This window comes from Taudactylus pleione, unplaced genomic scaffold, assembly GCF_031769625.1.
Source record: "Taudactylus pleione unplaced genomic scaffold, aTauple2 ptg001299l, whole genome shotgun sequence".
NCBI lineage: Eukaryota > Metazoa > Chordata > Amphibia > Anura > Myobatrachidae > Taudactylus > Taudactylus pleione.
Window position 1 is genome coordinate 252,381 of NW_028285699.1, and position 72,089 is coordinate 324,469.

Below are 72,089 nucleotides of genomic sequence, written 5' to 3' on the forward strand. Positions count from 1 at the left end.
ACGTCAGGACTGACTGTCCATGCTGTTCATCCAGATGTGCAGCCACAGCTGCATGAAGAAAAAGCTTCAGGGGCTCTTCTAGCCCCCACTCCAACAGGTGCACCCGACTCCGGCCGGGCACCAAACTAAACTGAGGTGCCTTGGCCCGGGGGCGGGGTATAGGAGGGGGACCTAGTGCATCCTGGGAGGCTGAAAGCTTAACTCTTTGGTGCCCTGCGACTGACGTCACACCTATACCCCAAGGTATCCTGTGGATACCCTATGGACCCTGAAGTAGAAATAGTGAATATATTATACATATCCCATTACACCCCTGTACCCATTTCAGAGAGCAGGATCATCACCATCAGATCTATGGAACAAATCCCCACAGATTACACCTGTCCCACTGCTGCTCCGTTCCCAATGTACGGTATCGGTCATGTATAACGTGCGCTGGACATTTGTGATCAAAATGTAAACAAATGTCTATAGGAACCTGCAAAGCTAAAAGATGATTCCGTCACTAGGATCAAATTAAAATAGGAGATGAATATTCTCTCCTCAGGAACCGCTGCTTTGTGCGCATGTCAGAGTTAGGAAAGTGCCGGGGGGGGGGGGGAGAGAGTACACGATCCATTTTCCCCCTATAGACCCTACAGCAATATTCACTCTCCATTGTATAAGACACCATTGTCAGGTGCTGCTGGCCCTTTAAGGGACCTGTGATAGACAAGGCCTGCAGCCAATAGGAGATGTCGTCAGAGTAGAAAGAAAAAAATAGGGCGGCGACATGAGGAAGACTGGCAGCAGCCCACACTGCCAGAGACTGTGTTACCCAATCACAGGCGACGTCAGCGGCAGGGCGACCAATCAGCGCCCACATAAAAATTAGAACGCTCGCCGATTGGTCGCACCGTGGTCAGTTACGTGCTGCGGAGGGGGAAAGCCTCCAAACGACCAGGCAGCCAATCACTGTGCGGCACCGGGCTGATCTCCGCGCTGATCGGCCGCTCGGGCTCGGGGCCGGCCAATGAGAGCGAGGACCGGAGCCGGGCAGGACGTCAAGAGGGGACCGGGCAGTAGCCGGTCACCGGCCTCCGCCACAAGGGGTCCTCTCCCCCCCTCTCCCCGACTCACCCTTGGCCTTCCGCCGACTCTCCTTGTCCCCGACTACGGGCGGCCGCTCCATGGAGCTGAGGATAGAACCGAGCAGATCCGCCATCTTGGATCAGTGTGAGCGGGGACGCGCCCGGCCCTCAGCGTGCGCGCTCTCTTAAAGCGGCAACAGCCGCTTCTGCGTGTCCCGCCGGCTTTTCAGAGAATTAAAGCGGCAATCACCATGAGTAGTAAGGAGTAGCAGATGCAGGGAGGTTGCAGAGAGCATTCCAACATGTCAGGCCCCCCCCCCTACTGGCAGGGGGCTGTAACTACTGGTTGGCCAGGCTGGCACTCACCAGGGGCATAGGTCAAGGCGGGCGGTGGTCTGGAGGCACGTCTAGTTTAAAGCTAAAAATTAATGGACTCAGATGCATGCGCAGATAGACGATAATCGCTCAACAGCGGCATAGCATACTTTTCAGATTCGGGCCCAATAAGTACTAAGGGGTCCCATCCATGGCCTCTCCGTCCCTTGTTATATTGGTAATCGAATACAGTCAGTAGAATATATATATATATATATATATATATATATATACACACACACACACACACACACACACACACGAGGGTGAATCAATAATAATCCGCTCCCTGGGACGCAGTCAGATTCCCGATGTTTGGGAAACTGCGCAGGCCCCATTCTGCCGGTGTGCTAACTCGCTGGCAGTGATTGACAGTCTGCTGCCGTTTGTGGGCAGGGAGAGGGTGGCGGCGATTCCCTCCGTTTCCCGAAACGGAGGCGTGTCACTGCTGTTGCAGGGGAGGGAAAAAAGCCAGGATCTCCGTTGGGTGACGGAGATTTCCTGGCCTCTTACTGTAAACTGCGGCGTCCGGCTGCGGGTACCCATGGGTAAAACAGAAGTTTTAATATAACGAGTGCAGATAATTTTTGACTCACCCTCGTGTATATATCTATCTATCTATCTATCTATATATAAACAGTAGCCCGGCACTCACATAAATCCACAGTCCAAATAGTGCTCAGGTGCCTCCAAGTGAAAACAAATTTGCTGCGAAAAGAAGTGGCACTCTGAGACTTAAAAACAGATAAATAGTGTTTATTCCATGAGCTGGAAAAGCGACCGACGTTTCGGGCCCACACCGCCCCTTTGTCAAAGTGAGTAAAAAGAAATGACTTAAAAGCATACCTTATATATCCAAGAAAACCCGCTAGGAGATGGAGCAAACCAGGAAGTTGTGCAGGTGCGCGGCTACCGTGTCTCGGAGAGATGACATCATCCCGTTGATGACGCCCGGTAACCCGGGTAACCAAAGACGCGGACCAGAATGAATAGTAAACAAACCAAAAGGAGTGATCAGTGGCGGCTGTGGGGTCTTGTGTAAGCCCCGCACCACAGTGAAATTAAAACAGAACTGGCACCAAGGATTAAAAGTACATGTACCCAAAAGGAAAATAAATGAAAGGATAATAAACAATAAACTAGAACCAATAGATAAATACTTCATAGAAAACCAACATAGGCTGGAAGGGCTAAATCTACATGAGTGTATATGCTGTAAATACAGCCTTAACGGGGACATAATTGACATTAATACAAATACCTTAATGAGGGATATACCTACTAGAAGCTGTAAAACCACAGATATGGCAATGTATAACAAATTAGTTGGAACCGTTAGCCATAGACTAATAAAGATAAGGGGGGAGCCTATGAGTAAAGCAAATGGACCAATACAACTGATGGTCCAATATTCAAGGTCCAGGCAATCAGAACACACTCCACGTGATCCTTTCGTTCAACCCGTAAGGCCTGATGGTATTCAAATTGTACATCCATTTGGCTTCCATTTGAAGAAGCTGGTTGGCCCGGTCGCCACCTCTCAGAGACGGTGGCACATGATCAATTATCATATGTCTAAGATGAAGCAGATCATGCTTGTTCTCCGCAAAGTGGCGGGCTACGGGCTGATCTATGCTTTTTCCGCTCAAAACCGCTTTGATGGCCGAGCGGTGCAGTGCCATCCTCTCACGAAGGGATCTAATCGTCTTCCCTACATAATACTGCCCACAGGGACAAATAATAATGTATACGATATACGAAGAAGTGCAGGTTAACACATGCTTGATGGTGAACTGTTGATCAGTATGCGGATGCTTAAAAGTAGAGCCAGTGACCATGCTGCGACATGTGGTACACCGTAGGCACTTGTAGCAACCAGGCTCCTTAGAGAGGAAATTAAGGGAACCCGGGACCTTTGTAAAATTAGTGATGTCCGTATGGACAATCATGTCCTTGATGTTCCTTCCGCGGGTAAAGCATGCCATAGGTCGTTTATCCTTGAAGCATTTTAAATCACTGTCTGTAAAGACTATAGGCCACAAAGCCCTGGTTGCCCTTGGTAAGACAGGACTAGAGGTGTTGTGTTTGCTGACCCACGGAATAATTTCCTCTTTGGACCTCACTTGGGGTAGTAACAGTTGGGATCTGGGCATTGCCATAACTGCTTCCTTTTGTTCAAGGAGGATGTTTAATTTATAGCCCCTGGACAAGAATTTGTTGATCACAATATCTAATTAGTTTCCAAGGGACTCATGATCGCTTGTAATACGTGCCACATGGATCATTTGTGACTTAGGAAGTCCTTTTATTAAAGCGCGTGGATGGTGACTATCGGCCCTCAGAAGTGTATTACTTGTCAGTCGCTTTGGTGAACACTTTGGTGCCAATGGAGCCGTTGTTAATGCTCACTTGAACGTCAAGGTAGTTGATACTAAACTCGTCCATTTGGTAAGTGAGTCTGATGGGGGAATCCCTATGGTTGATATGTTCCATTACATCAATGAAACGATCCCTGCCTCCAGTCCACAGCATAAAAAGATCGTCAATGTAGCGGGCGAAAGTAAGTATAAATTTCCCCCCTTATCTTCATTAGTCTATGGCTAACGGTTCCAACTAATTTGTTATACATTGCCATATCTGTGGTTTTACAGCTTCTAGTAGGTATATCCCTCATTAAGGTATTTGTATTAATGTCAATTATGTCCCCGTTAAGGCTGTATTTACAGCATATACACTCATGTAGATTTAGCCCTTCCAGCCTATGTTGGTTTTCTATGAAGTATTTATCTATTGGTTCTAGTTTATTGTTTATTATCCTTTCATTTATTTTCCTTTTGGGTACATGCACTTTTAATCCTTGGTGCCAGTTCTGTTTTAATTTCACTGTGGTGCGGGGCTTACAGTAGACCCCGCAGCCGCCACTGATCACTCCTTTTGGTTTGTTTACTATTCAGGCTGGTCCGCGTCTTTGGTTACCCGGGTTACCGGGCGTCATCAGCGGGATGACGTCATCTCTCCGAGACACGGCAGCCGCGCACCTGCACAACTTCCTGGTTTGCTCCATCTCCTAGCGGGTTTTCTTGGATATATAAGGTATGCTTTTAAGTCATTTCTTTTTACTCACTTTGACAAAGGGGCGGTGTGGGCCCGAAACGTCGGTCGCTTTTCCAGCTCATGGAATAAACACTATTTATCTGTTTTTAAGTCTCAGAGTGCCACTTCCTTTCGCAGCATATATATATATATATACAATAAGAGCGTCACGTTCCAAATTAGCACAAAGACTACTTAACCGATTCTTATGAAAATTGCATCATGTTGTAGTGGAAACCTCTAGAAATAAGCTGCACTTTGTTTCAACTCGATTCATCAAGTTAAAACAGCAATAACAGAAACAAAATTTATTGACATCATCAATGCAAGAGGATACTGTAGGTGTGACACCATGTGTGCGGCCGGTAAGGGGTGGGGGGAGAGGTGCTTTGTGCCTGCGGTCACATGAATAGGATGGGCTATATAGCAGTCTGTGCACAGGGCACACCCAGTGACGTTGGTGTGAGTGGTGGGTGAAGGTGCTGCTGCCACAAGTCTGTATAGCGCTGCTGGTCGTGGGTCACTTCTGCGACAGGGCCCCTACGCAAAGCAATACACCTAGAACACCGCAAATACAAAATAATGTTGGCAGAAGTAATTTAATCATGTACGAGAGTTGTGGGCAACATATATATATATATATATATGTGTAATATACAGGGTAAGTATAGCTGGGTGGGGGCGGACCTGCACTGGCATACAAAACTACTAGTAATATTATATTAGTATAATTGGCCCCCAGTAGGCGACATAAGGTGTTAAAACCATTGTGGAATATATAATTTAATGGGGCACGGACAGGCGATGGGCTCAGCACTGCATAAGATATAAAGATTCCCCCAACAAATAATGTACAAAAAATACATAAACAGCAGAATAAAAAGGGTAAAAAAATCTGCGTGTCCTGGGCCCCCACAAGCCTTAATCCGGCCCCGAGCCAGACAATGAGGCCCCACAGTGGGCCTTGCTTAGAGAGGGATGTAAACGCTATGTACGGCTCTTTTGTCCGCAATATGCATTTGATAAGTGCACATGCGCCAATGTTCACAATCCGCATCTTTTCTTTCCTATATATAGTATAGGCACACAATACAGCTTGTCGTCAACCTTTTTGTCCATTTCAAGGAAAACAAAGGCAGCTCGGACACCTGCAACGAGGACCCAGGGATGCAGCGCCTCACTTTTCCTGCAGGTGGCAGAATAAGGAAAGTTTGCAGACATACTACTTGGCTAAGGCTGGGTACACACGTAAAGATTTTCTGTCCAACCATCCAACTAGCTGATTGGTTGGAATGAAAATCTGGTAAAGGTGCCCACACATATAGCGACATTTTACACGATCTGGCCGATTCCGACGAATCGTGACGACAGATCGTGTAAAATATGGCCAAATCGTGAGGAAATCGTGAGTCCCCACTCACGATCACGATGCGATGCGGGACCCGCTGGTCACACATCGCATCTTCAGATCTGCCATGCAGTAGGGCAGATCTGACAATCTAGGACACAATGCACTGTGAAAAGTCTGACTGCAGGAGAGATCGTTTGAAGATTGGACACCAAATCGTGTGCATATCGTGTGGAGATCGTGTGTAGAGCTGCCGGGGAGAGTTTCAAGGGAAATTGTACACAAATCGTACACATCGGCTGATCGTGAGCACATCGGTATATGTGTGGGCACCTTAAGGGATGAAAGCAAATGACAATCAGCAATTTGCTCCCAAACGCTGGAAAATGGACAAAAACTGTTGTTTGAACAAATTGTTTAGATCAAATATTTAACAAACTTGTCTGACGCCATTTTCATCTGGTTTCTGGCGTTTAGGAGCAAATTGCTGATCATCAGTTACTCCCATACGTTACCAGATTCTCATTCCAACCAATCAGCTAGTTGGATGGCTGGACAGAAAATCTTTACATGTGTACCCAGCTTAAATCTGTGACCCAACTAACAACTATAAAAAACAGTTACAAGATGTATTACATAGGGCTACCTCTGAAGGGCTCATTACATCAGAACTCAGGACAGCATTGATCCCTGCATACCCCAATCCTATACACTACTCCAAATGTGCACAAAACACTGAATAAATCTCCTGGACGCCCTATAATTGTAGCCACAAAATCATTGCATCAACCTTTGGCAGTATACCTTGATACATTATGTCCACCATGCATACAGCAGCATAAATATTATCTACCTGACACGTTAGCTCTACTTAAACAGCTACAAGAACTTCCGAGGTACACAGAAGACATCTTATTATGCAGCGTAGATGTCACAAGCCTATACACTGTCATACCACATGGACAAGGCTTGTTAGCAATGAGACGCTTATTAACGGATCATCCTAGTTATAAAGGACTGAAAATTGACCTCATCATTGATCTTTTCTCACTGGTTTTGAAGAATAATTTTTTCATCTTTGACGGTAGATTCTACCTACAATGTATTGGCTGTGCGATGGGGTCCAGTGTGTCCCCATCGTACGCCAATACATATAGTACCAGTCTAAAGTTTGGACACACCTTCTCATTCAATGGTTTTTGTTTATTTTAATTATTTTCAACATAGTAGATTAATTCTGAAGACATAAACACATATAACACTTTTTTGTTTACAACATAATTCCATATCAAAATATGTTTTATATTTTAGATTCCTCAGAGTAGCCCCCTTTTGCTTGGATGACACCTTTGCACACTCTTGGCATTCTCTCAATCAGCTCTATGAGGTGTCTCCTGGAATGGTTTTCCAACAGTCTTGAAGGAGTTCCCAGAGGTGCTGAGCACTTGTTGGCTGCTTTTCCTTCACTCTGCGTCCAACTCATCCCAAACCAGCTCAATCGGGTTTAGGTCGGGTGATTGTGGAGGCCAGGTCATCTGGAGCAGCACTCCATCACTTTCCTTCTTGGTCAAGTAGCCCTTACATAGCTTGGAGGTGTGTTTGGGGTCATTGTCTTGTTGAAAAACAAATGATGGTCCCAGTAAGCGCAAACCAGACGGGATGGCATGGCGTTGCAGAATGCTGTGGTAGCCATGCTGGTTAAGTGTGCCTTGAATTTTGAATAAATCACCAACAGTGTCACCAGCAAAGCACCCCCACACCATTACACCTCCTCCTCCATGCTTCACAGTGGGAACCACACATGCAGAAACCATCCACTCACCTTCTCTGCGTCTCACAAAGACACGGTGGTTGGAACCAAAAATCTCAAAATTTGGACTCATCAGACCAAAGTACAGATTTCCACTGGTCTATTGTCCATTCCTTGTGTTTCTTGGCCCGAACAATTCTCTTCTTGTTGTTCATCCTCAGTAGTGGCTTCTTTACAGCAATACGGCCATGAAGGCCTGAATCACGCAGTCTCCTCTGAACAGTTGATGTTGAGATTTGTCTGCTACTTGAACTCTGTGAAGACTTTATGTGGTCTCTAATCTGAGGTGCTGTTAAGTAGCGGTTTCTGAGGCTGGTAACTCTAATGAACTTATCCTCTGCAGCAGAGGTAACTCTTGGTCTTCCCTTCCTGGGGCAGTCCTCATGAGAGCCAGTTTCATCATAGCGTTTGATGGTTTTTGCAACTGCACTTGAGGATACATTCAAAGTTCTTGAAATTTTCCGTATCGACTGACCTCCATGTCTTAAAGTAATGGTGGACTGTTGTTTCTCTTTACTGAGTTGAGTGGCTGCTGCCATAATATGGATTACAACAGTAGTCAAATAGTGGTGTCCACTGTGTACTAATCCTACCTCTGCACAACACAACTGATGGTCTCAAACACATTAAGAAGGCAAGTAATTCCACAGATTGACTCTGGACAATGCACACCTGTTACTTCAAAACCATTCCAGGAGACACCTCATGAAGCTGATTGAGAGAATGCCAAGAGTGTGCAAAGCGGTCATCAAAGCAAAAGGGGGCTACTTTGAGGAATCTAAAATATAAAACATATTTTGATTTGTTTAACACTTTTTTGTTTACAACATAATTCCATATGTGCTCTTTCATACTTTTGATGTCTTCAGTATTAATCTACTATGTTGAAAATAATTTAAATAAACAAAAACCATTGAAGGAGAAGGTGTGTCCAAACTTTTGACTGGTACTGTATATGTTTGAGGTCGACAAAGATGTATCTTTTTCTGATAAAGCCATTAGTGATATTTTGTATATTACAGACGATACATAGATGACTTGCTCATCTTTTGGCGTGGAACAGAGATAGCCTTTAAACAGCTTATCGATAAACACAATGATACTGAACATCCCGTCAAATTCACTTATAATCTCAGTGCTACCACGAATAATTTCCTGGATGTTCAAATTACATTGAACAATGGCAGTATAGTCACTTCAATGTATACCAAACCCACCGACCGTAACAATTTGTTGCACATGAAAAGTTTTCATCCATACTCCCATAACATCAGATCCCATTCTAGCAGAGACACAGATGGAGTCTATGATACATAGATTCCTCCAGAGAGGTTATGATCAAAAACTCTATGAGGGAAAGTCCAAAGCACTGGATAGAGCCAACGTTAATTAAACAAGATGAACCCTATCAAGCAAAGTCCCAGCCATGGGTATCACATTTCAGTACAGCCAGTTCTCATATTAGCCACACATCGAAATAGTTATGGCCAATGATCCAATCGGATACGGAGTTAAAATTGACCGATACTAAATGAATGGCTAGTTACAAAAGAGGACATAATTTAAGAGATTATTTGGTGAAACCTAACATTTGTAGACCGAAGTTCTCTAATAGTAGTAATTTTTTAAGTGGTAAGAAAGGATGCATTAAGTGTACATGTACTACATGCGGTTATATAATTCCTGGGGATATAGGGCCTCATTCAGAGCCGGACGCTCTGAATCAGGGCGTTTTTTTTTTTTTGGGTGCGGCCTCCGGGCCGCTTGCATAGCTGTGGGTGACCACCCACAGCTATTGCGAGCGGTCAGGTGATGGTCAAGATGGTCTCGACCATCGGGGCTTGCGACGAGACCCTTGCGGTAGGGTCTCGTTCCCGCAAGCCCCAGTGAGCTTCTGGCTCTTAATAGAGCCGGAAGCTCACCACTGACATCACTCGTGATGTCAGTGGGGCCGCCCCCAAACGGCAGGGAACGCCTCCGTTTGGCCAGCCACCCCCCCTGCCCGCCTCCAAAACGGTGCGAGCTGTCGATCAAAATCGACAGCCGCCCCCTTTTGGTGCGAGACCCGGAGCGACGGAGCGACCGTCGCTAGCCGGGTCTCGCGCATGCGCACGTCGGAGCCGGCTCCTGCGTGCGCATTTGCAGTGGCCAAACATCGACCGCTCGCGAGCGGGTCTGAATCAGGCCCTCATTCCCTCACCCACATTTAGGCAGGAAATATACCATCAATTTAAAACTTACCTGTAACACCAAGTACACTGTCTATCAAATGATATGCCTATGTGGCCTTTCTTATATTGGCGAAACGGAACGTTCCTTTAAGGAACGTATAGCCGCACATAGGTCTGCCATTCGGGCAGCATTGCTTAGCGGTAATAGTGAAGAACCGCCACTTCTGCCAAGCCCCACACCTCTTAACAACTTTGCAGTATCGCATGATAGACCATGTCCCCTAGTCTACTAGGGGGGGCGATCGTGGAATTAAATTGCTCCAATTAGAGAGCCGTTGGATTTTCAGGTTAGGGACCCTTGCACCCAAGGGGCTTAACGAACACCTTGGTTTACAAAACTTTTTGTGAAATAATCATGTTTGGTGATAGCCATATGTTGCCTGTGTTGCTGTTTTACCTGGGTATGCAGTTTACATTTGGGTATGGTTTAATTAATTTATTTTTTTAGTTTGGTGCTTTTTTATTTTTTTATTTCTGTATACAAGTTTGTTTATTTTTCTTCTTTTTTTTGTTCTTAAATTTTGTCAGTAGGTTTCATTTGCTGGTATATATGCTTTTTACATTATCTTTACAGTATTACATTTATGGATGCTTATGTATAGTTATTAATGGTCCGTTAGTCTATGGTGCACTGTATATTTTTTATATAGTTCTATATGATTAGCGCAAGCAAATATGTATCTGAGCCGCCATCTTTTAGTATGGTTGTTACATTGTCACCTAGGTGATGGGCACAGAATTGTTCGAATGATGATGTCACTCATTATGCGCCGCCGGTCCTGGCTACTGTGTCTGCATCAGCGCATCTTCATGGGTTCGTTGGAGGCTGTTTCTCAGTCTCTGTCTGCCTTAGATGTGACCCTGCTCAGTCCCTGACTCTCTCCCCTCTCTAGGCAACTGCTAAGCAACAGGGCACATTGCTAGCTCTGACTGGCTCTACCTGCATCAGAGGGGATGTAGGTATTTTACCACCACACGGGTTGCCGGTGGTTGAAATTCCAGCACCAGAATCTTGACCTGCGGCCAGAACACTGGATCCGGAATCCCGACATCAGTTGAGATCCCGACATCAGTTGAGATGCCAATGCCGGAATCCCGACAGCCGGCATCCCGAATGTAAGTTTTGCGGGCCGGGTTAGCTTGTAGCTGCGGGTGGGGAGGGTTTGGTTTAGGAACCATGGGGGAGTTAGGGTTAGGCTGCAAGAAGGGGGAGATTAGGGTTTGGCTGCAGGCAGGTGGGGTTAGGTTTAGGCACCCCTTAAGGGATAGGAACTAAGGGGGGAGGGTTAGGTTAAGGCATTGACCAATGCTGTATAGCATTCTGAAAACCCCATCAAAATCTGTCCAGATTAGAGAGATTAACAAGAATAAACAACCAGACCCCTAAACCAGGGACTTTGGGCCTGATTCAGCAAGGATCTTAATTTCAAAGCTGCAAGCAGGTATCTTTGCAATTCCATCCTTGCTATTATGCAAATGCAGCAGGAGGTGTACGACACCCACTGCTGCATTTGCAATCCCAGCACTGCGAAGGAGGTCGCAGGCCGGGATCACCATCCCGACCATCGGTGGTCGGTGGTCACGATGGTGGATGTCACCGAGCCTCCGGCCAGCTGAGTTAGCCTCAGTATTCTCAGACTGGCCGGCTTGTGAGCCCAGGACACTGCGTTGATCAACACAGATCCTGGGCTGGCCACACCCACATTTCAGGGAACGGCGGCCAGCCACACCCCCGCACATTGAATGCCTCTGCCTGTCAATCAGGCAGATGCATTATACTCTGCCTGATTGACACACTGGCAGAACGGTTCCTGCGCCAGCGCAGATTCCGGATAATCGAACACGGTGCAATCCCTCCTATTGTAATTGCAGAATTCCTACAGACGGCATGTCATAGCATTGTTTTTTGTATGCTTCAGTCACTTCAACTGTATCGCCGGCTGATGTGTTTTCTACTATGTTGTTTCTTCTGTTGTCATGGTGATGGGACACTGGAGGTAAGCCACGCTCCCTGCAGGCTGGTGGGACGCCAGAGGGTGGCTGCTAGTGATGACGTCACTGGCACCGAACGGGGTTCGCGTGGATGGGTTATGCACAGCGGTGAGTAGCTATTAATATGTGTTTGTTTGATATGTAATTTTGATGATGTCTTGATAAAAGAGGGCAAACCTCTGATACATTGACGTTGTGTGGTCTACATTATTTATTTATTATTTCCGGAGTGCCATCCACTGTCTATGTTTATATAGGCATAGACAGTGGATGGCACTTCGGAAATTATGTCTATATATATATATATATATATATATATATATATATATATACATACATATATATATATATATATACACATATATATATATATATATATACATACATATACATACATACATATATATATATATATATATATATATATATATTTTTTTTTTATATATATATGAAAAAATAAATTGGTACTGCGCCAGTACACAAAATATTAAATAACCAGTAGTGTTTATAGATGATTATAACATAGCAAAAGAAGAAAACCTGCTCTATGTCAAATTGTGAAAAAAGGGGAATAGACTTCAGAGCGACTCTTTTGCTAAGTAAGTGCTAGTGCTCAAAAGTGCTTATACTATATTGACCTACAGTATATTGGTCTCACTGATGAATATAAAAAAAAAAATTATATACAACAATACAAATAGTGATACGTGGAAAACATTTAGCCAGTGTCCACCTCTCCGGTGATGAAACAAAAGTGCCAGTGCAAATAAATATATAAAGAATAAACGATTTATTCTAAAAATGATAAAACCAAGTGCAAGTAAATATGTAAAAAAGAATACAATTTACTTCAGAGGTAAATAGTCAACAATAAAAGATCCTTCATATAATAGAGGGTTCTTAAAAACACGATCTTATTTTGAGACAGAGTTAATGGGTAGTATAAAAAAACATATAACACGATAGTAAATCAAGGAAGAATAAATAGGCAATATGGTACACACAAAATCTTAAAAATAAGGAAGAGTAGGTAAGGAGAATAATATAAAATCGGCTTATCTGGATAAATAAATAAGCACAATTTCATAGAGCAAAAGACTGCAACCACCAACGCGTTTCGTCCAGGGACTTCATCAAGAGATGAAGTTGCAGTAGGGGAGGTGTGAGGGTGTACCAGTGTGACTAGTATAGGTGGGAGTAGAGGTGTGAGGGTGTACCAGTGTGAGTAGTATAGATGGGAGTAGGGTAGGTGTGAGGGTGTACCAGTGTGAATAGTATAGGTGGGAGTAGGGGAGGTGTGAGGGTGTACCAGTGTGAGTAGTATAGGTGGGAGTAGGGTAGGTGTGAGGGTGTACCAGTGTGAGTAGAATAGGTGGGAGTAGGATAGGTGTGAATGTACCAGTGTGAGTAGGATAGGTAGGAGTAGGGGAGGTGTGAGGGTGTACCAGTGTGAGTAGTATAGGTGGGAGTAGGGGAGGTGTGAGGGTGTACCAGTGTGAGTAGTATAGGTGGGAGTAGGGGAGGTGTGAGGGTGTACCAGTGTGAGTAGTATAGGTAGGAGTAGGGTAGGTGTGAATGTACCAGTGTGAGTAGTATAGGTGGGAGTAGGGTAGGTGTGAGTAGTATAGGTGGGAGTAGAGGTGTGAGGGTGTACCAGTGTGAGTAGTATAGATGGGAGTAGGGTAGGTGTGAGGGTGTACCAGTGTGAATAGTATAGGTGGGAGTAGGGGAGGTGTGAGGGTGTACCAGTGTGAGTAGTATAGGTGGGAGTAGGGTAGGTGTGAGGGTGTACCAGTGTGAGTAGAATAGGTGGGAGTAGGGGAGGTGTGAGGGTGTACCAGTGTGAGTAGTATAGGTGGGAGTAGGATAGGTGTGAATGTACCAGTGTGAGTAGTATAGGTGGGAGTAGGGGAGGTGTGAGGGTGTACCAGTGTGAGTAGTATAGGTGGGAGTAGGGGAGGTGTGAGGGTGTACCAGTGTGAGTAGTATAGGTAGGAGTAGGGTAGGTGTGAATGTACCAGTGTGAGTAGTATAGGTGGGAGTAGGGTAGGTGTGAGTAGTATAGGTGGGAGTAGAGGTGTGAGGGTGTACCAGTGTGAGTAGTATAGATGGGAGTAGGGTAGGTGTGAGGGTGTACCAGTGTGAATAGTATAGGTGGGAGTAGGGGAGGTGTGAGGGTGTACCAGTGTGAGTAGTATAGGTGGGAGTAGGGTAGGTGTGAGGGTGTACCAGTGTGAGTAGAATAGGTGGGAGTAGGGGAGGTGTGAGGGTGTACCAGTGTGAGTAGTATAGGTGGGAGTAGGATAGGTGTGAATGTACCAGTGTGAGTAGTATAGGTAGGAGTAGGGGAGGTGTGAGGGTGTACCAGTGTGAGTAGTATAGGTGGGAGTAGGGGAGGTGTGAGGGTGTACCAGTGTGAGTAGTATAGGTGGGAGTAGGGGAGGTGTGAGGGTGTACCAGTGTGAGTAGTATAGGTAGGAGTAGGGTAGGTGTGAATGTACCAGTGTGAGTAGTATAGGTGGGAGTAGGGTAGGTGTGAGTAGTATAGGTGGGAGTAGGATAGGTGTGAGGGTGTACCAGTGTGAGAAGTATAGGTGTGAGTAGGGGAGGTGTGAGGGTGTACCAGTGTGAGTAGTATAGGTAGGAGTAGGGTAGGTGTGAGGGTGTACCAGTGTGAGTAGTATAGGTGGGAGTAGGGGAGGTGTGAGGGTGTACCAGTGTGAGTAGTATAGGTGGGAGTAGGGTAGGTGTGAGGCTGTACCAGTGTGAGTAGTATAGGTCATGCTTCATTTTATTAAAACTTGCAACAAGTATAATAATAATAAATACATAAAATGTAAATAAATAATTACATAAAATCAAAAACTTTATAAAAAAAAGACAACAAAAAATACATAATATTACTTCATATTATACTTTTCCTAACCTAATACAAACAGTTATCTACCCTACTACCTATATACAATCCACCACCTGCAAGGGAAAACTAAGCAAGGATTTAGAAACCACCTCAAGTATAAGGAAACTATCTAAATCACACATCAAACCCTAAACTATATTACCCATCACCACCAACACCTACAGGCAGATGTATGCAAACCTTTCCATAGAAGAAAACAAAATACTTCAAAAAACCATCTACAAGGGAGTGAAAAAAGAGAAAAGAAAACCCTAAGCTGGAATTGAGAGAGACTGTTTGCCACCCACTCAAAGGGGTTTTAACTGGCCCCACCGACGAGACCAGCTTACAGCATCCAACCCCTCCCTATCCAGATCCATCATCCTTCTCACCTCTTGAAGAATCAAATCCACCACATTCCTATAGGGGAGGACCTTTTTCCTTATGGACACCTGACACTGTGCGCTCCACGTGTGAAATTTAACTGCTAAACTAACTAAATAAATCGTGACTAAATTAAATCCACCGTATCGTTTGACTACCCCATAAACCCACTCAGGGTAACTAAGCCCCGAAAGGCACGGAATACCAATGGCTTTTGACACCTCCTCATAAACCTTTACATTAAAGGGACACTCAAGCAGAAAGTGGTCCATCGTCTCCAACCACCCCTGGACACTCCTCCCATGGGCAACCATGATCATTGGCACTCTTCCACCTGAGATTCTCCCCAACATAAAGTCTTCCGTGAAAAGAGAGCCAAGCAATGTCTCTAAACTTCTGCGGTATCCTCTGTGAATTTAACAGAGCTAACCCAGCCGAAGCAACATCGCTCGGACAGTCCCTCAGTGACAGCTGGTCATGGAAGTGAGTCTGCAAAATTCTTCTCTCCAACTCCCTTCTAGAGAAGTTTTTGACTTCACCCACCACCATGCCAAAACGCCTCATCACTTTCAAACTCTGGATGACGTAGATCGGGAGGTAACCACACTGAATCCGAAAGCTTTTCACCTGGCCACCCTCTAGCCACAACCTGAGGAAGGGGAACATCCAGAATCTAAATCCCTCTACCCACCGAGGGGGAGCATCTAAAATCAAACTCCCAAGATTAAATTTTAAAAAGGCTGTTACAAAAAAGACAACGAGGTTTACCATATTTAAACCCCCGTCTTTCCTCGGTCTGTAGGTGATGTTTCTCCTGATAATATTGACCCTGTTTCCCCACAAAAGAAGGAAAAACAAGGAATTCAATCTGGAACACATAGATTGAGGCAAAAAACACACATAACTGACATATAAAAAAATCGGAATCAAGTAAGTCTTACACAAGTCAACCCTTTCCCTCAGAGATAACTTCCATTTCTTCCAGCTCTCCACCTTATTGGTAGCATCTTCCAGCTTCTTATCCCAATTTAGGGAGGCATAGTCACCATGGTCAAATTTTATACCTAGAATTTTAATCTGCTGACTGGCCCGAGGGAAGCTGTCCGGAAGGCAAAATTCATCACCCTCCTCCCCCATCCAGAAAACTTCACACTTTTCACGGTTTACCCTGGAGCACGAGGCTTCAGAGTATTCACAGATAAGATGTTCCACATCACTGGCCTCTGTCTGTGTGGAGAGAACCACCTTGACATCATCTGCGTAGGCCACCACCTTTAACGGAAACTCTGGGCTCAGCTGCACCCCACCCACAGTTCCGCTCTCTACCATTCTGACGAAGGGGTCAATCACAAAAACATATAGGAGGGGGCTCAGGGGGCATCCCTGATGAACACCAGAGCCTACCCCAAAAGTGGGACCCACCCAACCATTTACAAGTGGGAAGCTCTCGGCCTGATGATAAATAGCCTGCAGCCAATTCACCACCCGCTCTGGAAGACCATACCTTTTAAGTAGGGCCCAAAGGTACTCATGGTTTACCCAATCAAAAGCCTTAGATTGATCCAATGCCAGTAAATACTTTCCACACTTCTCAGCCCTGCACCGCTCAATGACCTCCCGGACACCTAGGACAGCACTAAAGGTGCTACGGCCCTTCACCGTACAATGCTGAGAGGGGGAAAGCAACAGCTCAGAAAATTCCGATAGCCTATTGAACAGTACCTTTGCCAAAATCTTCCTGTCCGTATTAAGAAGGGCTATCGGGCGCCAGTTCTCAATATGGGACGGATCCTTTCCTTTAGACAGTAGTATAAGGGCAGATAACCTCATGGAAGGAGGGAGGACACCCTCATCCAGGCTCTCATTAAATACTTCCACAAGGCGAGGAATTAAGAGGCCTGAAAAGGTCTTATAGAATTCAGATGTTAAACCATCCGGTCCTGGAGATTTTTTGGAGTTTAACCCCTCTATCGCTATCTTAACTTCCTCTGCCATTATATCACTCTCTAAAGATTCAAAAGAAACAACCTGAGAACCCAAACCAGGTGTCCTCCTCAGAAATTCCTCCATCCTCTCCCTGATGAGTGAATGCTCAGATAAAAGATCTGAATAATAGGACTCAATCACTTCCAGAATGCCCTTCTTATCAATATGAAGAACACCCTGTCCATCCTTCAGTCCCCTGACTCTTTGGCATCAACTGACCTCCTACAGCTCTGGTAGGGATCTGGCGAGTGGTATGTTCCATAATCCCTCTCCAGAACCAAGGATGCCAGTCGGTTGTACTGAAACTCCTTCATCCGAGCCTTCACCCAGGAGATTTCCCCACTTTCTCCCTCCTCAGAGATCAAGAGATCCAATTTCTTTCTTAGGCTATGGTAGATGTTATGTCTTAACAAGTTTTTTTTAGCAATAGACCCATGGAAAAACTTCCGGATTCTCTTTTTAATCACCTCCCACCACTCAGATCTACTCCAACCCGCCTCCAAAAGTGTCTCCTGAGATTGAAAGAAGACCCTAAAGGATTGTCTAACGCTCTCTTCTTCCAGAAGCTCTGAGTTCAATCGCCACAGGCCCCACCCTTTCTGAGGGGTTTCTGAGGCATTCAAAGTTACTGAGAGAAAAGCATGATCTGAAAACTCCACTAACCTCGCCCCTATAGATGAGGTCTTTCAAGATTCCTTAACAAAAAACCTATCTATTCTAGATCTATGACTACCACTAAAAAGGTGAAACCTGTGAGGTCTGGGAAATGCCGAATATACACATCTACCAGACCCGCCTGTCTAATCATGCTAACTAAAAAATTGGAGTCATAGCCCAGAGTTTTCTTTGAACCTCCCCTATCTTTTGCCTAATTATGGTATTAAAATCACCACCAAAGATAACTTGCTGGGCCGTAAAAAGAAAAGGTTTTATCTCCATGAAGAGACATTTCCTATCCCACTGTGACTGAGGACCATAAATATTAATTAACCTAAGGTCCTGTCCCTTCATGTTGATATCCACAATCATACATCTACCTGCTTGCAACTCTATAACCTTGTACACAGTTACCATGTCAGTAAAAAGCACTGCCACCCCACCGTACGGCTCGGCCGCAAGAGACCAGTAAGAAGGACCCCTCCTCCACTCACGTTTCGCTTTGTGGAGGAGATCCAACTTACTAATCCTAGTCTCCTGCAAAAACAAAAAATCAACCTCAACCGTGTTGAAATAATTAAAGGCCATTATACGAGCACGTTCAGAAACTACGGAAGCCACATTAATCGTGGCACATCGTATGGGTTGGGGATCCATGATGTATAGATTATTAAATGCAAGACCTTGCTTACTTTTACCTTGCACAATTCCCAGCACCAAATCCACCACAAAACTACAAGCTAACCCTCCTCGGGCCAGCCTTCTCTTCCATAGCGACAACTGTCACTACCCATTCCTCCCTCACTCCCTGACAATCTACAGGGACCTTCTCCCCCGTACGAGAAGGCCCAGGATCAGGAGGTTTGGGTACAAACTTGATAACCTGATGCTCAGTACCAGGTACCTGTACCTCACTCGGCCCTACACAGGAGCCTTGGGACACTCCTTGAGCCATCCTATCCTCCTCCATACCCTGGGTCTCCTCTATCACCGTCACTTCCTCCACCACACTCCCTAAACTGCACATATTTTCCTCTTCCAGCTGAGTTCCAGCAGGGTCACACTCTAATCCCTCCCCATCACCTTCCTCCTGATCTCTTTCTCCTCCTTTTATTCCTTTCCTCCCCCCCTGCAATTTTATTAACTTTCTTTGTCACTTTCCTTGCTTGCTTCTTATCCTTCCCTGTTACCTAAATCAATTCACCCCCACTCCTCATTACTTCCTCCTCATCAGAGGAAAATATATCAAATTTGTTGCTTAGCACAACTGGCACATCTTCACCTTTCCTCTTTTTCTTATTTCCTCTCCTTACCTCCTGAAAAGGTGCCTCCTCTACCTGTTTCCCCTGCACCTGCTTTACATGCCCATCCTGTACCTCTACACCTAGTGGTTCTTTTTGTCTTACCACCACCTCCTCCCTTCTTGGTTCTGGCCTAACCTCCTGCCCACTATTATGGCTGGCCCGAGGACACCTGCTATACGGGTGGCCTTCTTCCCCGCATAAATTACATTTGACCACCCCACATTCTCTGGATACATGGCCGATCTTATTACACAATGAACATTTTATCACGTTACATTCGCTGCTCAGATGCCTAAAATCCCTGCACTTAAAGCAGGTTCTTGGTTGACCCTGGTAGAAAAATTGTACTAGATCCCTGCCAATGTACGCAGCGTATGGTACATGGATGAATCCTCTGTCAGAATGACGCAGCTTTACCAGGGCCTCCCAAGCTCCCCCCCATACCCCCATTGTATATCCAGATTTGCTTAGGTCAGACTGTATATTACAATATCTGGACAACCAGTACGCAATATCTTGGACAGGAATGGACTCATTCCTCACTAGAATATGCACCTTCACTTTATCATGCTTTGTAACCAAATTTACTCTGTACATATCATATGGTTTTGACATTTTACATGCCTGCCATTTTGTCCAGAACACTTGTAGTCCCTGGTAGGATAAAAAACTCAAATCAAACTCTGCAGATTTGACCGGGTGTATGCAAGCATATAAATCTGAGGGTTTAAACCCCAGACCAAAAATCATTTTTAAGAAAGTCTCCTTTGTAGGAACTTCCCCCTCTACTGCCCATTGGAACTGGATTAAATTTCTCCTTTTTCCAACCTGGCCTGCTGCACCCGGCATTTGTGGACCAGCATTATTCACATTCATATTGAAAGCATTAGATCTTGTCACCATTTTAGCATACGATATACTTCCAGGAACAGTCTGTTTGTCCGATACGTTTGTTCCCACATTCCCCCCACCCTCTCTCCTTCTTACATCATCACAAATTATTTTGGCAGCCTCTACAGCCCTGGCTGGTACAAGCATCTTATCTCCATAAACAGTTTCTATTTCTTTAATCTGCTCCTCCGGCAGCCCAGTCTTTTCTAATGCAGGCATTCCTTGTGCAAATTGTCTTTCCTTTATGCGCCCTCCTAAACCAGTACCATGCGGCAACCTCCTTGTACCTATAACCTTCTCGCCCTGCACGTCTCCGGGTACAATCCCCAGAGCCTCCCCAGCAACAGGTAATTCACCTGCCACTGCAGATTCACCTGGAGATCCCCCCTCAGTGCCACTTTTCTGTAAAGCTTCCTCAAGCCTTAATTCCGCCATAACAACCTCCATTTGAGCCTGGAACACCGCGCCCTCTGTGTTCCTGGCTCCGCCATCTGCCATCACTACAGGTGGAAATAGTTTATGCACTGTCAGGCTCAGCCTTCACCGGCCACTTCTTACCTGCCTTACCCCCAGCACCCGGCACACTGTTACTCACCTGCAGGACAGCCGGCTCACCGAAAGCGCCCTTTTCCGCAACATCCTCCACCTCGCAAGACATCTCCACTGTATCCCCTGCCACAGACTTCTCCTGGGAATCAGCAATCACAGCACCAGACACCTCTGACATAACTTTATCCTCCATATTTACTGCATCTTCAACTGTATTAGACTCAGCTACTGCTGCTGCCTCCAGCTGCATACACTCTGCCTGGACATCAGCTGGTAGGTTTGTTTCACTTTCAGTTACACAGACAGGCTGTGGGGTGCTGCTGCTGCAATCACCAGGTACACTGATAACACCTGTCTCCATGGGTGTCGGCCTTGATTGGACCTTTGCATGAACTGGTAACTCTTTCACTGCTGCTTGCATCTGCTTTTCCTTTTTTTCCAAGCGCTTTTTTTGCAATTTACTTTTAACCCTTCCCAGAGTTACAGAAAGGGTCTCAATCACTTCTTTTAACACTGGTTTCTCCCATTTATAGCAGGTATTTCTTTTTTTCTTCTTATCATTAATTCTTGTCTGTATACGCTTTGCCTCTCTTTGTAATTCCTCAATAGAGAAGCTATCAAATGATTCCTCCTCCTCCTCATCTTCCTCTTCATCCCCAGTATCACCAGGGGCTCCAGGAACATTCTCCAAGGCATCAAGGGGCTTCACCCCCCCACATACTTCACTACCCCCTGGGCAGACAGTAGCTGCTGTCACTCCACCCTGTGTTACATCACACAGGGGAGCACTCAGGGAGAGTTTGTGGGAATCCGACTGTGGCTCCAGTTTCTTCACTGGGCCCACACTGACAGGGTAGGTAGCTTCCAGCACTGCTCGACCCTTTGTTCCATCACATAGGGGAGCATCCTCAGACATAGGGGGAACAAGCTGTGGTTCCAACTGCACAGAAGCCGCGCTGATGATATTGCCTCCACTGTCACTCATGCTGCTTCCTGATGATCCGGACTGGCGTGCCGCACTAGTTATCCGGACACCAGGAGTCTTTGCTTTGACTTTTGCTTTAGAGCCCGAGCCACGGGCTGAACGTCGGGAGCACTCTCCCGCAGGAGGATCCATCCCCCTGGGGAAGCCAGCAGGGAGTCTCCCTGCAGACACGGGACACACCTGCAGCAGCTAGAGCTCTCCTCCACACAACCTCCTCACAGCTCAGACAGCACACACTGCAGAGTCTCCACCCCCAGGATAGGTGGGAGTAGTATAGGTGGGAGTAGGGTAGGTGTGAGGGTGTACCAGTGTGAGTAGTATAGGTGGGAGTAGGGTAGGTGTGAGGGTGTACCAGTGTGAGTAGTATAGGTAGGAGTAGGGTAGGTGTGAGGGTGTACCAGTGTGAGTAGTATAGGTGGGAGTAGGGGAGGTGTGAGGGTGTACCAGTGTGAGTAGTATAGGTGGGAGTATGGTAGGTGTGAGGGTGTATCAGTGTGAGTAGTATAGGTGGGAGTAGGGGAGGTGTGAGGGTGTACCAGTGTGAGTAGTATAGGTGGGAGTAGGGGAGGTGTGAGGGTGTACCAGTGTGAGTAGTATAGGTGGGAGTAGGGGAGGTGTGAGGGTGTACCAGTGTGAGTAGTATAGGTGGGAGTAGGGTAGGTGTGAGGGTGTACCAGTGTGAGTAGTATAGGTGGGAGTAGGGGAGGTGTGAGGGTGTACCAGTGTGAGTAGTATAGGTGGGAGTAGGGGAGGTGTGAGGATGTACCAGTGTGAGTAGTATAGGTGGGAGTAGGGGAGGTGTGAGGATGTACCAGTGTGAGTAGTATAGGTAGGAGTATGGTAGGTGTGAGGGTGTATCAGTGTGAGTAGTATAGGTAGGAGTAGGGGAGGTGTGAGGGTGTACCAGTGTGAGTAGTATAGGTGGGAGTAGGGGAGGTGTGAGGATGTACCAGTGTGAGTAGTATAGGTGGGAGTAGGGGAGGTGTGAGGGTCTACCAGTGTGAGTAGTATAGGTGGGAGTAGGGGAGGTGTGAGGGTGTACCAGTGTGAGTAGTATAGGTGGGAGTAGGGTAGGTGTGAGGGTGTACCAGTGTGTGTAGTATAGGTAGGAGTAGGGGAGGTGTGAGGGTGTACCAGTGTGAGTAGTATATGTGGAAGTAGGGGAGGTGTGAGGGTGTACCAGTGTGAGTAGTATAGGTGGGTGTAGGGGAGGTGCGAGGGTGTACCAGTGTGAGTAGTATAGGTGGGTGTAGGGGAGGTGTGAGGGTGTATCAGTGTGAGTTCAAATGATTTGTCATGGACTATCCCATCTTGGTGTAAAACAAAATACATCAGCACCTATGTTTTGGGGAGAAAAATGTGTGCATCAGGAATGTATATGGATACCTTAGTACATTTTTATGGCTCTATTATAGAGAGTGTACTGACATCATAGAAAGTGTACTGACATCATAGAGAGTGTACAGACATCATAGAGAGTGTACTGACATCATAGAAAGTGTACTGACATCATAGAGAGTGTACTGCCATCATAGAGAGTATACAGACATCATAGAAAGTGTACTGACATCATAAAAAGTGTACTGACATCATAGAGAGTGTACTGACATCATAGAGAGTGTACTGACATCATAGAAAGTGTACTGACATCATAGAGAGTGTACTGACATCATAGAGAGTGTACTGACATCATAGAAAGTGTACTGACATCATAGAGAGTGTACTGACATCATAGAGAGTATACAGACATCATAGAAAGTGTACTGACATCATAAAAAGTGTACTGACATCATAGAGAGTGTACTGACATCATAGAGAGTGTACTGATATTATAGAAAGTGTACTGACATCATAGAGAGTGTACTGACATCATAGAGAGTGTACTGACATCATAGAGAGTGTACTGATATCATAAAGAGTGTACTGACATCATAGAGACTATACAGACATCATAGAAAGTGTACTGACATCATAGAGAGTGTACTGACATCATAGAGTGTATACAGACATCATAGAGTGTACAGACATCATAGAGAGTGTACTGATATCATAGAGAGTGTACTGATATCATAGAAAGTGTACTGACATCATAGAGAGTGTACTGACATCATAGAGAGTGTACTGACATCATAGAGAGTGTACTGATATCATAAAGAGTGTACTGATATCATAGAGACTATACAGACATCATAGAGAGTGTACTGACATCATAGAGAGTGTACTGACATCATAGAGAGTATACTGACATCATAGAGAGTGTACAGACATCATAGAGAGTGTACTGACATCATAGAGAGTGTACTGTTTCTGGGCCTGACTCAGCGAGGAACGCACGCTAGCAGAAGCACGCACCCGGCCACTGTGAGAATATGCTAATCAATGCATACGCACAGAGACCACAGCACAAGATGCAGCTGCCCAGCCCCATACTAAGTCGCTCATCTCCCTTTACTCACAGCCTGATCAGTACACAAGATAGCGTAAACATCGGTAACATCGAGAACCATCGGACCCACACGCACAATAGTGGTTGACCTGACCTGCCGCAAGATTTTGGCCGCTTCCTGTGTACAGCTTATGGTATGGCTGCGTATTCCGCTGTACTACCTTAATTATGCATGCCCCTATAATGGCGTCCCAACGCACAGGCACACCTGCGTTCGCCTGACCACCCCCGTTCACCACCCACAAATGGCACTTCCTGTCAATAAATATTGGAGGGGTCTGCGTACACACTGCGTGTAGTCTGCGTGGAATTGGTATGAAATACCGCCGGCCGCCCGACAGCGCTGGAAATCCCGATCGTGGATAGGTAAGTATTGTCTAACCTAACCCCCCTAACCCTAACCCTCCTTAGGGGTGCCTAACCTCCCCCCCATGTGCCTAACCCTAATCCCCCCTCTAAGTGCCTAACCCTAACCACCCTCTTCCCCGCTGCCTAACCCTAAGTCCCCCCCGGGGTGCCTAACCCTAACCCTCCCTCCCACTAGCCTAACCCTCCCGGGGGGCTGCCTAACCATATGTCCCCCCCGGGTGGCCTAAACCTAACCCTCCCCCCCGCGGCTGTCCGCTCGCGGTGCCCGGCATCACTACAATCGGGATGCCGGGCGCCGGTCTCCTGGTGTAGGGGAACTGCAGGGCGTCGACATCTAGACGCCCTGGCATTTCAACCTTGCCGGGATATGACAGTTGGGAAGCCGGCTGCCGGTATTTAGGCAGTCGGCTTCCTGATTGCATACCAGTCTGCGTACCCTAACCTGATCGCACTGGCTAGTTCGCGCACGCGCAGTGCAAAAGCATCGGCCAAGTGCGTGCGTTCTCTCCTTTGCGTTCCTTGCTGAATCAGGCCCTCTATCATAGAGAGTGTACTGACGTATCATAGAGAGTGTACTGACTTATCATAGAGAGTGTACTGACTTATCATAGAGAGTGTACTGACTTATCATAGAGAGTGTACAGACATCATAGAGAGTGTACTGACTTATCATGGACAGTGTACTGACTTATCATAAGGGTGTACTGACATCATAGAGAGTGTGTTGACTTATCATAGAGAGTGTACTGACTTATCATAGAGAGTGTACTGACTTATCATAGAGAGTGTACAGACATCATAGAGAGTGTACTGACTTATCATAGAGAGTGTACTGACTTATCATAGAGTGTACAGACATAGAGAGTGTACAGACATCATAGAGAGTGTACTGACTTATCATAGAGAGTGTACTGACTTATCATAAGGGTGTACTGACATCATAGAGAGTGTGTTGACTTATCATAGAGAGTGTACTGACTTATCATAGAGAGTGTACAGACATCATAGAGAGTGTACTGACTTATCATAGAGTGTACAGACATAGAGAGTGTACTGACATCATAGAGAGTGTACTGACATCATAGAGAGTGTACAGCCATCATAGAGTGTACTGACTTACCATAGAGAGTGTACAGACATCATAGAGAGTGTACTGACTTATCATAGAGAGTGTACTGACTTATCATAAGGGTGTACTGACATCATAGAGAGTGTGTTGACTTATCATAGAGAGTGTACTGACTTATCATAGAGAGTGTACAGACATCATAGAGAGTGTACTGACTTATCATAGAGTGTACAGACATAGAGAGTGTACTGACATCATAGAGAGTGTACTGACATCATAGAGAGTGTACTGACATCATAGAGAGTGTACAGCCATCATAGAGTGTACTGACTTACCATAGAGAGTGTACAGACATCATAGAGTGTACTGACTTACCATAGAGAGTGTACAGACATCATAGAGAGTGTACTGACATCATAGAGAGTGTACTGACATCATAGAGAGTGTACAGACATTATAGAGAGTGTACTGACTTATCATAGAGTGCACAGACATCATAGAGAGTGTACTGACATCATAGAGAGTGTACAGACATCATAGAGTGTACTGACTTATCATAGAGAGTGTACAGACATCATAGAGTGTACTGAAATCATAGAGAGTATACTGACATCATAGAGAGTGTACAGATATCATAGAGAGTGTACAGACATCATAGAGTGTACTGACTTATCATAGAGAGTGTACTGACTTATCATAGAGAGTGTACTGACATCATAGAGTGTACTGACATCATAGAGAGTGTACTGACATCATAGAGTGTACAGACATCATAGAGGGTGTACTGACATCATAGAGTGTACAGACATCATAGAGAGTGTACTGACTTATCATAGAGAGTGTACTGACTTATCATAGAGAGTGTACTGACTTATCATAGAGTGTTAAGACATCATAGAGAGTGTACAGACATCATAGAGTGTTCTGACATTATAGAGTATACTGACATCATAGAAAGTGTACAGACATCATAGAGTGTACTGACTTATCATAGAGAGTGTACTGACATCATAGAGAGTGTACAGACATCATAGAGTGTACAGACATCATAGAGAGTGTACTGACTTATCATAGAGAGTGTACTGACATCATAGAGAGTGTACTGACTTATCATAGAGAGTGTACAAACATCATAGAGAGTGTACTGACTTATCATAGAGAGTGTACAAACATCATAGAGAGTGTACTGACTTATCATAGAGAGTGTACAAACATCATAGAGAGTGTACTGACATCATAGAGAGTGTACTAATATAGAGAGTGTACAGACATCATAGAGAGTGTACTGACATCATAGAGAGTGCACTGAGATCATAGAGAGTGTACTGACATCATAGAGAGTGTACTGACTTATCATAGAGTGTACAGACATCATAGAAAGTGTACTGACTTTTCATAGAGAGTGTACAAATATCATAGAGACTGTACTGACTTATCAAAGAGAGTGTACAAACATCATAGAGAGTGTACTGACTTATCATAGAGAGTGTACAGACATCATAGAGAGTGTACTGACTTATTATAGAGAGTGTACAGACATCATAGAGAGTGTACTGACTTATCATAGAGAGTGTACTGACTTATCATAGAGAGTGTACAGACATCATAGAGAGTGTACTGACTTATCATAGAGAGTGTACTGACTTATCATAGAGTGTACAGACATCATAGAGAGTGTACAGACATCATAGAGAGTGTACTGACTTATCATAGAGAGTGTACTGACTTATCATAGAGAGTGTACTGACTTATCATAGAGAGTGTACTGAGATCATAGAGAGTGTACTGACATCATAGAGAGTGTACTGACTTATCATAGAGTGTACAGACATCATAGAGAGTGTACTGACTTTTCATAGAGAGTGTACAAACATCATAGAGACTGTACTGACTTATCAAAGAGAGTGTACAAACATCATAGAGAGTGTACTGACTTATCATAGAGTGTACAGACATCATAGAGAGTGTACTGACTTATCATAGAGAGTGTACTGACTTATCATAGAGAGTGTACAGACATCATAGAGAGTGTACTGACTTATCACAGACAGTGTACTGACTTATCATAAGGGTGTACTGACATCATAGAGAGTGTGTTGACTTATCATAGACAGTGTACTGACTTATCATAGAGTGTACTGACATCATACAGAGTGTACTGACTTATCATAGAGAGTGTACTGACTTATCATAGAGAGTGTACAGACATCATAGAGAGTGTACTGACTTATCATAGAGTGTACTGACATCATAGAGAGTGTACTGACATCATAGAGAGTGTACAGCCATCATAGAGTGTACTGACTTACCATAGAGAGTGTACAGACATCATAGAGAGTGTACTGACATCATAGAGTGTACAGACATAATAGAGAGTGTACAGACATTATAGAGAGTGTACTGACATCATAGAGTGCACAGACATCATAGAGAGTGTACTGACATCATAGAGTGTACTGACTTATCATAGAGAGTGTACAGACATCATAGAGTGTACTGAAATCATAGAGAGTATACTGACATCATCGAGAGTATACAGACATCATAGAGAGTGTACTGACATCATAGAGTGTACTGGCATCATAGAGAGTGTACTGACATCATAGAGAGTGTACTGACATCATAGAGTGTACAGACATCGCAGAGAGTGTACTGACATCATAGAGTGTACAGACATCATAGAGGGTGTACTGACATCATAGAGTGTACAGACATCATAGAGAGTGTACTGACTTATCATAGAGAGTGTACTGACTTATCATAGAGAGTGTACTGACTTATCATAGAGTGTTAAGACATCATAGAGAGTGTACAGACATCATAGAGTGTTCTGACATCATAGAGTGTTCTGACATTATAGAGTATACTGACATCATAGAAAGTGTACAGACATCATAGAGTGTACTGACTTATCATAGAGAGTGTACTGACATTATAGAGAGTGTACAGACATCATAGAGTGTACAGACATCATAGAGAGTGTACTGACATCATAGAGTGTACAGACATCATAGAGAGTGTACTGACTTATCATAGAGAGTGTACTGACATCATAGAGAGTCTACTGACTTATCATAGAGAGTGTACAAACATCATAGAGAGTGTACTGACTTATCATAGAGAGTGTACAAACATCATAGAGAGTGTACTGACTTATCATAGAGAGTGTACAAACATCATAGAGAGTGTACTGACATCATAGAGAGTGTACTAATATAGAGAGTGTACAGACATCATAGAGAGTGTACTGAGTTATCATAGAGTGTACAAACATCATAGAGAGTGTACTGACATCATAGAGTGTACTGACTTATCATAGAGAATGTACTGACATCATAGAGAGTGTACTGACATCATAGAGTGTACTGACATCATAGAGAGTGCACTGACATCATAGAGTGTACTGACATCATAGAGTGTACAGACATCATAGAGAGTGTACTGACTTATCATAGAGAGTGTACAAACATCATAGACAGTGTACTGACTTATCATAGAGAGTGTACTGACATCATAGAGAGTGTACTGACTTATCATAGAGTGTACAGACATCATAGAGAGTGTACAGACATCATAGAGAGTGTACTGACTTATCATAGAGCGTGTACTGACTTATCATAGAGTGTGTACTGATATCATAGAGAGTGCACTGAGATCATAGAGAGTGTACTGACATCATAGAGAGTGTACTGACTTATCATAGAGTGTACAGACATCATAGAGAGTGTACTGACTTTTCATAGAGAGTGTACAAATATCATAGAGACTGTACTGACTTATCAAAGAGAGTGTACAAACATCATAGAGAGTGTACTGACTTATCATAGAGAGTATACAGACATCATAGAGAGTGTACTGACTTATCATAGAGAGTGTACAGACATCATAGAGAGTGTACTGACTTATCATAGAGAGTGTACTGACTTATCATAGAGAGTGTACAGACATCATAGAGAGTGTACTGACATCATAGAGAGTGTACTGACTTATCATAGAGTGTACAGATATCATAGAGAGTGTACAGACATCATAGAGAGTGTACTGACTTATCATAGAGAGTGTACTGACTTATCATAGAGAGTGTACTGACATCATAGAGAGTGTACTGAGATCATAGAGAGTGTACTGACATCATAGAGAGTGTACTGACTTATCATAGAGTGTACAGACATCATAGAGAGTGTACTGACTTTTCATAGAGAGTGTACAAACATCATAGAGACTGTACTGACTTATCAAAGAGAGTGTACAAACATCATAGAGAGTGTACTGACTTATCATAGAGTGTACAGACATCATAGAGAGTGTACTGACATCATAGAGTGTACTGACTTATCATAGAGAGTGTACAGACATCATAGAGTGTACTGAAATCATAGAGAGTATACTGACATCATCGAGAGTATACAGACATCATAGAGAGTGTACTGACATCATAGAGTGTACTGGCATCATAGAGAGTGTACTGACATCATAGAGAGTGTACTGACATCATAGAGTGTACAGACATCGCAGAGAGTGTACTGACATCATAGAGTGTACAGACATCATAGAGGGTGTACTGACATCATAGAGTGTACAGACATCATAGAGAGTGTACTGACTTATCATAGAGAGTGTACTGACTTATCATAGAGAGTGTACTGACTTATCATAGAGTGTTAAGACATCATAGAGAGTGTACAGACATCATAGAGTGTTCTGACATCATAGAGTGTTCTGACATTATAGAGTATACTGACATCATAGAAAGTGTACAGACATCATAGAGTGTACTGACTTATCATAGAGAGTGTACTGACATTATAGAGAGTGTACAGACATCATAGAGTGTACAGACATCATAGAGAGTGTACTGACATCATAGAGTGTACAGACATCATAGAGAGTGTACTGACTTATCATAGAGAGTGTACTGACATCATAGAGAGTCTACTGACTTATCATAGAGAGTGTACAAACATCATAGAGAGTGTACTGACTTATCATAGAGAGTGTACAAACATCATAGAGAGTGTACTGACTTATCATAGAGAGTGTACAAACATCATAGAGAGTGTACTGACATCATAGAGAGTGTACTAATATAGAGAGTGTACAGACATCATAGAGAGTGTACTGAGTTATCATAGAGTGTACAAACATCATAGAGAGTGTACTGACATCATAGAGTGTACTGACTTATCATAGAGAATGTACTGACATCATAGAGAGTGTACTGACATCATAGAGTGTACTGACATCATAGAGAGTGCACTGACATCATGGAGTGTACTGACATCATAGAGTGTACAGACATCATAGAGAGTGTACTGACTTATCATAGAGAGTGTACAAACATCATAGACAGTGTACTGACTTATCATAGAGAGTGTACTGACATCATAGAGAGTGTACTGACTTATCATAGAGTGTACAGACATCATAGAGAGTGTACAGACATCATAGAGAGTGTACTGACTTATCATAGAGCGTGTACTGACTTATCATAGAGTGTGTACTGATATCATAGAGAGTGCACTGAGATCATAGAGAGTGTACTGACATCATAGAGAGTGTACTGACTTATCATAGAGTGTACAGACATCATAGAGAGTGTACTGACTTTTCATAGAGAGTGTACAAATATCATAGAGACTGTACTGACTTATCAAAGAGAGTGTACAAACATCATAGAGAGTGTACTGACTTATCATAGAGAGTGTACAGACATCATAGAGAGTGTACTGACTTATCATAGAGAGTGTACAGACATCATAGAGAGTGTACTGACTTATCATAGAGAGTGTACTGACTTATCATAGAGAGTGTACTGACTTATCATAGAGAGTGTACAGACATCATAGAGAGTGTACTGACATCATAGAGAGTGTACTGACTTATCATAGAGTGTACAGATATCATAGAGAGTGTACAGACATCATAGAGAGTGTACTGACTTATCATAGAGAGTGTACTGACTTATCATAGAGAGTGTACTGACATCATAGAGAGTGTACTGAGATCTTAGAGAGTGTACTGACATCATAGAGAGTGTACTGACTTTTCATAGAGTGTACAGACATCATAGAGAGTGTACTGACTTTTCATAGAGAGTGTACAAACATCATAGAGACTGTACTGACTTATCAAAGAGAGTGTACAAACATCATAGAGAGTGTACTGACTTATCATAGAGTGTACAGACATCATAGAGAGTGTACTGACTTATCATAGAGAGTGTACTGACATCATAGAGAGGGTACTGAGATCATAGAGAGTGTACTGACATCATAGAGAGTGTACTGACTTATCATAGTGTACAGACATCATAGAGAGTGTACTGACTTTTCATAGAGAGTGTACAAACATCATAGAGACTGTACTGACTTATCAAAGAGAGTGTACAAACATCATAGAGAGTGTACTGACTTATCATAGAGTGTACAGACATCATAGAGAGTGTACTGACTTATCATAGAGAGTGTACTGACTTATCATAGAGAGTGTACAGACATCATAGAGAGTGTACTGACTTATCACAGACAGTGTACTGACTTATCATAAGGGTGTACTGACATCATAGAGAGTGTGTTGACTTATCATAGACAGTGTACTGACTTATCATAGAGTGTACTGACATCATACAGAGTGTACTGACTTATCATAGAGAGTGTACAGACATCATAGAGAGTGTACTGACTTATCATAGAGTGTACTGACATCATAGAGAGTGTACTGACATCATAGAGAGTGTACAGCCATCATAGAGTGTACTGACTTACCATAGAGAGTGTACAGACATCATAGAGAGTGTACTGACATCATAGAGTGTACAGACATCATAGAGAGTGTACAGACATTATAGAGAGTGTACTGACATCATAGAGTGCACAGACATCATAGAGAGTGTACTGACATCATAGAGAGTGTACAGCCATCATAGAGTGTACTGACTTACCATAGAGAGTGTACAGACATCATAGAGAGTGTACTGACATCATAGAGTGTACTGACTTATCATAGAGAGTGTACAGACATCATAGAGTGTACTGAAATCATAGAGAGTATACTGACATCATCGAGAGTATACAGACATCATAGAGTGTACTGGCATCATAGAGAGTGTACTGACATCATAGAGAGTGTACTGACATCATAGAGTGTACAGACATCGTAGAGAGTGTACTGACATCATAGAGTGTACTGACATCATAGAGGGTGTACTGACATCATAGAGTGTACAGACATCATAGAGAGTGTACTGACTTATCATAGAGAGTGTACTGACTTATCATAGAGAGTGTACTGACTTATCATAGAGTGTTAAGACATCATAGAGAGTGTACAGACATCATAGAGTGTTCTGACATCATAGAGTGTTCTGACATTATAGAGTATACTGACATCATAGAAAGTGTACAGACATCATAGAGTGTACTGACTTATCATAGAGAGTGTACTGACATTATAGAGAGTGTACAGACATCATAGAGTGTACAGACATCATAGAGAGTGTACTGACATCATAGAGTGTACAGACATCATAGAGAGTGTACTGACTTATCATAGAGAGTGTACTGACATCATAGAGAGTCTACTGACTTATCATAGAGAGTGTACAAACATCATAGAGAGTGTACTGACTTATCATAGAGAGTGTACAAACATCATAGAGAGTGTACTGACTTATCATAGAGAGTGTACAAACATCATAGAGAGTGTACTGACATCATAGAGAGTGTACTAATATAGAGAGTGTACAGACATCATAGAGAGTGTACTGAGTTATCATAGAGTGTACAAACATCATAGAGAGTGTACTGACATCATAGAGTGTACTGACTTATCATAGAGAATGTACTGACATCATAGAGAGTGTACTGACATCATAGAGAGTGCACTGACATCATAGAGTGTACTGACATCATAGAGTGTACAGACATCATAGAGAGTGTACTGACTTATCATAGAGAGTGTACAAACATCATAGACAGTGTACTGACTTATCATAGAGAGTGTACTGACATCATAGAGAGTGTACTGACTTATCATAGAGTGTACAGACATCATAGAGAGTGTACAGACATCATAGAGAGTGTACTGACTTATCATAGAGCGTGTACTGACTTATCATAGAGAGTGTACTGATATCATAGAGAGTGCACTGAGATCATAGAGAGTGTACTGACATCATAGAGAGTGTACTGACTTATCATAGAGTGTACAGACATCATAGAGAGTGTACTGACTTTTCATAGAGAGTGTACAAATATCATAGAGACTGTACTGACTTATCAAAGAGAGTGTACAAACATCATAGAGAGTGTACTGACTTATCATAGAGAGTGTACAGACATCATAGAGAGTGTACTGACTTATCATAGAGAGTGTACAGACATCATAGAGAGTGTACTGACTTATCATAGAGAGTGTACTGACTTATCATAGAGAGTGTACAGACATCATAGAGAGTGTACTGATATCATAGAGAGTGTACTGACTTATCATAGAGTGTACAGATATCATAGAGAGTGTACAGACATCATAGAGAGTGTACTGACTTATCATAGAGAGTGTACTGACTTATCATAGAGAGTGTACTGACATCATAGAGAGTGTACTGACATCATAGAGAGTGTACTGAGATCATAGAGAGTGTACTGACTTATCATAGAGAGTGTACAGACATCATAGAGAGTGTACTGACTTATCACAGACAGTGTACTGACTTATCATAAGGGTGTACTGACATCATAGAGAGTGTACTGACTTATCATAGAGTGTACAGACATAGAGAGTGTACTGACATCATAGAGAGTGTACTGACATCATAGAGAGTGTACTGACATCATAGAGAGTGTACAGCCATCATAGAGTGTACTGACTTACCATAGAGAGTGTACAGACATCATAGAGTGTACTGACTTACCATAGAGAGTGTACAGACATCATAGAGAGTGTACTGACATCATAGAGAGTGTACTGACATCATAGAGAGTGTCCAGACATTATAGAGAGTGTACTGACTTATCATAGAGTGCACAGACATCATAGAGAGTGTACTGACATGATAGAGAGTGTACAGACATCATAGAGTGTACTGACTTATCATAGAGAGTGTACAGACATCATAGAGTGTACTGAAATCATAGAGAGTATACTGACATCATAGAGAGTGTACAGATATCATAGAGAGTGTACAGACATCATAGAGTGTACTGACTTATCATAGAGAGTGTACTGACTTATCATAGAGAGTGTACTGACATCATAGAGTGTACTGACATCATAGAGAGTGTACTGACATCATAGAGTGTACAGACATCATAGAGGGTGTACTGACATCATAGAGTGTACAGACATCATAGAGAGTGTACTGACTTATCATAGAGAGTGTACTGACTTATCATAGAGAGTGTACTGACTTATCATAGAGTGTTAAGACATCATAGAGAGTGTACAGACATCATAGAGTGTTCTGACATTATAGAGTATACTGACATCATAGAAAGTGTACAGACATCATAGAGTGTACTGACTTATCATAGAGAGTGTACTGACATCATAGAGAGTGTACAGACATCATAGAGTGTACAGACATCATAGAGAGTGTACTGACTTATCATAGAGAGTGTACTGACATCATAGAGAGTGTACTGACTTATCATAGAGAGTGTACAAACATCATAGAGAGTGTACTGACTTATCATAGAGAGTGTACAAACATCATAGAGAGTGTACTGACTTATCATAGAGAGTGTACAAACATCATAGAGAGTGTACTGACATCATAGAGAGTGTACTAATATAGAGAGTGTACAGACATCATAGAGAGTGTACTGACATCATAGAGAGTGCACTGAGATCATAGAGAGTGTACTGACATCATAGAGAGTGTACTGACTTATCATAGAGTGTACAGACATCATAGAAAGTGTACTGACTTTTCATAGAGAGTGTACAAATATCATAGAGACTGTACTGACTTATCAAAGAGAGTGTACAAACATCATAGAGAGTGTACTGACTTATCATAGAGAGTGTACAGACATCATAGAGAGTGTACTGACTTATTATAGAGAGTGTACAGACATCATAGAGAGTGTACTGACTTATCATAGAGAGTGTACTGACTTATCATAGAGAGTGTACTGACTTATCATAGAGAGTGTACAGACATCATAGAGAGTGTACTGACTTATCATAGAGAGTGTACTGACTTATCATAGAGTGTACAGACATCATAGAGAGTGTACAGACATCATAGAGAGTGTACTGACTTATCATAGAGAGTGTACTGACTTATCATAGAGAGTGTACTGACTTATCATAGAGAGTGTACTGAGATCATAGAGAGTGTACTGACATCATAGAGAGTGTACTGACTTATCATAGAGTGTACAGACATCATAGAGAGTGTACTGACTTTTCATAGAGAGTGTACAAACATCATAGAGACTGTACTGACTTATCAAAGAGAGTGTACAAACATCATAGAGAGTGTACTGACTTATCATAGAGTGTACAGACATCATAGAGAGTGTACTGACTTATCATAGAGAGTGTACTGACTTATCATAGAGAGTGTACAGACATCATAGAGAGTGTACTGACTTATCACAGACAGTGTACTGACTTATCATAAGGGTGTACTGACATCATAGAGAGTGTGTTGACTTATCATAGACAGTGTACTGACTTATCATAGAGTGTACTGACATCATACAGAGTGTACTGACTTATCATAGAGAGTGCACTGACTTATCATAGAGAGTGTACAGACATCATAGAGAGTGTACTGACTTATCATAGAGTGTACTGACATCATAGAGAGTGTACTGACATCATAGAGAGTGTACAGCCATCATAGAGTGTACTGACTTACCATAGAGAGTGTACAGACATCATAGAGAGTGTACTGACATCATAGAGTGTACAGACATAATAGAGAGTGTACAGACATTATAGAGAGTGTACTGACATCATAGAGTGCACAGACATCATAGAGAGTGTACTGACATCATAGAGTGTACTGACTTATCATAGAGAGTGTACAGACATCATAGAGTGTACTGAAATCATAGAGAGTATACTGACATCATCGAGAGTATACAGACATCATAGAGAGTGTACTGACATCATAGAGTGTACTGGCATCATAGAGAGTGTACTGACATCATAGAGAGTGTACTGACATCATAGAGTGTACAGACATCGCAGAGAGTGTACTGACATCATAGAGTGTACAGACATCATAGAGGGTGTACTGACATCATAGAGTGTACAGACATCATAGAGAGTGTACTGACTTATCATAGAGAGTGTACTGACTTATCATAGAGAGTGTACTGACTTATCATAGAGTGTTAAGACATCATAGAGAGTGTACAGACATCATAGAGTGTTCTGACATCATAGAGTGTTCTGACATTATAGAGTATACTGACATCATAGAAAGTGTACAGACATCATAGAGTGTACTGACTTATCATAGAGAGTGTACTGACATTATAGAGAGTGTACAGACATCATAGAGTGTACAGACATCATAGAGAGTGTACTGACATCATAGAGTGTACAGACATCATAGAGAGTGTACTGACTTATCATAGAGAGTGTACTGACATCATAGAGAGTCTACTGACTTATCATAGAGAGTGTACAAACATCATAGAGAGTGTACTGACTTATCATAGAGAGTGTACAAACATCATAGAGAGTGTACTGACTTATCATAGAGAGTGTACAAACATCATAGAGAGTGTACTGACATCATAGAGAGTGTACTAATATAGAGAGTGTACAGACATCATAGAGAGTGTACTGAGTTATCATAGAGTGTACAAACATCATAGAGAGTGTACTGACATCATAGAGTGTACTGACTTATCATAGAGAATGTACTGACATCATAGAGAGTGTACTGACATCATAGAGTGTACTGACATCATAGAGAGTGCACTGACATCATAGAGTGTACTGACATCATAGAGTGTACAGACATCATAGAGAGTGTACTGACTTATCATAGAGAGTGTACAAACATCATAGACAGTGTACTGACTTATCATAGAGAGTGTACTGACATCATAGAGAGTGTACTGACTTATCATAGAGTGTACAGACATCATAGAGAGTGTACAGACATCATAGAGAGTGTACTGACTTATCATAGAGCGTGTACTGACTTTTCATAGAGTGTGTACTGATATCATAGAGAGTGCACTGAGATCATAGAGAGTGTACTGACATCATAGAGAGTGTACTGACTTATCATAGAGTGTACAGACATCATAGAGAGTGTACTGACTTTTCATAGAGAGTGTACAAATATCATAGAGACTGTACTGACTTATCAAAGAGAGTGTACAAACATCATAGAGAGTGTACTGACTTATCATAGAGAGTGTACAGACATCATAGAGAGTGTACTGACTTATCATAGAGAGTGTACAGACATCATAGAGAGTGTACTGACTTATCATAGAGAGTGTACTGACTTATCATAGAGAGTGTACTGACTTATCATAGAGAGTGTACAGACATCATAGAGAGTGTACTGACATCATAGAGAGTGTACTGACTTATCATAGAGTGTACAGATATCATAGAGAGTGTACAGACATCATAGAGAGTGTACTGACTTATCATAGAGAGTGAACTGACTTATCATAGAGAGTGTACTGACATCATAGAGAGTGTACTGAGATCATAGAGAGTGTACTGACATCATAGAGAGTGTACTGACTTATCATAGAGTGTACAGACATCATAGAGAGTGTACTGACTTTTCATAGAGAGTGTACAAACATCATAGAGACTGTACTGACTTATCAAAGAGAGTGTACAAACATCATAGAGAGTGTACTGACTTATCATAGAGTGTACAGACATCATAGAGAGTGTACTGACATCATAGAGTGTACTGACTTATCATAGAGAGTGTACAGACATCATAGAGTGTACTGAAATCATAGAGAGTATACTGACATCATCGAGAGTATACAGACATCATAGAGAGTGTACTGACATCATAGAGTGTACTGGCATCATAGAGAGTGTACTGACATCATAGAGAGTGTACTGACATCATAGAGTGTACAGACATCGCAGAGAGTGTACTGACATCATAGAGTGTACAGACATCATAGAGGGTGTACTGACATCATAGAGTGTACAGACATCATAGAGAGTGTACTGACTTATCATAGAGAGTGTACTGACTTATCATAGAGAGTGTACTGACTTATCATAGAGTGTTAAGACATCATAGAGAGTGTACAGACATCATAGAGTGTTCTGACATCATAGAGTGTTCTGACATTATAGAGTATACTGACATCATAGAAAGTGTACAGACATCATAGAGTGTACTGACTTATCATAGAGAGTGTACTGACATTATAGAGAGTGTACAGACATCATAGAGTGTACAGACATCATAGAGAGTGTACTGACATCATAGAGTGTACAGACATCATAGAGAGTGTACTGACTTATCATAGAGAGTGTACTGACATCATAGAGAGTCTACTGACTTATCATAGAGAGTGTACAAACATCATAGAGAGTGTACTGACTTATCATAGAGAGTGTACAAACATCATAGAGAGTGTACTGACTTATCATAGAGAGTGTACAAACATCATAGAGAGTGTACTGACATCATAGAGAGTGTACTAATATAGAGAGTGTACAGACATCATAGAGAGTGTACTGAGTTATCATAGAGTGTACAAACATCATAGAGAGTGTACTGACATCATAGAGTGTACTGACTTATCATAGAGAATGTACTGACATCATAGAGAGTGTACTGACATCATAGAGTGTACTGACATCATAGAGAGTGCACTGACATCATAGAGTGTACTGACATCATAGAGTGTACAGACATCATAGAGAGTGTACTGACTTATCATAGAGAGTGTACAAACATCATAGACAGTGTACTGACTTATCATAGAGAGTGTACTGACATCATAGAGAGTGTACTGACTTATCATAGAGTGTACAGACATCATAGAGAGTGTACAGACATCATAGAGAGTGTACTGACTTATCATAGAGCGTGTACTGACTTATCATAGAGTGTGTACTGATATCATAGAGAGTGCACTGAGATCATAGAGAGTGTACTGACATCATAGAGAGTGTACTGACTTATCATAGAGTGTACAGACATCATAGAGAGTGTACTGACTTTTCATAGAGAGTGTACAAATATCATAGAGACTGTACTGACTTATCAAAGAGAGTGTACAAACATCATAGAGAGTGTACTGACTTATCATAGAGAGTGTACAGACATCATAGAGAGTGTACTTACTTATCATAGAGAGTGTACTGACTTATCATAGAGAGTGTACTGACTTATCATAGAGAGTGTACTGACTTATCATAGAGAGTGTACAGACATCATAGAGAGTGTACTGACATCATAGAGAGTGTACTGACTTATCATAGAGTGTACAGATATCATAGAGAGTGTACAGACATCATAGAGAGTGTACTGACTTATCATAGAGAGTGTACTGACTTATCATAGAGAGTGTACTGACATCATAGAGAGTGTACTGAGATCATAGAGAGTGTACTGACATCATAGAGAGTGTACTGACTTTTCATAGAGTGTACAGACATCATAGAGAGTGTACTGACTTTTCATAGAGAGTGTACAAACATCATAGAGACTGTACTGACTTATCAAAGAGAGTGTACAAACATCATAGAGAGTGTACTGACTTATCATAGAGTGTACAGACATCATAGAGAGTGTACTGACTTATCATAGAGAGTGTACTGACATCATAGAGAGGGTAATGAGATCATAGAGAGTGTACTGACATCATAGAGAGTGTACTGACTTATCATAGTGTACAGACATCATAGAGAGTGTACTGACTTTTCATAGAGAGTGTACAAACATCATAGAGACTGTACTGACTTATCAAAGAGAGTGTACAAACATCATAGAGAGTGTACTGACTTATCATAGAGTGTACAGACATCATAGAGAGTGTACTGACTTATCATAGAGAGTGTACTGACTTATCATAGAGAGTGTACAGACATCATAGAGAGTGTACTGACTTATCACAGACAGTGTACTGACTTATCATAAGGGTGTACTGACATCATAGAGAGTGTGTTGACTTATCATAGACAGTGTACTGACTTATCATAGAGTGTACTGACATCATACAGAGTGTACTGACTTATCATAGAGAGTGTACAGACATCATAGAGAGTGTACTGACTTATCATAGAGAGTGTACTGACTTATCATAGAGAGTGTACTGACTTATCATAGAGTGTTAAGACATCATAGAGAGTGTACAGACATCATAGAGTGTTCTGACATCATAGAGTGTTCTGACATTATAGAGTATACTGACATCATAGAAAGTGTACAGACATCATAGAGTGTACTGACTTATCATAGAGAGTGTACTGACATTATAGAGAGTGTACAGACATCATAGAGTGTACAGACATCATAGAGAGTGTACTGACATCATAGAGTGTACAGACATCATAGAGAGTGTACTGACTTATCATAGAGAGTGTACTGACATCATAGAGAGTCTACTGACTTATCATAGAGAGTGTACAAACATCATAGAGAGTGTACTGACTTATCATAGAGAGTGTACAAACATCATAGAGAGTGTACTGACTTATCATAGAGAGTGTACAAACATCATAGAGAGTGTACTGACATCATAGAGAGTGTACTAATATAGAGAGTGTACAGACATCATAGAGAGTGTACTGAGTTATCATAGAGTGTACAAACATCATAGAGAGTGTACTGACATCATAGAGTGTACTGACTTATCATAGAGAATGTACTGACATCATAGAGAGTGTACTGACATCATAGAGTGTACTGACATCATAGAGAGTGCACTGACATCATAGAGTGTACTGACATCATAGAGTGTACAGACATCATAGAGAGTGTACTGACTTATCATAGAGAGTGTACAAACATCATAGACAGTGTACTGACTTATCATAGAGAGTGTACTGACATCATAGAGAGTGTACTGACTTATCATAGAGTGTACAGACATCATAGAGAGTGTACAGACATCATAGAGAGTGTACTGACTTATCATAGAGCGTGTACTGACTTATCATAGAGAGTGTACTGATATCATAGAGAGTGCACTGAGATCATAGAGAGTGTACTGACATCATAGAGAGTGTACTGACTTATCATAGAGTGTACAGACATCATAGAGAGTGTACTGACTTTTCATAGAGAGTGTACAAATATCATAGAGACTGTACTGACTTATCAAAGAGAGTGTACAAACATCATAGAGAGTGTACTGACTTATCATAGAGAGTGTACAGACATCATAGAGAGTGTACTGACTTATCATAGAGAGTGTACAGACATCATAGAGAGTGTACTGACTTATCATAGAGAGTGTACTGACTTATCATAGAGAGTGTACAGACATCATAGAGAGTGTACTGACATCATAGAGAGTGTACTGACATCATAGAGAGTGTACTGACTTATCATAGAGTGTACAGATATCATAGAGAGTGTACAGACATCATAGAGAGTGTACTGACTTATCATAGAGAGTGTACTGACTTATCATAGAGAGTGTACTGACATCATAGAGAGTGTACTGACATCATAGAGAGTGTACTGAGCTCATAGAGAGTGTACTGACTTATCATAGAGAGTGTACAGACATCATAGAGAGTGTACTGACTTATCACAGACAGTGTACTGACTTATCATAAGGGTGTACTGACATCATAGAGAGTGTGTTGACTTATCATAGACAGTGTACTGACTTATCATAGAGTGTACTGACATCATACAGAGTGTACTGACTTATCATAGAGAGTGTACTGACTTATCATAGAGAGTGTACAGACATCATAGAGAGTGTACTGACTTATCATAGAGTGTACAGACATCATAGAGAGTGTACTGACATCATAGAGAGTGTACTGACATCATAGAGAGTGTACAGCCATCATAGAGTGTACTGACTTACCATAGAGAGTGTACAGACATCATAGAGAGTGTACTGACATCATAGAGTGTACAGACATCATAGAGAGTGTACAGACATTATAGAGAGTGTACTGACATCATAGAGTGCACAGACATCAGAGAGTGTACTGACATCATAGAGTGTACTGACTTATCATAGAGAGTGTACAGACATCATAGAGTGTACTGAAATCATAGAGAGTATACTGACATCATCGAGAGTATACAGACATCATAGAGAGTGTACTGACATCATAGAGTGTACTGACATCATAGAGAGTGTACTGACATCATAGAGAGTGTACTGACATCATAGAGAGTGTACTGACATCATAGAGTGTACAGACATCGTAGAGAGTGTACTGACATCATAGAGTGTACAGACATCATAGAGAGTGTACTGACTTTTCATAGAGAGTGTACAAACATCATAGAGAGTGTACAAACATCATAGAGAGTGTACTGACTTATCATCGAGAGTGTACTGACTTATCATAGAGAGTGTACTAATATAGAGAGTGTACAGACATCATAGAGAGTGTACAAACATCATAGAGAGTGTACTGACTTATCATAGAGAGTGTACTGATATAGAGAGTGTACAGACATCATAGAGAGTGTACTGACTTATCATAGAGCGTGTACTGACTTATCATAGAGAGTGTACTGACATCATAGAGAGTGCACTGAGATCATAGAGAGTGTACTGACATCATAGAGAGTGTACTGACATCATCGAGAGTGTACTGACATCATAGAGTGTACTGACATCATAGTCAGTGTACTGATTTATGGAATCGATGTGTATTTTGGCATTTGCACAGCGGCCAAGTGGAAATCTTTGGAGCGAGTGGTTAGCACCATGGGGCATGCAATTGGTCTGAAATGGGTGTGTTATGACATTCAGAAGGTCGACATTCAGTATGTCATCACCAGAATGTCGACAGAGTCCGAATGTTGAGTCAAAATTTCGTTATAGTAATTGTCGACATACATTTAGGTTGATTTGGCTAAAATGTTGAAACGTTCAAAATATCGATATTTAATATGTCAACACCAAAATGTTGAAATGTGGAGCGTTTTTTTTTGCTTATTTTAGCCTAACCCTAAACCTAACCCAATCCTAAACCTTAGTCTAACCCTAAACCTTACCCTAATGCTAAACCTAAATCTAACCCAAATCCTAAACCTAACCCAATCCTAAACCTAACCCTAAACCTAAATCTAACCCAATCCTAAACTTTACCCTAAACCTAACCCAATCCTAATCCTAACCCAATCCTAAACCTTACCCTTAGCCTAACCTAATCCTAAACCTTACCCTAATCCAATCCTAAACCCTAACTAACCCTAAACCTAACCCAATCCTAAACCTAACCCTAAACCAATCCTAACTTTACCCTAAACCTAACCCTAATCCTAAACCTAACCCTAATCCTAAACCTAACCCAATCCTAAACCTTACCCTAAACCTAATCCTAAAAAAAGAAAGAAAAAAAAATGTTGACATTTTGTTTCCAACGTGATGATTGTCGACATTCTGAACGTGTCGACATGTTAACATTATTGATCTATATGAATGTTGACATATTGGTTGTCAATCTAATGACCATGTCCATATACTGACTTTTCAACATTGTGATGTCGACATTCTGACTTTCAACCTTCTGAATGTCGACACGTTGACCTGATACCGGTTAAAATCGCCAAGTGTTCAGGAGATTTATGAAAAGAGGATTTTGAGGATGGCACATGGAATACTTATCAGTACGTCCCAACCAAATTATGGCCTATTTAATATGTTGCCCCTTAATAGATGGTAGATCTCAATATTTGGTGTCCACCACTATAAATAGGTTGAATAACATATAGTGAGTGCACTGTTGTTAGGTTTTTAGGTAAAATATTATTGTTTTTCTGATTGAAGATGACTAGCGTATGTATCATTGGCTGTTCATGTTCTGTGCATTTGTTCATGACAATAAAGCTATTGATTGATGCTGAGACTTGCACACATATTACTCAACATGATGTAGTGTAGGAATTTACTATAGAGAAATCAGCGGCCACCCCCCAGACTCCCATTATCTGGGTGACACAGGAGACTGGGGGTGGGCATACACCCGGGAGGCCACTGATTGCTCTGTCCCTGTGATACAACGCAGCTGATCCCCAGTGAGCTTAGCATTCCTGAAGACTCCCGGCCATATTAAAAAGCATTTACAGGTACAGTTAATGTTCTTGTGTTATACGGTTCCCTTCTGGTAGTTTTGGTTTGAGCTGCATCTCCGGCATTGCAACCTCAACTGATTTTATGCCTTTGTTATTTTTAGTAAGATAACTTTTATGTGATACCTACAAAATGTAGAAATCTCTCATTAAATGAACTTTATGGTTTTGAAAACAAGTTGATTTTCCTGTATGATGCCCCATTTATGCATTAGTTTTGACCTTTGGTATAACGGAGACTGTTGTTATTACCTGAGTGACAGCTCAGCCTCGCCCTGTGCAGAGAATGTGGTATAATATCTGAGTGTCAGAGTCAGTCACTTTCATTTCTCTCTTCTGCTACCAGCGATGGCGTCTGCTGATCTGAGACAGGAGCTGGACTGTTCCATCTGCTGGAGCAATTATACAGATCCTGTAACCCTGAGATGTGGCCACAACTTCTGCCAGGGCTGTATTGATGGTGCACTGGATACACAGGATGGGTCTGGAGTTTATACCTGTCCTGTATGCAGAACAATATTCAATGAACGTCCTGCACCCCAGATTAACATTAATCTGAAAACCATAGTGCTTACTTTAGGGTCTACTCGGCCAGATCAGAAGGAGACTGGGATCTTCTGCATTTACTGTGTTGACTTTCCTGTTCCTGCTGCTAAGTCCTGTCTGTTGTGTGAGGCTCATCTGTGTGATAAACACCTGAGAGTACACAGCAAGTCACCAGAACATGTCTTATGTGACCCCACCACTTCCTTGGGGAACAGGAAATGCTCTATCCATAAGGAGATCTTCAGATATTACTGCACCCAGGACTCTGCCTGTATCTGTCTTTCCTGCACTATGGTAGGAGAACACAGAGGACACCAGGTGGAGTCTCTAGAGGAGGCCTCTGAGAAGAAGAAGGTGAAACTAAGAAACGTTCTGCAGAGACTAGTCACAATCAGAGAGGAGACTGAGGAAAGGGACCAGATTTTGCAGAAACAAGGAAAAGAGTTTCATCAGAATTCAGCTGATATAAGAAAGAGAGTCACTGCCCTGTTTAGAGACACCAGGAGACAGCTGGAAGACCTGGAGAAGAGAGTCCTGAGTGATATCTCCAGGCAGGAAGAGCACTTTTCATTCTCAGTCTGTGATCTGATCCAGCAGCTGGAAATAAAGAAGGACGAGCTGTCCTGGAAGATGCATCACATTGAGGAGCTGTGTAACGTATCTGATCCAGTGACTGTCTTACAGGAACCAGACACAGGTGACTTGTGTGATACTGAGGACAGAGAGGGACATTATACACAGGTCCATGATGTAGGAGATCTGGATGTGGGTCTCATCTCAGGGACACTACGCACATTATCTGATATAATAAAAGATATAAATATAGGAATCTATATGCAGGAAGCTACAGACATATTACTGGATGTTTCACCTCCTGTGCCTCCTTTATTAATTATAATCATAGGTAGCTAGCTTATTCTTTACTGAATCCTTATGCTATAGTTTCTAATGCCTTATGATTTGTAATAGTTACATTGTTTTAAGGATTCTCTCAGTCTATTGACTAAAGTGAATGCTTGATTTATTTGTAGCCTTAGATGTATGGTATGTGGTCATTGTTGACTTAAGCCATCTTTATTGCTAGCTTTCTCTGGCTGGCCAATTGGGGGTTTTCATTAATTAGTGTCCACACTTGCCTGCATCTCTGTTTAAAGTGTCAGTAGTTTGGCTGCTAAAGCCTTGGCTGGGTGCAGCTTTTCTAAGTGCAGTGTTTTAAGTGCATAACTAGCATTAGACCTGCGTTAAACCGAGGAAAAACAGAAGGAGAAAAAGGTCCATCACGCAACAAACCCCAACAATCTAAAGACTCAGACTACAACTGGACTCCCTGTACAATCACGACAAGAACACATCTAATGCTATTAATAATGCTGGCCTTCTGATTCTCGCTTACAATTCAATGCTTATCGTACTTTTTCCCATGTCAGTTTACATCTATCAACTTTGAAACACTGTCCTTTATCTCAGCTCTCTTGCCTAGCCTCACATCCTCTATCTGCTTACAATCTGCGTTATTTTTCATATTCTGCACACATTAAAACCCCACTTTTATTCCTCTCTATAACAATCTTGTTAATCTGCATACATATTGATACACTGTTTTTTGATACGTCACTGTTTTCTTACTTGCATTCCTACAAATCTCTTGCACTCATATCTCATTTATATTTCCAAATTTCATTCCTCTTGTTTACTTATAAACACCATGACAAGGTTTTCGTTAACTCCCTCCTTCACTCTGTCTCTACCTAATCCTCTATTCTGCCCCCTGCTTCCACCTTTATCCTTTCCCCCTTATCTCTTCCACCTCCTCCTCCCCTTCTCCCTCCTCCTCTGTCTGCCTACTCTTCACTCCTCACCCATTACTCCACTTTCTTCCTGTTCTACCCCCCCTCTGTCCTATTACCCCACCACCAAACCCTCCTCCTACACTCCTCTCCCTGTCACTTCACCCCACTGCCATCCACATCTCCCTCCCTGCCCACCTCCTATTGGTTCCCTTTCCAGCTCAGGTGCCCGCACCATCACTAAACTCTATTCATATCGGTCCCCCAAATTAATCTCACCTCCACGTTACAGCAACCCGGACAATCTTATTCACATCTCCCTCACAAATGCTATCTCTCTATCCTGTGCCCTCTGGAATGCCAGGTCAGTCTGTAATAAACTGGTCCCCACCCATGACCTTTTTATCTCCAACTCTCTGAATCTCCTAGCCATCACTGAAACTTGGATCTCACCCTCTGACACCACTTCTCCTGCTGCTCTATCCTCTGGGGGCTTCACCTTCTCCCACACCCCCCGGCCTGGGGGTCGCCATGGTGGTGGTGTTGGGGTCCTTCTATCCACCAGTTACTCATACCAGCTAATACCCTCTGAACCATCCCTTACATTCCCCACATTTGAGGTTCATGCTATACGCCTCTTCCAACCAGTAAACCTCAGAGTAGCGGTCATTTACCGTCCCCCTGGCTCTCCCTCCAAATTCCTTGACAACTTCGCTTCCTGGCTCCCTCACTTTCTCTCCTCAGATCTTCCCTCCATTATCCTAGGTGATTTTAATATTCCTATTGACATTCCCACAGAATCCTCTGCAGCTAAACTCCTTACCCTCACCTCTTCATTTGGTCTCGCCCAATGGACCTCCTCACCCTCCCATGTGAGTGGGCACTCACTTGACCTGGTCTTTACGCACCGTTGTGATATTTCTGATTACTCCAATTGCCCATTCCCCCTCTCTGACCATCACCTTCTCTCTTTTAACCTATCCCTCTCTCCTTCCCCTCCTCTAACTCCTAAGGCTACCATTACTAAGCGTAATATTGAGGCTATTGACACTGTTGCTTTTTCCTCCCTGCTGGACTCTCTTCTCTCCCCTATCATTTCTCTCTCCTGTCCTGAACAAGCTACTTCCCTGTACAATTCCTCCCTTGCTTCTGCTCTTGATTCTGTTGCTCCAGCAATAACCACTCACCCTCGCAGATCCACACCACAACCCTGGCATTCCAAATGCACCAGATACCTACAAAAGTGTTCAAGAATTGCGGAGCGTCAGTGGAGAAAATCACGCTCTAAGGCTGACTTCCTCCATTTGAAATTTATTCTCTCCTCCTACAGTGCTGCCCTGTCTCTCTCCAAACAAACATATTTCAAGAACCTCATCTCCTCCCAGTCCTCAAACCCCCGGCGTCTCTTTGCCACTTTCAACTCCCTACTCTGCCCTTCCCCTCCTCGCCTTCCCTCCTCGCTCTCTGCCCTCGACTTTGCCACCTACTTTACATCTAAAATTGACTCCATACGTGAGGACATCATATCCCATCAGACCCTCAGCACTCCTCTCCCTCCTTGCCCTTACCACCCCTCCCCTTCTGTCTCACCAACTCTGACATCCTTCTCCCCTGCTTCTGGAGAGGAAGTCTTGGCCCTCATCCGGTCCTCCCCTCCTTCCACCTCCCCTCTTGACCCTATCCCTTCCCGTCTCCTCTCCCACCTGTCTCCTTCTGCCTGTTCCCATCTGGCTCACCTCCTTAATCTTTCTCTATCATCTGGCACTGTCCCTTCTGCATTCAAACATGCTCTTGTCTCCCCCATTCTTAAAAAACCTACCCTTGATCCTAACATACTTTCAAACTATCGACCCATCTCTCTTCTTCCTTTTGCTTCCAAACTCCTTGAGCGTATTGTCTACAACCGCCTTACCACCTTTCTTTCCTCCCTCTCCCTCCTTGACTCATTTCAATCTGGCTTCCGATCTCTCCACTCCACGGAAACTGCCCTCACGAAAGTCAGCAACGACCTCCTTGCTGCCAAATCCAAGGGCCACTACTCTCTGCTCATTCTCCTTGACCTCTCTGCTGCATTTGACACTGTAGACCATCCTCCTCCTGCAAATCCTTTACTCTCTCGGTTTACGTGACACTGCCCTCTCCTGGCTTTCCTCCTACCTCTCTGATCGTTCCTTCGCTGTGTCCTCTCATGACTCCTCTTCCCCTCCACTTCCACTAAAGGTAGGAGTTCCCCAAGGTTCTGTTCTTGGACCTCTCCTTTTCTCCCTATATACATCCTCTTTAGGTGAACTCATTAACTCCTTTGACCTCCAATATCATCTCTATGCAGATGATACTCAAATTTACCTTTCCACCCCTGAGCTCACCCCTGAGCTCCTTACCCGTATCTCCAACTGTCTCTCTGCTGTCTCTTCGTGGATGTCCCAGCGCTTTCTTAAACTTAACATGTCTAAGACTGAGCTGATTATCTTCCCACCCTCTTCCAATACATCACTTTCCACAATTTCGTTATCTATTGATGGCACAACTATCTCCTCTAGCCCCAAAGTGCGCTGTCTTGGAGTTATCCTAGACTCCTCCCTCTCCTTTAAACCGCACATTCAGCACCTCTCGCAGTCCTGCCGTTTTCACCTAAAAAATATCTCCAGGATTAGACCCTTCCTCACCCAGGATGCCACTAAAACCCTCATCCACTCACTGGTCATATCCAGATTGGACTACTGTAACCTTCTCCTAGCTGGCCTCCCAGTCTCTCACCTCTCTCCACTACAATCTGTTCTCAATGCTGCTGCTCGGCTCATCTTCCTCTCCAGACGTTCTATATCTGCTTCCCCTCTCCTTCAAGCCCTACACTGGCTCCCCTTCCCCTTCAGATGCCAATTCAAGGTTCTTACATTCACCTACAAAGCCCTCACCAAATCCTCTCCCGCATACATTTCTGACCTTCTCTCCCTTCACACTCCCGCCCGCCCACTTCGCTCAACTAATGCATGCCGCCTCTCTTGCCAACTGATTACTTCCTCCCACTCCCGCATCCGAGATTTTGCCCGTGCTGCTCCCTACCTTTGGAATGCTCTCCCTATCAGACTCTCCACCTCTCTACAAATCTTCAAACGGGCTCTCAAGACCCACTACTTCATCAAGGCCTTCCAGCACTCCTCCTAACCCACCTCATGCTCTTTCCTTCCTATCTTCCCCTTCTGTGTCACACCTGTCTGTCTGCCTCTCCCCTTAGAATGTAAGCTCTCATGAGCAGGGACCTCTTCCCTCATGTGCTTCTCTTTACATTTTCTTCTACTCTCTACACCCCATTAGGGCACCTAACACGGGACCGCCAACTCCCGGCAGCTTATTGTGAGCGCTTTAATCACTATTTCAGCAATGTATATAGATTGTGTCCTTGTCCTGCACTGTAATGTACTGTAAGTTACTTGTTTCTTGTTCACTTATTAGTTCTATGTACTATGTAAGGCGCTGCGGAACACTTGTGGCGCCATATAAATAAAGAATAATAATAATAATGTAATCACAGCTGGTAATTATATAGAGATATCAGGTGACAGGAAAGCTGCATCCAGGTCAGATATAACACACGATCATCCATTTACAAGAGAGAGATTTGAGAATTGTCAGGTATTAAGCACCAGGAGATTCTCCTCAGGGCGACATTACTGGGATGTGGAGATCAAGGAATCAGGGAGATGGAGGTTGGGGATATGTTATCCCAGTATAGACAGGAGAGGAGGAGATCAGTCATTCATTGGTGATAACAACAAGTCCTGGTGTTTAGCTCAGGAAAATAGTGAGTACTCAGTGATACATAACAGAAATTGGATCCGGTTACCTCACAATAACCCCTGTGATAGAGTGAGGATATGTCTGGATTATGAGGCAGGACAGCTGTCCTTTTATTCTCTGTGTGACCCCATCAGACACTTACATACCTTCAATGTCACCTTCACTGAGCCCCTTCATGCTGCATTAGGTGTATGGGAAGGTCTGATGAAGTTATCTGGGGATAATTTGGTCAGAATCCCAAAATTCAGGTTCCCGGCGCTTGGAATGCCAGAATTCTGACACCGATCAGAATCACGGCGCCAGCATTGCGACATTAATTAGTGGGCTCAAGGTGAGGTTAAGGTTAGGCACTAGGGGGAAGGTTAGGGTTAGGCACTAAGGGAAGAGGGTTAGGTTTAGGGTGCAGGGGGAGAATGGTTAGGTTTAGGCACTAGGGGGGAGGGTTAGGTTTAGGCACTGGGGAGGGAGGGTTCGCGCTAGGGGATGCCTGCACTGGGATTCTGACTGCTGGGATCCCGAGTGCTTTATCTCTGTAAAGCACCTTCTGGAAATTCCTGGACAATTCCTGACATAATACAAGAATAGTTGAATGACAGCTCCCAGCATGCCTCAGTCATTACTAAGTTTTATTGACTTATTGAAAGTTTCATTATTATGTCTCTATAATAAAACTGATCATTTTACTTTGTTACCGCTTATATCACCTTTATAATGTCACCATCACTTATTACCAAGTTCTTCATCAGCATATGTATAAGTGCTTTACAATGTATTAATGATAGTATAAGTCACTCACTGTATGACAGCAGTATTGCTCTGTTATTGTATGTAATCAAACAATAATGCATTGTAATCATTACTTTATATAATTCACCCGTGTTTAAGGGTTTAAAAAAAAAAAAATAATAATAATAATACCAGAAATCAGTCTATAGCAAAGTTTCTAAATAATGTTTTTACAAGTGCCCCCTTAGTATGTATAAATGTCCTGAATGTGCACTGACCATGAGAGCATGTATACCAAGCCACAGCTCTTGTAAATACATGTTTATAAAATTGCCCCGTCTGATTAGTTTTTCTTTTAAATAATTGTACAGTGTTAATCAATTCATATTACACTTTGAACCATTGAATCTGTCTGAGGTAACGATCACAGTTTATGAGAACCTGGGGTCTATAGCTGTGAGAGAACAATGGCCCTCATTCAGACCCACTCGCAAGCGGCTGTCCGCTCGCAAGTGGGTCGATGGTGTGCACTGCGCATGCGCACGACGGAGGGAGCTCCGTCGTGCGCATGCGCCAGACGCGACGAGCGAAGGACTTTCCTTCGCTCGTTGTGTCTGATCAAAGGGGGCGTGCTGTCGATGTTGATTGACAGCACGCCCCCTTTGGTGGGCGTGCCGGGGGCATGCCTGCCAGACGGAGGCGTTCCCAAGGGAACGCCTACCGTCAGAAGCCGGCCCCACTGACATCACTAGTGATGTCAGTGGGAGTGATTTTGGCTCTGATAGAGCAAAATCACTCCAGGGCTTGTGGTCGAAAACCCCGACCACAGGCTTCTGGTCGCACTGGCGATGGTCGCGATGGTCAAGACCATCGCGACCATCATCCTGCACGCTCGTATGTACTGTGGGTGGTGACCCACAGCTATACGAGCGTCCAGGAGGACGCTCCATTTTTATGGAGGACGGCCCTCATTCAGAGCGAGTGCTCTGCTCAGAGCGTCCGGCTCTGAATGAGGGCCAATATGTATTGACTCTTATCTTTATAAAAAAAAATTATAGATACTTTGGAGAAAAGGTAACGGTACTCATCTAACCTGCTGAAGGTCCTGTGGCCAGGTTATGCTGCCCATCCACAAGAGGATAGGCAAAAGACTGCACGATTACGACATTGTAATCGTTCAGTCGTTCGTCAGTCTGTGATTTGCCTACACTGGGCGAGCAGTCGTTCAGTGTAGGAACATAAATCATCTGCTAACATTCTCAACCTGACGTTATCATCAGGTTGTCCAGGATGTTTGCCCGATGATAGATGTCTTTTAACGACCCGCGGGAGCGCGCATTGCTGGTTGTTTTAGACATTTTAGTAAACGATCTTCAAATGATTAATGAACAATTGAACTATAACGACATCGTTATCGTTCAGTCACTCAATTCAATCGCCTAGTGGATGGGCAGCATCAGTGTCTCACTGGTCTATTAAGTGTCCACAAAGAAGTGTTAAAAATAGTAGAAATGAATGTAAAAGAACTTCCTATTTACAGAGAGTAGCGGGGCTCGCTACAAACGGGGTGGCTGTCGATGTTGATTGACAGCTCGCCCCGTTTTGTAGGTGGGGAGGGGGGGTGGCTGGGCAAACGGAAGCGTTCCTGAAGGAACGCCTGCCGTTTGTGGGTGGTCCTACTGACATAACATGTGATGTCTATTAGAGCCGGAAGCTCACTAAGCTGTCACCCACAGCTTAGCGAGCGGCCAGGAGGCCGAACAAAAAAAAACGCCCTGATTCAGAGCGAGCGCTCTTAAAGAGCATCCGGCTCTGAATCAGGCCCCTTGTACAGAATCACTGCAACACCTCGGTTACTATCAATGTTTCAGATGCCTTTTAATACATCTTTGGTGAGGATATGTACATACAAAACATTACCTTACTTATATCACCCCGTGTGTGCTTAGAATACGGGCAGTCCCGGCGCGCTTCCAGACGCGGGCGTAATGATGTCACGCATCAAACCAAACGGATAGCAGGAGGGACCATGCCGGTAACCATGGTAGCCGTGTATACCACCAATATACATAACAGCTGAAAATATCAGCAACAAAAGAATCAGATGTACAGTCTAATAGAAAAACATCATATTTCTCAACCAAATCTCTTGCATATAGGTTCATTTTAAACTAGATGGATCTCATAATGACCGTTCAGGCACAAAAACATATTCAACTCATTATATACATATTATCTAATAAGCTCCATAGTCGCTGTTCGGACATACTTCTACGAACAGTCACATACTAGACATAATATTGCAATAGATACATAATCAATCCACAATGTATCAAACGGGTCCGAAATCTCTATTAAAGAACAATTACCACCACAAAAATACAGGCTCTATATCATAAATGTCCAGACAGAGACATTGGACCTCACTCAGAGGTGGTCGTAAGCGGCCGCCCGCTCGCTCGCACTGAGCGATTTTCACACAACTGCGCATGCGTGTAATTTGCAGTGCGCGTGCGCAAACTAGCGGCTGCGATGTAGAAGTGCTCGCTTGTAGTACACAGACATGTCGCTACATTGAGTGGCAGATTGCACCGTGTGTGGGTGGTAACAGGGGAAGGTGCTTGTGAACGGGGGAGTGGATGTGCGAACGCAGGCGTGCCTGACCGTCAGAATGGAGTTTAATGGGAGTGCATAAATAGCAAAGTAGCATCATTGTACACGTGACTTGTGTTGTTTTTTACCCTTACTGCTCGCAGTGCTTGCGGGAGGGTAAGGTCTACCTCAAGCGCTGCGAGCAGCTCTGATGGCTCCCGATGTTCCCGATTAATCCCTCTTTCCCCGAAGATGACGTGTGCTGCGAGTGACAAGGGGGCGTGTTTATATACTTGCGAGCGCTCACTGCCGTCGCTCGCACAGTCATAGAGGCCGTCCATGCACCGCAACTTGCAATCGCTTCATTTGCATATCCGGCCCCTTTTGCCATGCGAGCGAGAGCAACTTGCGACCGCCTCTGAATGAGGTCCATTGTGTTAAGTTCCCTATCTCAAACTCTTCATACAATTAGTCCTATAAGAAACAACCTGAAGATTAATTCTCATTAAGACCTGCTGGTGCCACCGTGTTACATTCAAAGATCCATCTCGACTCGAGTTGGATTAAATTTTTACTTCTGTCACCCCCTCATACCATGGGGGGGACATGATCAACCAATTTATAGCGTAGCATTGCTAATGAGTGCCTTGCTGTATTAATATGCTTCGCAACTTTTTGATCCACCTCATTCCCAGCCAAAGCAAAGTGGATTGCTGATCTAGGTTGAGCAGCACGTTCTCTGAATGTACAAGCAGTTTTGCCTATATAGGCATATCCATTCCACACGGGCACTTATTCATATGTATCACAAATTTTGAAGTACAGCTCAACACATGTTTTATAGGAATCTTCTCCCCGTAGTGAGGGTGCATCACTACTGACCCTGTCTCCAGGTAGAGACAGGTCGTGCACCCTACATTTATAGGAGCCTGGTGCTTGCATAAGAAAGTGTGTAGATGATGGTTGAGAGTATGTGGTAATGTCACTCTTCACAAGCCAATCTTTTAAATTCCGGCCACGTCTATGGCAATTTAACAATTTTGTATCTTAGAGGCATGCTGGTCTCTTATCCGATTTTATAAGGGGCAAAGAAGGTACTTTGCCACATTCTGATGTACAGAACAGGACTCGCTCCCTAGGACAAGGGGCAGACAGGGTTAAGGATCCTGCTGTCTCCTACAGGAAAGGTTTTACACACATCTGCACTACATGGGTGTGATTGCTCTGGAGTGTGTGAAGGATAAAAGGATTGTGGGATCAGATGGGCAGGCCTTCAGATGCTAGCAGCCAGGTGATAGGACTTGTGGGGCATATCTAGTACCAGGAAGTCATCTCATGTATACAAGTGTGCTGTAACAACATTTGTGATGAGTAAAGAAGCCATCTGACATAACCAACCGGTGTGTAGAGTCATTTGTTGCCCGCCAGTTTCTACAAAGTGGTGTCACTGTGGGATCCTTTTGCCAGACGTATTCTGCGTGGCAGTAAGCAGGCGCTGCCTTGCTGGGTCGGTGAGTGGGGTTAACTGGTCCATAAAATGAGTTTATTTGCACATGTAGGAAAGTTATGTAAAATCTGTACTGTCTCCTTGTTTAAGTGTTTACACATTGTGAATATTTGCAAGCAAAAACAATGTTTGTGAGTTTGTTGCAGCAGAAAAGGGGTTATTGAAAAAAAAGTTTTTATTTGTCACGTCTTCTCTTTCTCTCTCTTGTCTGCCTTCTTAAGTCTGAGGGCCTGATTCAGAGCCGGACGCTCTGACAAGAGCGCTCGCTCTGAATCTGGCCCGCCCTAATTGGAGCGGCCACTCACAGCTTATGCGAGCGGCCAAAAAGATGGTCGCGATGGTCAAGACCATCGCGACCACCGGGCTTGCGACGAGACCCTGCGGTAGGGTCTCGTTGCCGCAAGCCCAGGAATGATTTTGGCTCTATCAGAGCCACAATCACTCCCACTGACATCACTAGTGATGTCAGTGGGGCCGGACCCAGACGGTAGGCGTTCCCATGGGAACGCCTCCATCTGGGCAGCCACGCCCCCGGCATGCCCACCAAAGGGGGCGTGCTGTCAATCACCATCGACAGCACGCCCCCTTTGGTGCGAGACCCCGAGTGACTGCTTCCCCGTCGCTCGCCGGGTCTCGCGCATGCGCACGACGGAGCAGCCTCCGTCGTGCGCATGCGCATTTGGGTAACATCGACCCACTTGCGAGCGTACAGCACTCGCGAGCGGGTCTGAATGAGACCCTGAGTGTGGCGCAGTTACCTGAGCACCAGACAGATAAGGACAAATTGTTCCTGTGAGTAGTCTGTATAAACCCAATTAAAGGGGAAGTTGTTGTTTTTTTCTGTTGTGTGCTGTTCCTCCCCAGGAGGTAATTTGCTGCAGCCGCTGACACCTACAAATATATGAGGGTCACAACCACTGGCTTGTCGGTGTATGTTAAGGGAGGCCCAATTTCGCTACTCTATCAGCTCAGATAGCAAGATGGAGGCTATCCTCCAAGTCTTAACTAATAGCTCAGTAGAGCCAAATGCTAGCCAACGCTGAGGCATATGTGGAAAGCGACAAATTGTTGCAGGCAGAGGTCACTCAGCTACGAATGGGTGAACACGGGCCTGCCCTGATGCAGAAAATAACACCCTCATATTATGTTGAGGCCTTTCTGTTGTCCTTCAAGAGTACGGCAACTCGGCTTAAATGGCCAATAGAGGAGTGGGTGGCAAAAATTGGCTCCTTATTTGACGTGTGAAGCACAGAGGGACCTATATGGATATACCCAAAGCCCAGACAGCGAATTATCAGCAGCTAAAGGACACAATTGTGGCACAAATAGGGGTGACAGAGCCCGGGAAGGCACAATGTTTTTATGACTGGTGATTTAGACTTAGGTCCACTACACATGTTCAGCTGGCCCACCTAGTGCAGTTAACAAAAAGCTGGTTAGAGCCCAGCTGACATCCTCCAGTTAGAATCTTGGAAATCCTCGCAATCAACCCTTGTGTGTGGAACCTAAACCGGGAGCTGCAAAGATGGGTTCTGCAGAGCGATCTACAATTGTTTGAATTGCATGCTATATCCCAGACAGCGGAGAAGGTTGTCATGCTAATCCTCAAACCAAAACCAGTACAAGATGTTAGCACAGACTGCAAGGTCACCCCAGAAGGATACTTTGAGTGTTGCGGACTGGGGCACTTTCACATTGTTTATATCAGCTGGAACCAATGGATTGTTTGGTGAGGTGATTAGGCCCCGCGCTCCCTCTTTGTTTGACCATTTCCTCATCCATGGGTTTGTGGAAAGCCGTGCCGGGATCAAGTGGCTGATCCCAGCATCAGCACAACAAGTGGAGATGTGTCCCCATCGGCGTCTGGTGCTGGAATGCCATTTCTGCTCCCAGCGCCGAGGAAGTATAGGCGGCAGGTACCCGGCGCTGGGACAAAGTATCTGTTCCCAGTGCCGGTCAAGCGTTGGGTGCGGCGTACAGTATTGGGGTCCGGGTGCAGGTTTACTGTAGCCCGCCGCCTGGTAGCCTTGAAGCGGCATCAAGTTCGGCTGGTGTTTGGCTCTGGCTGCAAGACAAACACTGCTCGCAGTCCAGCATCCAATAGGAGGCAGACACAATGAGCCAATCGCGGCTCGCCGCATCATAGCCCTGCCCACTCGCGGTGTCTTGTTTTAGACGTCGCCGAGTGGGAAAAGACAGTTCGACGGTGGAGGAGGAGTGAAGACCTCCCAAAGAGAAGAGCGTTGCAGCAACAGTTCCGGCGGTCGTGGAAGAGGCCAGAAGACGCCATGAACAAGAAAGAAGATAGGAGGCGCCGTCTGAATGAAGAAAAGAAGAGGCGGCGGCGGCACTGGCCAGAACGGGTCAGCGGCAGAAGAAAGAAGTTGAGGACTGGAGAAGTGCTGCAGTGGTGGAAAGAAAAAGAGCTAACGAAGCTCCCCACTGCAGCCTCTCCCAATGTACCAGTAGGCGGCCTTGGGCCACCGCTATTAACCCCTCTCTAGACCACCAGGGTTGTCAGGCATTAGACCCGTGGGGCACAATCAGGCATTAGGCCTGTGAGCAAATAGGTGGGCATTAGGCCCGGGAACAATAGTGGGCATTAGGCCCAATAGAAGTCATTTGCCCCTATTAGGTACAAGTGACCTGGGTATTAGACCCAGGTCACTAATCAAACAATAGGTGGGCGCTAGGCCCGTGGCCATCGACTAGGCCTTAGGCCTGTGCATATATAGAAGGGCACCCAGCCCAATTAATAAAGCCTTTATTAGGCAGACCCATAGGCCTGATCCCTATATAAGGTGGCCCTGGGCATTAGGCCCAGGCCACTAAGTGAGCCTCTACATTAGGCAGGCCCTTAGGCCTGAGGCCTCAAAGATAATAAAGGGATTCTGGGCCCAAGTTCCTCCTATGCCCTGTATTAGGAAGGCTTAAAAGCCTGAGCTGCTGGTACGACCCTGGGTGTTAGGCCCAGGGCCCTGAGCCCATTGAGAGTGGTTCTGGGTAATAGGCCCAGACTACTGGTATGGTAAGTAGGTAGCCCCTGTGTTGATGTAAAAGAGAGGTGTGAGTCGCTGTACAGCACTCACCCTCTAATTACTCAGTGGAGAGCTGTCGGGCTCCCACTGAAATGTAGTGCTTTCCCCAAGCTACCCACGCTTCCTATCCAACCTGATGGAGCTTGAGAGGCGCTGCAAAGAGGAATGGGCAAAACTGCCCAAAGATAGGTGTGCCAAGCTTGTGGCATCATATTCAAAAATACTTGAGGCTGTAATTGCTGCCAAAGGTGCATCAACAAAGTATTGAGCAAAGGTTGTGAATACTTATGTACATGTGATTTCTTACGGTTTTTTTTTTTTAATTACATTTGCAAAAATCTCAAAAAAACTTTTTGAAACGTTGTCAATATGGGGTATTGTGTGTAGAATTTTGAGGACAAAAATGAACCCATTCCATTTTGGAATAAGGCTGTAACATAACAAAATGTGGAAAAATGAAGTGCTGTGAATACTTTCCGGATGCACTATATATATATATATATATATATATATATATATATATTGCAATAGTCCGGCACTCACAAAATCCAAGAAAGGCAAAGTGCTCGGGTGCCTCCTAGTATAATAGACAAAGCAACTGTCAGGGTTTAGCCTAGGATCGGCTATCTCTCACCTCCGTGCCGGCTTCCCCTGACTTTCTTGTGGTCAGACGTCTGGTGCAGTGAGGGGTGAGGTGCTGAGTATTCTGCCTTAGGTGCTTTTGCGGACTTCCATGGTTGGCTGTGTGTTTTGGGGATCGAAGTTCCCATCATGGGCGCCGCCATGACAGTTCCTCTCATGTGACAGTCCTCCTAACCAATGGTAGCATGATCTCAGTCAGCTGATGCTGTGCTCCAATAATCTGCTACCCCTGGGTATAAATCCGCCCCCAGAACTTCAGGAAGGGGCTGTTCAACTTCTTTGTTCCAGTGCCTCTGATACCAGTGTTGTTGCTCTGTGCTAATTCCTTCAGAGAGTTGCTTCAGCCTGCTCACAGTTCTCCAGTTTCCAGCATTAGCTTCCATGCTATTCTTAGTCTGAGAGTTAGTTCTCTCCCAGTATCCAGACTGCCATGTTTTCTATGTCTGTGTGTCTTTGTATATGTGCTGCTAGTATTGCAGCTTCCCTGTGTCACTGAGGTGTCAGATTTCCTGCTAATTACTAGTTAGCTCACAGCTGGACCTCCCAGCACTCTCCCAGTGTATGCCTGACTTCTCTCTGGGGGTCATTCAGACCCGCTCGCGAGCGAAGGTCGCTCGGAAGTGGGTCGATTTTGGGCGAATGCACATGGGCACGACGGAGGGAGCTCCATCGTGCGCATGCGCGAGACCCGGCGAGCGACGGGAAATACGTCGCTCGGGGTCTCGCACCAAAGGGGGTGTGCTGTCGATGGTGAGTGACAGCACGCCCCTTTTGGTGGGCGTGCCGGGGGCGTGGCTACCGTCTGGGTCCAGCCCCACTGACAAAACTAGTGATGTCAGTGGGAGTGATTTTGGCTCTGATAGAGCCAAAATCACTCCAGGGCTTGCGGTCACCGAGGCCCTACCGCAGGGTCTCGTCGCAAGCCCGATGGTCGCGATGGTCTTGACCATCGCAACCATCATCATGGACGCTCGCATAAGCTGTAGGTGGTAACCCTCAGCTATGCGAGCGTCCAATAGGCGGCTCCATTTTTAGGGAGGAGGGCACTGATTCAGAGCGAGCGCTCTGGTCAGAGCGCCCGGCTCTGAATCAGGCCCTCTGTGTCTTGTCTGTGCAGTCAGCACCTACATTTATAGCACTCCAGTATTTGTCTGTGATCTTTGAGCCTGATTCAGACCCGCTGTTGGCCCAGTGTGCATGCGCACGAGGGAGCCGGCTCCGTCGTGCGCATGTGCGAGACCCGGATAGCGATGGCCAAGCCGTCGCACTGGGTCTCGCTACAAAGGCGGTGTGCTGTCGATGGTGAGTGACAGCACGCCCCCTTTAATGGGCGTGCCGGGGGCGTGGCTGCCCAGACGGAGGCCTACCGTCTGGGGCCGGCCCCAGTGACATCACAAGTGATGTCAGTTGGAGTGTTCTCGGCTCTGATAGAGCCGAAAGCACTCCAGGGCTTGCGGCAACGAGACCCTACAACAAGGGTCTTGTCGCTGCCCGATGGTCGCGATGGTCTTGACCATCACGACCACCTTTTTGGCCGCTCGCTATAGCTGTGGGTGGTCACCCACAGCTATACGAGCGGCCAGGAGGCCGCTCAAAAAAAACAGAGGGATGGCCCTGATTCAGAGCGAGCGCTCTGTCAGAGCGTCCGGCTCTGAATCAGGGCCTTTGCTCAGTGTCTTGTCTCTGCTAATCAGCTCCAAACATATCTAGCAATCCCCAGTATTTGCCTTTGTCCAGTACCACATTTCTAGCATTCCCATATATTCCCTGAGTCCACTCTGCTCTTGTCTGTGCTACCCCCAGTATATGTTTGTGTTTTTCTGCATATTTAGCAAACTCCAGTACCTGCCTGTGTGCACATCTCCCTGAGCTGCTGTGCTAGTCAGCTCTTGGATTTCTTAGTGATTCTTAGTACATTTCTTAGTATACTCATGCAAGCCTGTGTTCAGGATTTCTAATTGTATTTCCGTATTCTGTTCCGTTCTCATATTCTAGCATCCAGATTCTTTCCCTGTGTTGTAGCATTCATTATAGTCTCGGTCTTTTGCCATTCCCAGGTACCTGTCCAGAGGGCCGCGACCTGCTCACTTGGTGCAGCGAAAACCAAATCCCAATTGGAGGGGTCACTGGAGAAAACCACCAAGTGAGTTAGACTCCGCGCCTCTGGGCAGGTCTCGCCAAACCTGGGTTCGGCCGCAACTAGGAGACCTAGTCCAGTCACTCCCCTAGTCACCCCAACCCCCCGGCTCACCATCCTCCACAGAGGAATACTTGCACTGGATCGTGACAACAACAAGGAACAGTAGTGGCACTCCGAGTCTCAAATCGGCAAATAGCACAATGTGTTTATTCCATATTCAGGAAAGTAGGCCGACGTTTCGGGGCTTCAGCACCCCTTTGTCAAGGTGAGTAACAGAGAAATAGAGAATAATCTTACCTTAAATACCAGCATTTCAGGAACTAGAGCGGTGTGCGGCTGCCGGGTCCCGGAATGATGACGTCATCGCGCTGATGACGCCCGGGTTGTCCGGGTAACCAGGGACGTAGTCCAGCCTGTGTGGGTAAAACATGAGAAGATATAATAGCGTGAATAAAAGTGACTCCAAGAACGAGAAATAGGTAGAAAAGAACCACTAATATACCAAGTAATAAAAGAAAACAACTAATAAAGAGATAAAGCAACACCGGTGAAAAAGAAGGGATAATAATATATATAATAACAAACAAAGCAGTCAAGAGCATAATCTATACCTATACACGTGACAAAAAATTATACCCGCAACCACAAATAATGCTTGATGGTGCATAGACAGGCGATGTAGATACATAATAGATTTGGAACCGAAATAATACATATCATCTACGAGGGCCCCCGATGACAGCATGGGAAAATTAGACAACATCTATTGGTTAGATACAAAAAGATCAGTCTCAAGAAGGCAAAAGGACGGGGACTAAAACGATCTGAATGCTAATAATGGTAATTATTATTATAGATTATTTTCCTCCCCCCCCCATTTAACATTTTACGTGTTCTCTATAACTTTCCTCATCCTTAAAACAAGTGCAGACAACAGTGAGTACAGCAACCAAAAAAAGTACACACACAGACACACATATATATTTATATTGTGGTGAGAGGGATTCTCTCTCATCTGAATTGCCCAAATTCTGGTGGGATCAGCTCCTTCCAAGGGAGAGGAAAAAATATACACAAAAAAAATGACAGCCAGCACTCTGAACCTCATTCAGAGTCGGTCGTTGCGGCCGCACGGTCGTACGGGAAAAGGGGCCGGATATGCAAATGATGCACTCGCAAGTTGCGTCCCTAAGATCGGATCGGTAGCTGGCCGACCAAGGGGAGGAAGAGGCCGGAAGACAAAAAAATAAGCCCCCTTCTCGTACGCATTACACGTCATCTCCGGGCATATAAGGATTCATCGAGACCATCGAGAACCATCAGAAATGGTCGTAGAGCTTAAGGCTGACCATACCCTCTCTTAAGCTCTACGATCATGTCAGTGTATAAACCTCCCATGTCACGTGTGCCATGACGCTACTTTGTTAATTATGCACTCCCATAAAACGCCGTTCGCATAATTAGGCACGCCTGCGTTCGGATCTCCACTCCCCCGTTTTCAAGCACCTTCCCCTGTTACCACCCACAAACGCCTCATCCTGTCACTCAAACTAACGACCTGGCTGTGTTCAAGGAGAGAGAAAATTCTGATCGTAGCAGCTAGTTTGCGAACTTTACGCATGCGCAGTTTCACGAACATCGGTGGCGTACGACCGTGCGGCCGCTACGACCGACTCTGAATGAGGTCCTCTGTGTACTTAGAGTTATATAATCCGCGCCTGGAGCCCTCATTACCGTTCCTTGCGAGGAAAGCAAAATAACGTAAACAAAGGACAGGCGGTACTCCCGGCACCGTAATAAGAAAAAATCCAATACACTCGTAGGTTAATTCAATTGATGTTTCAGAACATCTTTATACGTTCTTTTTTCAGGATATCAAAGTGCGAATCTTACCTCCTATAACAATCTCACCCAGTGATCAGCACGCTAGAGCCCTTCTGGGAACGCGGAACCAGGGATGTCATGATGGTGACACGTATACACACCCATCACCATGGTTAATGCAAAACATTAGCTACGGAAGCCTGCAGCAATCAAATATAGATACTTAGTAATACAATAATAGCCATAATAGTGGTGCAGTATCGCTAAACATTACATGAGAATCAATCTTGATACAATTCATATAAAAATAGTTACACTTCAAATAAAGGATATTAAATCAGTCATGAAATAAACAACATCCTCCTAATTTATACATATAAAACCAGTTAAGAGATGAGAAAAAAGCTGCCGCCTCTTATCTTGCAGCTATATTATTATTATTATTATTATTATTATTATTATTATATTATTATTATTATTATTATTATTATTATTATTATTATTATTATATTATTATTATTATTATTATTATTATTATCATTTATTTATATGGCGCCACAAGTGTTCCGCAGCGCCTTACACAGTACATAGACAAATAAGTAACCAGTGACTTACAATACAATACAATACAATACAGGACATGGATAAACATTGCTATATTAGCGACCTTTACGCCCGCATAAGCAGCTGAGTGTTAGTTGCCCTAGTGGGGAGTAAGAGATAAATTACATAGGGAGAAGCACAAGAGGATAGAGGGCCCTGCTCGAAAGAGCTTACATTCTTTAAGGGAGGGGCAGACAAACAGGAGTGACACAGAATGGGGTGGGCCGGGAGAAAGGAAGATGTAGCAGGGAGTTAGGATGAGAGCTGGAAGGCTTTAATGAAGTAGTGGGTCTTAAGAGCACGTTTGAAAGATTGTAGAGAGTCTGATGGGGAGAGGGAGAGAGTTCCAAAGGTGGGGAGCAGCACGGGCAAAGTCTTGGAGGCGGGAGTGGGAGGAAGTAATCAATTGGCATGAAAGGCGGCATGCATTAAGTGAACGAAGAGGGCGGACAGAAGAGTGAAGGGAGATGAGATCAGAGATGTAAATGGGAGAGGAATGGGTGAGGGCTTTGTAAGTGAGTGTGAGAACCTTGAATTGGGTTCTGAAAGGGAATGGGAGCCAGTGGAGGGCTTGCAAAAGAGGGGAGGCAGATGTAGAGCGTTTGGAGAGGAAGATGAGCCGAGCAGCAGCATTGAGCACAGACTGGAGAGGAGAGAGATGGGATTTGGGGAGGCCAGATAGGAGGAGGTTACAGTAGTCCAATCTGGAGATGACCAGTGAATGTATTAGGGTTTTGGTAGCATCCTGGGTTAGAAAGGGTCTGATCTTGGAAATATTCTTGAGATGGAAATGACAGGACTGCGAGAGGTTCTGAATGTGTGGTTTGAAGGAGAGGGAAGAGTCCAGGATAACTCCAAGACAACACACTTTGGGACTAGATGAGATAATTATGTCATCTATTAATAAAGAAATAGTGGGACATGAAGTTATGTGGGAGGGTGGAAAGACTATCAGCTCAGTTTTAGACATATTAAGTTTGAGAAATCGCTGGGACATCCAGGAAGAGATAGCAGAGAGACAGTTAGAGATACGAGTCAGTAGAGAGGGGGAAAGATCAGGTGAGGAAAGGTAGATCTGAGTATCATCAGCATAGAGATGATAATGGAGGTCAAAAGAGCTGATGAGTTTACCTAGAGAAGACGTATAGAGAGAGAATAGGAGAGGTCCAAGAACAGAACCTTGGGGAACACCTACTGTAAGAGGCTGTTGGGGGGAGGAGTCATCATGAGAGGAAACAGAAGGAACGGTCAGAGAGGTAGGAGGACAGCCAGGAGAGAGCAGTGTCACGTAGACCAAGGGAGTGAAGGATATGCAGCAGTAGAGGGTGGTTCACAGTGTCAAAAGCAGCAGAGAGGTCAAGGAGAATGAGCAGAGAGTAGTGGCCCTTGGATTTGGCAGCAAGGAGGTCGTTGCTGACTTTTGTGAGGGCAGTTTCAGTGGAGTGGAGAGAACGGAAGCCAGACTGAAAAGGGTCAAGGAGGGAGTGGGAGGAAAGAAATGTGGTGAGGCAGTTATAAACAATATGCTCAAGGAGCTTGGAGGCAAAAGGGAGGAGAGAGATTGGTCGTAGTACAGGTAATGTTACTGGGGCTTTAATTTTGCTACCCAATAATAACCTAAAGGGTTGTTTTAAAGCTTTATCTCATTGCCATGATGAAATCACCCTCATTGTAACCTCTCTGAAGGAATTTTTCTATAAGCAAATTGTTGGTAATCCTGCAAATCCGCAGGAATGGAGAATAAGGGGTGCCCTGGGCTGACCTGCTTCGGACTGGACAATGCTTTGGTAGGGGGACCCCCACACTGTGTGTACCCCTGCTATGGCATTGCCATTTACTAAGCCTTGGACGCAGATAAAGTGAATGGAGATAAAGTACCAGCCAACCAGCTCCTAACTGTCATTTTACAAACACAGCCTGTGACATGGCAGTTAGGAGCTGATTGTTTGGGACTTTATCTCTGTCCAAGGCTTAGTACATAGACCCCTCAGTTGGTTCAGCCAAGCGCTGGGTACCGGAAAATAGGGGAAACCCCAGGAAGGTTTTTCACCTGTTTTTCCAATACTAGAATAGGCTCAGAGGTCCGAGACTGGCTATGCTTCTTGGAGGGGGCGGGGGGGGGGGGCAGCACGCCATTTTATTTTTTTGTTTGAACACTTTCATTACTGTAACACACAGAGGCCTGCACATATCTTACTGATCTGTGCAGGCTTCTATCAAGGGAATGTAGTCAGCATCCCGTCGTGCAGATGGTCAAAATACTGGTGACGGAATCCTGACAGCATCGGAATCCCGACCACCGGCACCCAAAGGTAAGTATCGGGGGTTATGGGGAGGGTAAGGGTTAGGTTTAGGGCAGAGGGATAGGCACCAGGGGGAGGGTTAGGGTTAGGGGTTAGGTTTAGGCACTAGGGGAAAGGTTAGGGTTAGGCACTAGGGGCAGGGTTATGGCTAGGCACTAGGAGGAGGTTTAGGGTTAGGCACTGCGGGGAGGTTAGGGTTAGGCACTAGGGGGAGGGTTAGGGTTAGGCACTAGGGGGAGGTTTGGGTTAGGCACTAGGAGGAGGGTTAGGCACTAGGGAGAGGGATAGGATTAGGCACTAGGAGGTGGGTTAGGGTTAGGCATTAGGGAGAGGGTTAGGTTTAGGCACTAGGGGGAGGTTAGGGTTAGGAACTAGGAGGAGGGTTAGGGTTAGGCAATAGGGGGAGGGTTAGGGTTAGGCACCAGGGGGAGGGTTAGGGTTAGGCACAAGGGGGAGGGTTAGGGTTAGGGGTTTGGTTTAGGCACTAGGGGGAGCGTTAGTGGTTAGGGTTAGGCACAAGGGGGAGGGTTAGGGTTTCGCACTAGGGGGAGGGTTAGGGTATAGGGTTAGGCACTAGGAGGAGGGTTAGGGTTAGGGGTTAGGCACTAGGGGGAGGGTTAGGGGTTAGGCACTAGGGGGAGGGTTAGGGTTAGGCACTAGGGGAAGGGTTGTGGTTAGGCACAAGGGGGAGGGTTAGGGGTTAGGGTTAGGCACTAGAGGTAGGGTTAGGTTTAGGGGTTAGGGTTAGACACTAGGGGGAGACTTAGGCACAAGGGGGAGGGTTAGGTTTAGGGGTTAGTGTTAGGCACTAGGGGGAGGGTTAGGGCTAGGCACTAGGAGGAGGGTTAGGGTTAGGCACTAGGGCGGAGGTTAGGGTTAGGCACTAGGGGTAGCGTTAGGGTTAGGCACTAGGAGAAGGGTTAGGGTTAGGCACTAGGGGAGGGTTAGGGTTAGGCACTAGGGGGAGGGTTAGGGTTAGGCACAAGGGGGAGGGTTAGGGGTTAGGGTTAGGCACTAGGGGTAGGGTTAGGTTTATGGGTTATGGTTAGACACTAGGGGAGGGTTAGGCACAAGGGGAGGGTTAGGTTTAGGGGTTAGGGTTAGGCACTTGGGGGAGGGTTAGGGTTAGGCACTAGGGGGAGGTTTGGGTTAGGCACTAGGAGGAGGGTTAGGCACTAGGAAGAGGGTTAGGCACTAGGGAGAGGGATAGGATTAGGCACTAGGAGGTGGGTTAGGGTTAGGCATTAGGGAGAGGGTTAGGTTTAGGCACTAGGGGGAGGTTAGGGTTAGGAACTAGGAGGAGGGTTAGGGTTAGGCACTAGGGGGAGGGTTAGGGTTAGGCACTAGGGAGAGGGTTAGACACTAGGAGGAGGGTTAGGGTTAGGCACTAGGGAGAGGGTAAGGGTTAGGCACTAGGGGGAGGTTTATGGCTAGGCACTAGGGGGAAGGTTAGGGTTAGGCACTAGGGGGAGGTTTAGGGTTAGGCACTAGTGGGAGGGTTAGATTTAGGCACTAGGGGGAGGTTAGGGTTAGGCACTAGTAGGAAGGTTAGGCACTGGGGGGAGTGTTAGGCACTAGGGGGAGGGTTAGGCATTAGGGGGAGGGTTAGGGTTAGGCACCAGGGGGAGGGTTAGGGTTAGGCACAAGGGGGAGGGTTAGGGTTAGGGGTTTGGTTTAGGCACTAGGGGGAGCGTTAGTGGTTAGGGTTAGGCACTAGGGGGAGGGTTAGGGTTAGGCTCAAGGGGGTGGGTGAGTGTTAGGCACAAGGGGGAGGGTTAGGGTTTCGCACTAGGGGGAGGGTTAGGGTATAGGGTTAGGCACTAGGAGGAGGGTTAGGGTTAGGGGTTAGGCACTAGGGGGAGGGTTAGAGTTAGGCACTAGGGGGAGGGTTAGTGTTAGGCACAAGGGGGAGGGTTAGGCACTAGGGGGAGGGTTAGGGGTTAGGCACTAGGGGGAGGGTTAGGGGTCAGGGTTAGGCACTAGGGGTAGGGTTAGGTTTAGGGGTTAGGGTTAGACACTAGGGGGAGACTTAGGCACAAGGGGGAGGGTTAGGTTTAGGGGTTAGGGTTAGGCACTAGGGGGAGGGTTAGGGCTAGCCACTAGGAGGAGGGTTTGGGTTAGGCACTAGGGCGGAGGTTAGGGTTAGGCACTAGGGGTAGCGTTAGGGTTAGGCACTAGGAGAAGGGTTAGGGTTAGGCACTAGGGGAGGGTTAGGGTTAGGCACTAGGGGGAGGTTAGGGTTAGGCACTAGGAGGAGGATTAAGGTTAGACACTAGGAGGAGGGTTAGGGTTAGGCACTATGGGGAGTGTTAGGCACTAGGTGGAGGGTTAGGGTTAGGCACTAGGAGGAGGGCTAGGGTTAGGCACTAGGGGTTGGGTTAGGGTTAGGCAGTAGGGGGAGGTTTAGGGTTAGGCACTAGGAGGAGGGTTAGGGTTAGGCACTAGGAGGAGGGTTAGGGTTAGGCACTAGGAGGAGGGTTAGGCACTAGGGGGAGGTTTAGGGTTAGGCACTAGGTGGAGGTTTAGGATTAGGCACTAGGGGGAGGGTTAGGGTTAGGCACTAAGGGGAGGTTAGGGTTAAGAACTAGGAGGAGGGTTAGGGTTAGGCACTAGGGGGAGGGTTAGGGTTAGGCACTAGCGGGAGGGAAAGGCACTAGGGGAAGGTTAGGGTTAGGCACTAGGAGGAGAGTTAGGCACTAGGGGGAGGTTTAGCGTTAGGCACTAGGGGGAGGGTTTGGGTTAGGCACAAGGGGGAGGGTTAGGGTTAGGGGTTTGGTTTAGGCACTAGGGGGAGCGTTAGTGGTTAGGGTTAGGCACTAGGGGGAGTGTTAGGGTTAGGCTCAAGGGGGTGGGTGAGTGTTAGGCACAAGGGGGAGGGTTAGGGTTTCGCACTAGGGGGAGGGTTAGGGTATAGGGTTAGGCACTAGGAGGAGGGTTAGGGTTAGGGGTTAGGCACTAGGGGGAGGGTTAGAGTTAGGCACTAGGGGGAGGGTTAGTGTTAGGCACAAGGGGGAGGGTTAGGCACTAGGGGGAGGGTTTGGGGTTAGGCACTAGGGGGAGGGTTGTGGTTAGGCACAAGGGGGAGGGTTAGGGGTTAGGGTTAGGCACTAGGGGTAGGGTTAGGTTTAGGGTTAGGGTTAGACACTAGGGGGAGACTTAGGCACAAGGGGGAGGGTTAGGTTTAGGGGTTAGGGTTAGGCACTAGGGGGAGGGTTAGGGCTAGGCACTAGGAGGAGGGTTTGGGTTAGGCACTAGGGCGGAGGTTAGGGTTAGGCACTAGGGGTAGCGTTAGGGTTAGGCACTAGGAGAAGGGTTAGGGTTAGGCACTAGGGGAGGGTTAGGGTTAGGCACTAGGGGGAGGTTAGGGTTAGGCACTAGGAGGAGGATTAAGGTTAGACACTAGGAGGAGGGTTAGGGTTAGGCACTATGGGGAGTGTTAGGCACTAGGTGGAGGGTTAGGGTTAGGCACTAGGAGGAGGGCTAGGGTTAGGCACTAGGGGTTGGGTTAGGGTTAGGCAGTAGGGGGAGGTTTAGGGTTAGGCACTAGGAGGAGGGTTAGGGTTAGGCACTAGGAGGAGGGTTAGGGTTAGGCACTAGGGGGAGGTTAGGGTTAAGCAGAAGGAGGAGGGTTAGGGTTAGGCACTAGGAGGAGGGTTAGGGTTAGGCACTAGGAGGAGGGTTAGTCACTAGGGGGAGGTTTAGGGTTAGGCACTAGGTGGAGGTTTAGGATTAGGCACTAGGGGGTGGGTTAGGGTTAGGCACTAGGGGGAGGGTTATGGTTTGGCACTAAGGGGAGGTTAGGGTTAAGAACTAGGAGGAGGGTTAGGGTTAGGCACTAGGGGGAGGGTTAGGGTTAGGCACTAGCGGGAGGGAAAGGCACTAGGGGAAGGTTAGGGTTAGGCTCTAGGAGGAGGGTTAGGCACTAGGGGGAGGTTTAGCGTTAGGCACTAGGGGGAGGGTTTGGTGTAGGGTTCAAGGAGGGGGAGGTTAGGGTTAGTGTTAGGTTACTTACCTAAAGCTGTCGGAAATTCCGTCCAGCTGCATCCCGACCGCTGGCATCTTATACCCAACCCCAATCAAGCATGCTGCTTACAGACAGGTTTATTGATCTCATGCATTGTGCTCGGTTTTGATTGGTCTGTATTTGAGTCCATGTTAATGAGATGATGTTTTGTCGGGTGGTGTCCTGTGCTCAGTTGTTGTGTTAGGTCGTATTTAACTTGTGATTTTCTGTCCAACTGGCCTTTAGCAAATCTCCAATTTGTAGAATCACAGGCATATGGCAGATAACACCAGTACAACCCAAATCGAAATTTAGTAATTACCCCCCTAATCTGCTGTAATGGGACAGCAGAATGAAAAAGAATAATTAAAGAGAAAGGACAATATTGGGTGACACATTATAAATAATCTATTACAGCCACAATTAGCAAAAATACCTACCGCCTCTGAATGGGTTGGGTACGGTGTCCTGGCGGTCTCAATCATGACACAAGTACGTAATTATACTGGGAGCGATTGAGGAAGGGCATCAGTGTTATGCTGAGTGCACACTGGCCGATACATCGGCCGTTCAGTTGAACGGCCGATATATCACGTGTGCATCGGCCAGTCTTTACCAGCGATATGTCTGTGAATGACGTCGTTCACAGACATATCGCGTCGGCTGTGCTGCACTGCCGATGGACAGATATATCTGCAGACATACCTGTCCATCGTCAAGTGTGTATGGGCGGTCTGCAGATATATTGTGGCATCGTGCTGCTTGGGCCGGGGGTGATTGACAGCTCAACTGGGCGGGCGCATGCAAATGCCCGCCCAGTTGTGACGTCAGTCACGATGGATCGGGCAGTCTGTATGCTGCAGATATATATCACTGAGGTGTGTACCCACCTTTACTGTATGTCATGTGAAGTGTTTATAAGTCAGATGTGAAGTTATTATGCAGTGAAAAAGAAAAGTAATATAGCAATCCCAGTATGGTCTAGTTTACATGTGTGGTGTTTATAGTGTTCTTATGTCTCTTGTTTAATCTGAGATCAAAGTCCAATCATAATGTACGAGCAAAGGAATGAGGGGAACTATTCACTGTGTCCTTGCAGACAACTTTGTTTTGTGCAGTATACAATCAACATGTCAACACTGACAATAACGACATTCATAATGACCACACATATAAAACGTTGACATTAGCTTAAGGTTTAGGTTTATTGTTGGGGTCAGGCCGGGATGTTGAGTTGGGGTGCGGGTACTAATTACCCGGACCCAGGTTTGTTGGAGGGGCCTGGGTCAGCTGCCGCTGGTGGGTGGGTGGCCACGTCTTTTGGATTTGGCCACACTCCAAGTACATGTGTAGATTAATAAGACCGAGAAGCATCTTCAGTGCCCATTGGTGAGACAGCAGGGTAGCAGGCAACACAGCAGAGATAATATATTGGGCCTGATTCAGACCCACTCGCAAGCGGCTGTCCGCTCGCAAGTGGGTCGATGTTGTGCTCTGCGCATGCGCACGACGGCGGGAGCTCCGTCGTGCGCATGCGCCAGACGCGACGAGTGAAGGACTTTCCTTCGCTCGTTGTGTCTGATCAAAGGGGGCGTGCTGTGGATGTTGATTGACAGCACACCCCCTTTGGTGGGCGTGCCGGGGGTGTACCTCCCTGACGGGGGCGTTCCCAAGGGAACGCCTACCGTCAGAAGCCGGCCCACTGACATCACTAGTGATGTCAGTGGGAGTGATTTTGGCTCTGATAGAGCCAAAATCACTCCGGGGCTTGCGGTTGAAAAATTCAACCGCAGGCTCCGGCTCACAGTGGCGATGGTCGCGATGGTCACGACCATCGCGGCCATCAAACTGCACACTCGTATAGGCTGTGGGTGGTGACCCA

General features: G+C 44.8%; 2 protein-coding genes across 2 annotated transcripts in view; one reads left to right on the plus strand and one right to left on the minus strand.

The window, feature by feature from the left end:
• Positions 1–1,252, minus strand: part of SPAG7 (sperm associated antigen 7) — a 17,285-nt gene extending 16,033 nt beyond the window's left edge. The window contains exon 1 of the mRNA XM_088462963.1: positions 1,120–1,252. Within this exon, the coding sequence (XP_088319089.1) occupies positions 1,120–1,204 (85 nt within the window). The 5' untranslated portion in view covers positions 1,205–1,252. The remainder of the gene's footprint in view (positions 1–1,119) is intronic.
• Positions 1,253–3,920: 2,668 nt separating this feature from the next.
• LOC148443330 (tripartite motif-containing protein 29-like) lies at positions 3,921–57,946 on the plus strand. The gene is made up of 3 exons (XM_088462967.1): positions 3,921–4,005; positions 45,279–46,120; positions 57,830–57,946. Exons 1-3 carry the CDS (start codon positions 3,921–3,923, stop codon positions 57,944–57,946), a joined length of 1,044 nt encoding a protein of 347 aa, XP_088319093.1.
• Positions 57,947–72,089: the final 14,143 nt, after the last annotated feature.

Coding starts and splice junctions, on each gene's coding strand:
- LOC148443330 (XM_088462967.1), top strand. CDS start 3,921: ATGGTTGATATGTTCCATTACATCAATGAAACGATCCCTGCCTCCAGT. Junction 4,006..45,278: donor CGTCAATGTAGCGGGCGAAA/GTAAGTATAAAT, acceptor TGCTTACTTTAG/GGTCTACTCGGCCAGATCAG. Junction 46,121..57,829: donor TACTGGATGTTTCACCTCCT/GTGCCTCCTTTA, acceptor GTCTTGTTTTAG/ACGTCGCCGAGTGGGAAAAG.